Source organism: Chiloscyllium plagiosum, unplaced genomic scaffold (assembly GCF_037043375.1).
Source record: "Chiloscyllium plagiosum isolate Xiang-an unplaced genomic scaffold, Cpla_swu_hap1 HiC_scaffold_30, whole genome shotgun sequence".
In the NCBI taxonomy this organism is placed as follows: domain Eukaryota; kingdom Metazoa; phylum Chordata; class Chondrichthyes; order Orectolobiformes; family Hemiscylliidae; genus Chiloscyllium; species Chiloscyllium plagiosum.
Genome location: NW_028270168.1, coordinates 5,384,039 through 5,448,410, shown reverse-complemented (window position 1 = coordinate 5,448,410; position 64,372 = coordinate 5,384,039). Strand labels below are relative to the sequence as shown.

Sequence of the window (64,372 nt, the reverse complement as noted above, 5' to 3'; positions counted from 1 at the left end):
ATATATTTTACATTAGGATTAAATCTCGGCACAACACTGTGGGCCAAAGGGCCTGTTCTGTGCTGTAGTTTTCTATGTTCTATGTTCTATATGCTCACAATGCTCTTAGAAAGGGACTTCCAGCATTCTGACCCAGTGACAGTATAGTTCCAAGTTAGACTGGTGCATGGCTTGTAGATGAACATGCAGAAGGTGGCATTCCCATGCATCTGCTGCCCTTGTCGTGGTATAGATCACAGATTTGGTAGGTGCTTGTGAAAGAGCCTGATGAGTTGCTGCAGTGCACTTAGTAGACACTGCTGCCACTGTGCATCGATGGTGGAGGGCATGGATAATGAAGGTGCTGGTTGAGCTGCTTTGGTCCGGATGTTATTGACTTTCTTGAGTGTTGTTGGAACTGCATTCTTCCAGTCAAATGGAAAGTATTTGTGCCTTGTAGATGGTGGATTGGCCTTGGGAATCAGGTGCTATTCACTGCAGAATTCTGATCTGCTAACTCCTGATCTGTCCTTGTAGCCACAGTATTTATATAGTTAATTCAGTTCAGTTTCTGGTAACCTACAGGATGCTCTTCGTTAACGATTCAGCGATGATAATGCCATTGAATATCAAGAGGTGATGGTTAGATTCTCCCTTGTTGGAGATGGTCATTGTTTGACTTTTGCATAGCTTGAATTTTACTCACCATCCATCGGTTCAAGTCTAAATGTTGTCCAGGCCTTGGTGCAAATGGACAGTAAGGTAAAAACAATGACTGCAGATGCTGGAAACCAGATTCTGGATCAGTGGTGCTGGAAGAGCACAGCAATTCAGGCAGCATCCGAGGACAGGCAAAATCGACGTTTCGGGCAAAAGCCCTTCATCAGGATCACAAATGGTGCTGGATATTGTGCAATCGTCAGTGAACACCCCCACCTCTGACCCCTTATGATGGAGGGAAGGTAATTGATGAAGTAGCTGAAGATGGTTGGGCTGAAGACACTATCCTAAGGAACGCCTGCAGAGATATTCTGAGGCTGAAATGATTAGCTTCAACAACTTCTCTTGTAGCCTGTGCACATCCTTTGGATAATCAGTTCTAATGATCTTCCTAATTTGTTATTTATATTGCAAGGTTTTTGAATCTTTCATCAAAGTAACTAAATCTCCCATAAGCGACATCAAAAACAGAGCCAAATATATCTCAGATTTAACCCAATGGCTTTGATAAGGAGGAATCCTCTGAGCAGGATTGGAGTTTCTTTAAAACATATAGCAATAGAGCACATTACCAAAAGGATGTGGACGCTTTGAAGAGGGTGCAGAGAAGGTTTACAAAGATGTTGCCTGGTATGGAAGATGCTAGCTATGAAGAGAGGTTGAGCAGGTTAGGATTGTTTTCATTAGAAAAAAGGAGATTGAGGGGGGACCTGAATGAGGTTTACAAAATCATGAAAGGTATAGACAGGGTGAAGGAGTCAATAACTCTTTCAAGGTGAGAGGTGAAAAGTTTAGGGGGATACACGCGGTAAGTACTTCACACAGAGGATGGTGGGTGTCTGGAACATGATGCCAGCAGAGGTGGTAGAGGCAGGCACGGTAGATTCATTTAAGATGCGTCTGGACAGATGCATGAGTAGGTGGGGAGCAGGGGGATACAGATGCTTAGGAATTGGGCGACATGTTTAGACAGTAGATTTGGATCGGCTCAGGCTTGGAGGGACGAAGGGCCTGTTCCTGGGCTGTAAATTTTCTTTGTTCTTTGTTCTTTTCAATTGTTATAATAATGTAGCAAGAGGTGCCAGAACAGTTATCAGATTGTTATTGAAACAATTTATCATCAAACTGTTGAACTAATAGCAATGAACTAAACTAAATTAAATTAAGTTAAAGTCCCTTTGTTTTCAAAAAATGCTGAAGCTCCTACAGTACACATAGTAAAGGAAGCATTATACAGTCTCTTTAATTGCCGAGTTTCCTTCCAATGTTTACCATTGATGTTTAAAAATTTTTGTATGAAACAAAGCTTCTTGATCAAATTTCACCTTTGTATTTTTTCACTAATTCATGGGCCATGGTCCTCACTAAGAAGGCCAGTATGAGTTGCCCATCTCGAATTGTCACTGAACTGAGTGGTTTGCTGTTGCAGAGGCAATTAAGAGTTAAAGACTCAGCTGACATACATGTCTTTGTTATTATGCTTCAGTGTGGGATTATATATGAACAGGAATCTCAATTTGTGAACACACTCCTTATCCTTTGGTTAGAATGCTCCTTTAAGTAATTTTTCGTGAAGATCTTTTACATTAATAAATAGAAGTCATTATTGTAAGGATGACCAAAATTAAAGCAATTGTATAATATTTTAAATGGATCCAAATCCTTTTGATCACTGCTTTCTACTTCATGATTTCAACACATTGGACAGGTGAAACCCTGCAACTTATTTTCAATTGGGACCAGAGCTTTTGCTGGAAATTGGTGTGAACCTTAGAATTAGATCAAAGCAATTGCTAATGTAGTAACTACAGGTCTCTGTGACTGAAGTTATTGAAAGGAAATAACATGTTTCACACCAGGTCTAAGTATGAATTTGCTGTCTGATGAATTTTGTGCACTGTCGTACATTACCACACCTGCTTTTAACCTAGAGGTTTCCTTGATTACCTGATCTTTGTTCAGCTCATATTATAACTCTCTTTTCATAGATTTGTCTCACAATATTTTACTTTAATAAGTACCTTCCAGTATTAGTGTAATGCTTGTTCACTTTTGTTTCCTGTAGGAGCAAAATTCACTGCATATTTAAATTTACTATCAGCAAGTACCCTCAAATGGTTTTGAAACTCTCGAAAGATATTTGGTAAATGTGTAATTTATAATTTCTGTCACTTCTGCATTAAACACTGATTTTTTTTCATATTTGGCTGAAAATATGTCTAAAAGAATATCTGTGAAATAGATTGTTTTGAAGTCATAGTATGTGCTAGTAGATTAATGTTTTTGAAAACAATAAACACTCCTGTTACCTAGGAACGTGTGGAAAAATATATCATAGGCAGTCAGCAGATATCCATTTGAACATAATTGGAATATGGGAATTTCCTGTTGAAATAAGATCAAAGTCTATCTTCCTCACCTTCTACCATCTTGGAATTCACATGATACAATGGTCATGGAATTGTTTACCATTCAAACACAACCAATTGGCCTACAACAGACACCGACACCAACACAAGGGAGGTCGTGATGGTAGAAAATCTTGGGAATGAAAAGACCAAAGTCATAACCTTTATACACACAGCAGTAACCAGTCGATAGAGACTGATTCAAGTCTCTCAAGTTTAAAAGTTCATAAGATATAGGAACAGAATTAGGCCATTTGGCCCACTGAGTCTACTCCACCATTCGATCATGGCTGATATGCTCCTCACCCCCATTTTCCTGCCTCCTCCCCATATCACCTCAACCCATTATCAATTAAAAATCCATCTAACTCCTCACTATCCCAGCATCCACTGCATTTTGGGGTAGCAAATTCCACTGATTCACAACTCTTTGGTAGTTTCTCCTCCCGTCTGTTTTAAATTTGCTACCCCTTATCTTAAGACTATGACCTCTTGACCTAGAATGCCCTATGTTCCAAGTCTATTTTATTCACACCTTTTTTCATCTTGAATCCCTCATTCTTCCAAATTCCAGAGAGTGTAGGCCTAAACTGTTCAATTTCTCTTCGTATGATAAACCTCTCACCTCTGGGATCAATCTAGTGAACCTCCTGTGAACTGCCTCCAATGTCACGACATCTTTCCTCAAACAAGGAGACCAAAACTGTGCACAATACTCCAGGTGCAATCTCACCAACGCCTTGTATAGTTGTCAAGTATTTTGTAGTTCCTTAGCATCAACTTTTCTAAGACTAACATTGATTGCTGTATAGAGCAAACATAAATCTACTTTTTAAAGTAGATTGCTCAGTGTCGCTGAGCAATGTGCTTCTATTGTTTTCTATCCTTGATTTTGTTTTAATCTTGCCCCTGTTGAGTTTAAAAACCAGTGAAAGCATGTGGGGTTAATAACCAACTGGGGATGAGTGATGAGTCACATCTTTTCAATTAACCATTTGTGAATAGACCTTTGGTAGCACAGCACCTGAGTATTGCCTCATCAGGACAATTTGCAAGAATACATTTTTATACTGTATGAGCAAAATGTACTGATTGCATGGGAAGTGGACACTGATTGATGGAGGGTTACCATGAAGAATGCACCAGTTATATGGTGAATGAAGTTTTTAGCAATCAACACACCAGGTTCATACAGTATGAAAATGCTATTCCCCAATACATTGGCATTCTTTTGAATTGTCCTGATGAGAACAAGATGAAAAGCTTCGACAAAATGTGTCTTTTTTCAGCAACAACGGCTTGTCCTTAAAACCATTTCTAGAATAAGTTGGCAAGCTTTTGTAGAAAACATGCATGATGAAACCTATCATTTCATGAAATGGAATTTTAATAGCCTGAGACAGTGATCAATCATATCAGGACATAGTTTGAAAGATGTGGCCAGTACATTTCTGATGAGAGGTCAATAACATGAAATGTCACCTCAGTTTCTATCTCTGCAGTTGCTGCCTGATTTGCTGGGTTTCTCCAGCACTTTTGTGTTCTGGCCTACACTTTGGAAAATGATTTAAATCGACATTTTTAAGAATATTTTTGTTCCAAAGATTGCTGCTAAGGATCATATTTGCAAAAATTCCTTTCACAAATAACCTGGAAAGTCTCATGGAGTCTGTCAGTATTGCTGATGAAGAGGGGATAGGGTGAAAATTTCAGGTCAATAGTCTGACCCAATTGTTTTGTCTAGTTTCTGTTCTTATTTTAGATATCCAGCATCTGCTACATTTTGTCTTGTGTTTAATTTCTTTCAGACTTAATTGGAAATCTCAAATGTAACACTTGGTTTCTGGATGTAGGTTTGCTTGCTGAGCTGAAAGGTTCATTTCCAGACGTTTCGTTACCTTACTAGGTAACATCTTCAGTGGACCTCATGCAAGGCAATGCTGAAAATTCCTGCTTTCTATTTGTATGTTTGTGTTTCTTTGGGTTGGTGATGTCATTTCCTGTGGTGATGTTATTTCCTGTGGTGAAATCACTTCCTGTTCTTTTTCTCAGGGAGTAGTAGATGGGGTCTAACTCGATGTGTTTGTTGATAGAGTTCTGGTTGGAATGCCATATTTCTAGGAATTCTCGTGCATGTCTTTGTTTGGCTTGTCCTAGGATGGATGTGTTTTCCCAGTCGTAGTGGTGTCCTTCCTCATCCATATGTGAGGATACTAGTGAGAGAGGGTCATGTCTTTTTGTGGCTAGTTCATGTATCCTGGTGGCTAGTTTTCTGCCTGTTTGTCCAATGTAGTGTTTGTTACAGCCCTTGCAGGTATTTTGTAAATGACGTTAGTTTTGCTCATTGTCTGTATAGGGTCTTTCAAGTTCATTAGCTGCTATTTTAGTGTGTTGGTGGGTTTGTAGGTTACCATGATGCCAAGGGGTCTGAGTAGTCTGGCAGTCAATTCCAAGATGTCTTTGATGTAGGGGAGAGTGGCTAGGGTTTCTGGATATGTTTTGTTTGCTTGTTTGTGTTTGTTGCTGAGAAATCGGCGAACTGTGTTCATTGGGCACCCATTCTTTTTGAATACACTGTATAGGTGATTTTCCTCTGCTCTGCATAGTTCCTCTGTGCTGCAGTGTGTGTTGGCTCATTGAAATAATGTTTCGATGCAGCTTCATTTGTGGGTGTTGGGATGGTTGCTTCTGTTGTTCAATATTTGGTCTGTATGTGTTGTTTTCCTGTAGACGCTGGTTTGAAGATCCCCATTGGCTTTTCGCTCTACTGCGACATCTAGGAATGGCAGTTTGCTGTTGTTTTCCTCCTCTTTAGTGAATTTTATGCCAGTAAGGGTATTATTGATGGTCTTGAAGGTTTCCTCTAACTTGTTTCGTTTAGTGATGACAAGGGTGTCATCCATGTAGCGGATCCAGAGTTTGGGTTGGATGGTTGGCAGAGCTGTTTGCTCAAGTCTCTGCATTACTGCCTCTGCTAAGAACTCTTGGTTTCTATATGTCAACTTTGAACGATTCAAAGCATTGATTATTGATGATGGAAAACCTCTTTGGTGCAGCTGAATTGGACTTCAAGGTGGGACACCTGAAAAATAACAAAACTATTTTAAGATTGCAATGCAGTATTTTCCAAATAATTGAAACTTGTAGAACTATAATAGGCTTCCCTCTCGCAGTTAACAATTTATTGCAACATTTCAGTCTTTACCAGAAACCAGCAAACTACAGTTAGAGAAATCCAGAGTTTCAACAAAAGGTGCTGTTTAAAACAATGTGGAGCTGCAACAAGAAATGTTATAATTTCAAATGAAGACCAAGTTCATTGATTCTTGATGCAATTCAATGACACAGTATGAATAATCCTGGCAGTGGATGCTCTGAACAAGTGCAAATAAGAAGACTGCATATTCCAGTCCAATTCCGAGGATCAGGAAATCCCATTCAGGAATAATTTGGCAGTCTATAACTTTTGGTTGTCTTAATTCAGAGGCCACAAAGGTTGCAAACGTGTGAGTGGAGTGGCTACAGGATATACAAAGGCAAGGTTTTCATTTAAGGATGGAGTTAGTCCCTGAGCATGGTACTGATACCTTACTTCATCAAATGACCACAATGTTTACAATCAGGTCATTCAAATTCCTCAGTTTTGAAATGCAAAACAAATTTCAATGTATCCACACACAAAGGTTGGCTTACATTCTGTCTGTTTGTTGTCTTGGGATCCCAGAGGACAAAAGACAATGACTTCTCTGCTCTCTGCATGAGAAACAATACTTCCACTTTCTTGCCAGCTCTGACAATCAGTCTTATGTAGACAATATAGACTTGTTCAACTTCAAAATAGTATTCACTTTTCATTTTCTGGAGGTTAAGCTTCTGTAATCCTGAAGAGTTTACTCTAACATTAATTTAACACTAATTTGAGAAACTAAAGTAATAGAAAATTAGACAGAAAATTTAGTCAAAAATGGCAACATACACATTACCATCAGTTACAGACACTGGAGTGGTATGTTGAATTCTTTTTAGTTTTTCTTATCTCTTTTCCCTTTCATGTTTCTCATGTACACAATGATTGTAAAGCCCAAATTTAACGATTACCGACAACAAACTCCCTTTAGGATTAAAACAGAAGCATGTATTCAAACATGGCGGAGTGCTGTCACAATACACACATCCACAAGAATATAAGGAAGGAAGAGAGAAAAAAGAAGAAAGAAAGGAGAGAGGTTGGAATAATTTATAAGTTAAAGGTATAAACATTAATTCGCTTGGATTTTTGTCTGAGCCCGGAAAGTCAGTGTCCAGTCTCTTCCTTATCAACCTGAATTCAGGGACATACACCTGACTGAAGTTTCAGAATTGTCTTTGATATTGACAAAGGTGTAATGAGATAATGTTGGCATACAGACCTTGGGCCAACTTTCTTGTGAATATTACTTTTCTTACGGAAGTTTCAAGGCGGTTGAGACTTGAAGCAGGCTGAGCTATGCCTGGAATCTAGCCATGGCGTTAGCTCGCCTTAGATTCCTACTGACGTGAAAAGCATTTTCTTCCCAGTTCCAGGGCCTCCAATGCTGGAACAGTACAGCAGTGACTTTAAGTCAATGTCACAATCAATGTGCCTATACCCATCACCATGCATTAAAAATTGGAGCGGCTACATGTGCACAGTTTAGAGGGAGAATTTGTTAAAAATATACCTGGTCCGCCATTGACTAATCTCCAGTAAACCTCTCCAGGGGTGTGGGGATGGTGAAGGGTAAATCATGTGTAAAGCCTGTTAAAGAGTCACTTTAAACATAATGCTTGATTTCTATCTTTCTTGTCAGGAGTGCAGTATCCACATTAGGAGATAAATGGGAATTTATCACACTGCTCCACACCACTCGGCCTACCACCAATAATTAAGTGTGAAGAGTTTCAACTTGAATGGCCTTGGTCAATCCTTTGTTAACTTTTATGCAATGAATGGTGGCTCATTAGTGCCGTCTCAGGCATAATGAGCTTCGATAGCTTCCCTTTGTACAGAACTAGTTGGGGAAACATTTGGACTGAAGTTATATCGTGTTTCTTGACTGCAAGGTAAACACAATGCATGGACATGAGATTCCAGTAGAATAGTGTTGGAAATTTGGTACCTGCTGATTGGAATTTCTCAGAAATCGTATTCAAATTGCAACATGTGATTAACAGTAGCCAAGTTTAATCCAGTATAAGTTAATTTAATAATTAAACAAGTATAGCTTTTAAAACGATTTAGTATCTATTGCCATGTGTTATAACACAAACTGCAGATGCTAGAAACCAGAGTTTAGATTAGAGTGGTGCTGGAAAAGCACAGCAGGTCAGGCAGCATCCGAGGAGCAGGAAAATTGACGTTTCGGGCAAAAGCTGATGAAGGGCTTTTGCTCGAAACGTCAATTTTCTTGATCCTCGAATACTGCTTGATCTGCTGTGCTTTTCCAGCACCACTCTAATCTAGACTCTAATCATAATTCTGATCTAAAAGTGTCATAGTCATAATTTTAACCCAGGAACATGAACCAATATTTATACATTGCAATACAATGTTTAAATAGGAATTGAATAGCTAAGGTCTTTTCCCCAAGGTAGGGGGGGTCCAAAACTAAGGTAAGAGGGAAAAGAATTAAAAGGGACCTGAAGGGTAAGATCTTCCCACAGAGGGTGGTGCATGTATGGAATAAGCTGCCAGAGGAAGTGGTGGAGGCTGGTACAATTACAACATTTAAAAGGCATCTGGATGAGTATATAAATAGGAAGGGTTTGGAGGCAAGATCAGATTAGAAAGTCTGGTCGATGCAGATGAGTTGGATCGAAGGGTCTGTCTCGGTGCTGTATGACTCTATGACACCAATGAACAGAAAACATTTGGTGTATGTACAGAATGTTCAAACCTTAAGTTACTTCTTTTTTTTATCAGAACAGATATTGCACTCAACCAAAGCACCACCAAATGGGAGAAGTCAAAACGGCAAAAAACTAATAGGTTGCTATTGCCTGTAGGAACAGAAAGGGACAAGAGTGCAGGACCAGCAGACTTTGATTTATCCCGGGAATACACCAGTGAAGGTTGGTGTGTACGTGCACAACTTGGAATTTTCTTTAAAAGCCTCACCCCAGTAGACTATTGCATATTTACAACTAAGTGAGAGTTTGCTACTCAATGATTTTTCAGCACAATATTCACTAAGTTTATGAGAAACTAATGTATTTGAAAGTGTGGACATGAGAAGCATTCAACATCCCTGGTGTAATATAAGCCACGTTAAACCTTATCATGTAACAGTTCCAGCTATATCAGCAATGTTTTGAAGGTTGCTAATGCAATCTCTCTTTGGTTATTTATTCCTTTGCACTCAAAAGCACTTTATCAGGTTTAGTCGCAAATCAGTGAGAGAATTGTGTAGAATTTATATCAAGATTTCCTTGATGATGATGCAACTGTGCATGTGCACATGGATCAAGGTGGCTAGTTTTTTTTCCCTTTTTTTTCTTATTCAGAGGAGACTCTAAATCTCCTGGTTCTATTTCTTTTCTTTTTTCCAAACCTCCTAACTGCGGTAGTGCTTATTTTTTCCCCAGCACCCATGTTGTGTGTGTGTAGGTGTGAGGCACAGTGAAAGACACAAGGTGCACAAATCTTTATTCAGTTTCCACCACCAGGAAGAAAAGAAGCACCCAAGTAGCCAGTGACAAGCAATGCCCTCCTCATCAAAGGGCAATGCTGCGTAATCAGTGAAGGGAAGGGCAGGGATTAGATCAAAATAGAGTTGGAGGGGAAAATAATACACTCTACACCCTGCAGCGCCCACCTTTCCCTGAAAATCTCGAGGGTGTTGGTGGACACCTGGGCTCTGGCATAGGTGGTTGGTTATAATTTTTTCCTTTTTTTTTCTTTTTTTTCAATACTAACACTCCTGGTTTTTTTTTCCTTTTTTTAAAATCCTGTTTATTTTTTTTTCCCCTCTTTTTAACACTCCTGGTTTGTTTTTTTCCCCACTCTACCGCCTAACTACAGTAGTGCTTATATTTTCCCCAGGACCCATGTTGTGTGAGGTGGCTGGTTATATATTTTTTTTCTTTCCACCCGAAATGGACCGTGACAAGCAGTGCCCTTATCCAATAGCATTTTATTTGTTTTTTCTTCTTTTTTTTATTTTTTTTTTGTTTTTTTTAAACCCCCCCCACCACCCACCACACTACCGCCTAACAGCGGTAGTGCTTATTTTTTACCCAGCACCCATGGTAGGTGGCTGGTTATACTGGCTGTGCTGCATCTCTTGGATTGGGTGCAAATAGTCTGAGACTAAATTACCTTTAACTCTCAAAGATTAGTGTTCATCTGGTTTCTAAATCATTTTCTGGTAGGTCAATGTCCAAAAGCATAGTAAGCTTGAACTTAAAAACCTGCATCACAACATGAAACAGCATAACATGTCATTTTCAGACCAGTTTAATCACGTTTGGGAAGCATGACAGAAAGCGATGATGGTTGAGGCACATTGTCGCTATGAGCTGGATAACCTCGTTCCGCAAAAATCATTGTAACTCAATAAAGTGGAACTTCAGAGTTCTCTTCTGGAGGATTCCTTTTTCTAATTTGAATCTTTGAGATGGATCAATGGAAAGAATTCACTTGTCAAGGTAGTGCTGCCCATCAATGGTAACTATGATATCACTGACCCCACAGTTTCTCATGCTGTGTTATAGAGATGCTAAGACAGGAATGATGCCAGGGGCCATGTTCCATTGGGACACCCCCCCCCCCCCAAATGAGGTACTGACATATTTCCCATTTTTGTTCACATAGGCATTTAAAAATATCCTGACCATTCCCATCCCAACTACCACTCCAGCCTTTCACCAACCTTGTTCTTTTTCCTCTCATTCATGACATGTTGGCATTACTGATTTGACCAGAATTTATTTTCCTTCCATTGGTTGTTAGAGAGCATTTAGAAATTAACCACATCATCATGGGTCTGGAGTCACATAGGAGGCAGGCCAGGTAAGGGTGGCAGATTTCCTTCCCTCAAGGATGTTAGTGAACCAGTGATTACGTAGTTGCCATTAACTTTCTATTCCAGATTTTTACTGAATTCATATTTCACCATGTGTCACGGTGGCATTTGAGCCAATGTACGAGGAGGATTAGTCTGGGGATCTGGAGATTAATAGACAATACCACCTCTCTAAATGCCCCTTAATTATTTGTGGCACATAACCATCCCCTTTATTATGAGCATGAATGGGAAGATGGTGGGCTAGCTATCCACCTCCTTTCATGAGACCAATTGCAAAAACAGTCAGCTGGTGCAAAAAAATCTCACCCAATGATTCTAAACCCCACCCATCCTTCACTTTTACACAATCCAGCTGATATTTCCTCACCAGGCATCCCTTCTCCTGCTGATGTGAGAAACTCCGCACTGTCCTAGGCATCAAATACGTGTTATAAAAAAGGTGTAATTTCTGTGAATTTGTTCCAATTCTGCATCATGAATTCACCACTTATCAATGCTCTCTCTCACATCGGGAAGGCCGCATCCTGAAACGATGGCTATTTAGCGGTTCAGCTCCTCGTCACTTATACAGGGCTCAATCAGACATTGACTTCTCCATCTTTGCCGTACCTTTATTGCAAACATATTGGATGCAAGCTTCAACATCTGCAATTCTCTTGGGTACACTGCAGCTCGCTGCCTACTGAATTGCCACCTCTGGGTTACAGATTGATTCAGCTCTGAATTTAGGAGAAAGTGAGGACTGCAGATGCTGGAGATCAGAGCTGAAAATGTGTTGCTGGAAAAGCGCAGCAGGTCAGGCAGCATCCAAGGAGCAGGAGAATCGACGTTTCGTGCAGGAGCCCTTCTTCAGGAATCTTTCCTGAAGAAGGGCTCATGCCTGAAAGATCGATTCTCCTGCTCCTTGGATGCTGCCTGACCTGCTGCATTTTCCAGCAACACATTTTCAGCTCAGCTCTGAATTTACAAAGGTACCCGTGACATAATCACGGTAACACATATGCATCATTTGTTCTAATTTTAAATGATAAATTGAAGTTAAACCAAATAACTAGTATTGTGTACCCGTTAAAAATTTGTTTGATGGGAAAAGTCCTACTCTAGAATGTCCTAATATAAAACAAACCCAAGTTAGTGTGCTTTCCTCAACAATCTCTTCACCCAATGACATGAAATGTGCAACTTTATATGGATGAGAGTGTGGTTGGGGGTGGGTGGCAGTGGAAAAGGAAGCATTTAATGCTGATATTCTGGTCACCATTGCATCAGTCCAATTGGCTCTGTCTACCTGCTGGCTTTTCTGCATTGTTAAAACACATTCAGTACTTTGTATCAAATCTATGCAAAAAAATTCAATAAAGATAAATGAAATTCTCAAATTACAATTCTCATTTCCAGCAGATTAAACGTCAGTGTGTTGTTATCTCAGTTGGTTCGTTTCTCTGCAAACCTGAGTACACCAACTTGCTTTGCTAGAAAACGTTCAATCTAAATATTTCAGTATTGCCAACTCAATCATGCCAAGTCAATCATAAAATCATTTTGTTTTAATCTCTGCTGACCCTTGCCAAAATAGATTGTTCCAGTTTCTACTGAAGAAATTATATCTTCATTTAAAAGTTCCCCTGTGGTCTGCAATTTAAAATCTAGCATTCGCCAGTTTTGGTTAAAGCTTTCTGATGTTAGACTTTTTAATATTAATATCTGCACTTCTCGGCAGCTGTAACATTGTATCCTGCACTCTGCTGTTACCCTGATGCAATTGTATAGTACAATCGGTCTGTGAAGCACGTAAAACAACACTTTTCACCGTACCTCAGTTACACATGACAGTAATAAATCAAATCAGATCAAATCATTTCGTGGTAGTTACTTTCTTTGTATTGTTAAATTAATATGCTGCATCACTGCCCTCCAGAGGCAGAAGACTCAATTACAGGTCAGTACCTGACTCATTACAACTGAACTACAGATAAGTAATGCCATGATTATTCTACTTTGCTAGAATTAAGTCCAAGAGTGTTAATTAAGTTATTTACAAATAAGCATTTTAACAACCTAAGGTACAACATTTCAATAGTAAAAAGACATTTTGGGTCTAAATTTTTGCATTATTTAGTAAATTTTCTAAAGTTCATTTATGACCATAATTAAGTGGAGCAAAATTAGCGCTCCAATGCAACTTTACAAACTTGCACATTCACCGATGTTTAAATAATATTTCAGTGCTTTGAGGAAAGACAGAGGCAAATATGCCATTTGTGTTTTATGAGGTACGGTAGTGGAGACTGCAGTTAAAGTAATTTATTAATTTATACTGGGTGCAGGGCAAGCTGAAACCAAGCTTAGTCAGTACCAACAGGACGTTAGGAAAAGCTGCCCACTCATTTTATCTGTTGGACATGGATGTTGCTGCCAAGTTACTGGGCAAGATCTGCTACTGCATCTCAATCAAGCATCTTAAAGTGAAGACTACTGTTTAGCAACTCTAAACTACAAGGTTGATGCTAAGTCTACGAAAAAAAAGTTGTATCTAGCTGATTTTTTTTTGATTCCCTACAGTGTGGATACAGGCCTTTCGGCCCAACCAGTCCACACCGACCCTCCGAAGAGTAACCCACCCAGACCCATTTCCCTCTGACTAACACATCAATACTGTTGACCAGACACTATCAGCTTGAGTAGCTCTTCAATATCAGTACATTATTTGCTCACTTAGGACCATGAGATATATACGAGCAAAATTAGGCCAGTCTTTTCCACCATTCCATCAATGCTGATGTTTCTGAACCCCATTTTCCTGCTTTCTCCCCATAAGGGTCGATCCCCATACCAATCACAGATTTCTCTGCCTTTAATACACTCAATGGCTTGGCCTCCACAATCCCATGGTGACAAGATTCACAGAGTCACCACCCTCTGGCTGAGAAATTCCACCACAGCTCAGTTCTAAAGGCTGTGCCCTTGAGTCCTAGTCTCTCCTCCTAACAGCAACACCTTATCCATGTCACCTCCATCCAGGCGTCTCAGTGTTCTGTAAGATTCAATCAGATCCACTCCACCCCCATCCTTCTAAACTCCAAATAAAGACCTAGACTCCTCAACCACTTGATGTATGACAAGCCCTTCACCCCCAGGATTGCTCGTGTAAACCTCATTGGGACTCCTTCCAACACCAGTACACATGCAGCCCAACATTACTCTATATGACAAATGCAGTTTGACCAGAGCCTTTTACAGCCTCAACAGCACATCTTTGCTCTTTTACTCACACCCTTTTGAAAGGAACACTAACATTGCATTTGAATTTCTAAACCCCAACTAAAGCTGCATGTTACCCTTAATCCTGAACCAAGTCTCCCAAGTCCCTTTGTGCTTTAGATTTTTCCTACTGCCTTGCCCGGTTTAGAAAACAGTCTATGTCTCTATTCTTCATACCAAAGTGCATAACCCTCATGCTTTCCCCACATTGAACAACAAAGAGTCAGATGTAATACAATCTGTTTGCATATCTAAGCCCTTTGGCAGCCTCCCCCATTTCCTCAACTGTACCTGCCCCTCCACATGTATATTTGCAAACTTAGTAACAATGCCCTTAGTTCCTTAGTCCAGATCATTAACATATGGTCCCAGCACAGCCCTATGGAACTTCGCTCACTATCGGTTGCCATCCTGAATGACCCTTTTATCTCCACTCTGCCTTCTGTCAGTCAGCCAATCTTCTATCTATGCCAGTACCTTGCCCCTAACACCATGGGCTCTTACCTTATTTAGTACCCCCTTGACAAGCATCTTGTCAGAGGCCTTTCAGAAATCCAAACAGATCACATCCACTGGCTCTCCTTTGTCTAACTTGCTCAGTTAGAGGTTGAAACTCCCAGTGAGTTCACTTACTTCTATAACTATCCTTGGCACTTCCAACTACCAAAGAGGGTTCTTCTGGGACAGTGATAGTGTCTCTACCAGAAGACTTGCCTTCAAGACTCACCTTAAAAATGTGTTGCTGGAAAAGCGCAGGTCAGGCAGCAAAGGAGGAGATTTGACGTTTCGGGCATAAGCCCTTTTTCTCAGGTGGTGGTAAATGGAATCCATGTCAATGCGTTTGTTGATAGAGTTCTGGTTGGAATGCTATGCTTTAGGAATTCCAGGACAAGTCAAACAGACACGAGAATTTCGAGAAGCATGGCATCCCAACTGGAACTCCATCAACAAACACATTTACTTGGATCCCATTTATCACCCCCCCCCCCGCAATGGGTAACTCACCTTCTGAGACCCAAGTCTTGTCCACCATTTATAAGGCACAAGTCAGGAGTGTAACAGAATACGCCCATTTGCCAAGTTGAGTCGAGCTCCAATGCTCAAGAAGCTTGACACCATCCAGCACAATGAGTAATCAGACAATTTACTTCAGATGCATTGGTTGAAATATAAAAATAGCCAGTGGGAAAATTCTTGCTAGCTTGCAAATAGCAATAGTTTTATTTTAAAAATACTGACTACTGATTAGACAGGAAAAAACTACCTGGCTGACATTCAATTTGAAGGACTATTTTTGATAGGGCAATATTCTCTCTGTAATAAACTGGACATCAGCCCAGATTTTGTTTTATAGAAAAACCACAACACAACACAACATGCTCCAATTACTTAAGTTACCCTTTCTCATTCTTTATTCTGGAAATTGATCACAATCATGTGGCCACGTGGCGCTACACTGCAAGCTAATTGTTTTCTGTACTTGTTTACTGTAGGAGCTTCACTTAACTAAAATGCAAGGTTCAAAACAAAATCTAAAGCAATGGTGCAATCATGACTCAGACAAAATGAGAAAGATTATAATGCACAAATTAAAATCAGACTCAATTAAGCAGAATAGTTTGGTCATCATTTATTTTAAGTCTTCAGGAAGCCCATAGCAAACTTTGCACATGATCTTTAGTTGCATACAATTCGAATGAAATACATTCCTGTGAGCATTTCTGCTGCAGTTAGTCTTGAAAAATTGTATAGAAGTAACTGGGAGTTACTCTGGATAACAAATTAAATTGCCCACCTTCGGGAGATAAGAACAAATAGGGGAGGAAATGATAGAAATCATTAACCCAATTACCCAATGATGCAGTATGGCAAAAGTTACCAGAAAAGCACTAAAAAAAATCTGTTAAGTTTAGATCAAGGTAATTTTGAACACTTAATTACACTATTGTACATAATATTCCACATTATGTTAGTTTTGACCAGCACTAAGTTTGCATAGTTGGTCAGTGAAACTTTCTCCTCACATCCATTCACTGATGATTGCATAAGCAAGACGCAGAAACACTTACAAATGATGTAAAAAAAGCAAAGGTGAGATTGCAGTTTCCTCATAGGCTGAGAGTCATTTTTGGTCTATTATTATTGGCTTCTTTATGGACAATTACCAGTGTAGACTGTAGGTAATTAATACAAAAACGTTTATTTTAGGATGAGGTTGTCATGTTCAAAAAGAAACTCAGTAAGACTTGAAGATTCCTACAAAAGATTTACATATGTTCCCTTTTAAAACTGTTCAGTAAAGCACTTTGGTGACAATGTTAATTACACACAAGACATGCTGGCATGACTTAAGTCAAAAGGAGCATTCTGAAAGATATAAACCCAATTAACACTAGCAAATGTATATGGACTCTAAATTATACCGGCTTCTATATTTTTATATAGCTGAAGTGCAGCAGATTACAAAATTCCATCATTCTAACTACTGTATTTGATTAGAAGGTAGAATACTATAATTTATAAAGAAAATATTGGCTGATAAATATAATTTCACTTGTCAGATGATGTCCACTGCTGTAAGGTCTGATATGAGGCAGCAAGCTATTTTCATTTTAGTAATCCAGTGGTTTTCAGCACGTCAACAATGAGGATAAATGCATCTATATGCAGTGCATATGAACCACTCTACACAGACAAGTCTATTTTATTGCTTTGTAAATGTGGCACGTTATCTATTTTAAGCCTGCCTTTATAATGCCAAGTGTTCTCTTGTCTGACATTTTCCCAACACAGATTCACAACCTGTGCAAATAATACATTATAATTTGTGTGCGAAGGCAATGTTGGAAAAAGTTTGGTTTTTCAAACAGAAGAATATTGGCAGCTGGTGATTCATGTGTCAGCATAGCCTAGCTCAGTCAGACCATTCCTCATCATCAAACTCGGATTCTTCTGAATCACTGTATTCAACTGCTATACGCCTGGACAAGATCGTGGCCACATCATTTCCAACACGATCCCGCTTTTCCTCTTGTTCACGCTGTTCTTCAACTTTGCGAAGTTGAAAGCCTAGGGAACAATTAACATGTGGTTCAGATGCAACATTCATCCTTCTAAAACAAGTTAGTTATCAGATCAAGTCATGTTCCCAACTTTAGATCAAATGCCAAATTAAAGAGTACTCTAATGCTGGAGATGGAGAAATAACTTCATATCATACTGGGGACAGATTATACGAGCAGCTCTGCAAAACTGATGTCAAGTGATTGCCAGCTTTTTCACTGTTCAAAATGAGAGCTAATATGAGTCCAAACAAGAATGGCATTCAAAAACTAATAAATCTGAAGAACTCTCATGGATAATAAACTCTGGTACAAATGTGTCCACATACTGGCAGCAGTCCATCCATTACAATCTACCCAGAGGTGGTGCACTTTCAACAAACACACCTGACCTCACATTTTGCCTGCCTGGGGTGGGCAGCCACTGGCACTCACCCAGCCACCTGTGGGTGGGAATATTCTCTGGTGGAAGGGTGCAGTCCCAACATGGTTGCTCCCTTTTACTATGCTCTGCTCTGCCTCTTCAGATGCAAGAATATTCAGCTCAAAAGTGTCCATAAGATTTAATCGCCACTTCACCTCTCACACTACATTTGAGTACTTGACATCACGGTCTGCCAAAAATGTCTCAGTTTACCTTTCAGTATAACAATGGCACTACAAAAGAAAAGCAGAGGCTGAAAGTTGTTACCAAAAAAGTAACTGATACAACCAACTAAAATCTTCCATTGATATTTCACTTTTCGTCCATTCACAGATACTGTACTAGTCTACAATGGCTTGTACATAAGGTCTAATTCAAGTTGTTACTTTTAGAGTCCAATCATCATCTTTTAACCTTAGAACCACAAACATTACAGCAAAAGGCTATGGACCATGCGCTGGAAAACGAGATGAGAATAATTAGACGTTTGTTTTTGACTTGTGCAGACTCATTGGGCCAAAGAGCCCTGTAGACCTCTGACAAAGAATGAGGTATTCAACGTAATGTACCTGCATCGGGTGAAGAAACTAGCCACCTATTTTAATTGCACTTTCCAGCAATTGCTCTGCAGCCTTCCAGGTTACAGCATTCCAGCAGCAGGTTCCTTTTCTGTTCTCTGCCACAACCAAACTGGACAGCAAGTTCCAAACACCTTCTCCCCTCGAAGTGAAAGATTCTCCTGGTGTCCGCTTTTACTGATCAGCTTAAACTGTGCCCCCTGGCAACTGACATCTCAACTAGGGGAAACATTTCTCTGTCCAGTGAATTCAATCACCACATTGTTCTGTACACTGCAATTAAGTCATCCCTCTGGCTCTAAGGAAAACAACCTGAGCCTAACCATTCTTGAAGCTACCATTACAGTTAGCTAGCCAAAAGTTTATCCAGAGCAAGAGCTTTAAATTTTCCACTTTCTCAACTAGTCTGGAAATTCAAGTACACCCATTGGTTCCAGTTAATCTAAAAGCATGTAATCCCTACAGTGTGAAAGCAGGCTATTTGGACATCGAGTCCACACTGACCCACCCCATCCCTGTAACCCTGCATTTCCCATGGCTAATCGACTTAGCCTACACATCCCTGAACACTATGGGCAATTTAGCGCAGCCAATCCACCCTAGCCTGCACATCTTTGGACTGTTGAAGGAAACTGGAGCACTTGGAGGAAACCTACACAGACACGGAGAAAATGTGCAAACTCCACACAGAATCAAAACCAGGTCCCTGGCGCTGAGAGACAGCAGTGCTAACCATTGAGCATCGGTGTATATATTACATCTTTAAAAGTAGTCCAATTAATTGGTTAAACGCAATATCCATTTCACCCAACCATGTTAACTCTGCCCGATTACCTTTAAGTGGCCTGCTGTAACATCCTTAATAACAACTTCTAATACCATCGCTATGCCAGATGCTAAGATAACTGGCCTGCAGTTTCCTGCTTTGTCTTCCACACTTATGGAACAAACAAGTTACATTTGTTATTTCCCATTTACCATTTAATGAAACCTTCGCAGCATCTAGGGAATTTTGAAAGTCATCAATTTGCCCACTAGACATTCCTTTCAGAGAGGAGGAATAATGTTAATAATGTTATTTTAAAGGCAAGTGCTACATTCCAGATGCAATTTGATTGGTCAAACTACTAGATTCAAAGCAAAACACACTTTATTCATATGCATACAACAAAAAGAATAAAGAATTGGCTTGGCTGTAACTCTATTAGAAAATGTAATAGAATAACAGATTAACTACTAAACAGCAACTATTGCAATATAGTAACATCCCATAAATCCACCCTCGGCAAAAGGTAAATTCAGAAAGCAGATTGTCTCACATGCAACTCCAGCAGCCCAGGATGAGAAGAGAAAAAAAAATAAAATAAAATCGAGAAGTCAGTGTAGCAGAGCGAGAAGTACTACAGCAACAACTGCTACTAAAAAACTAAGAAACCAAAAATCCTGGTTCGGAGAAAGCTTGATCACACCCATTCATGCTGCTTCTATTGTTTCAACTTCTAAAATAAAACCCAAGGCCTCACAAGCTGTTTGAGTTTTCAATAGACATTGTAGTACCTCAGTCTTAAAACCTTCCTTGGAAAAAAGAGGACAAAGTAGATCTCTTAAGGCCATGGTATTGTCACACAAAAGTACCTGTAAATCAGGAAATGGGAGGGAGGAACTCCAGGGAAATGATAGTTACTGAATTGTTGGAATACTGGCTAACTAAGCCCTATCCCCTCCTGGACATTATGCACTAGTTGCATGGAGAAACACAAAAAACCTCAGTTAAAAAAAAAGCAACAACTAAGTAACACCATTTTTATGTAGTTGGACAAAAAGCAATTTACAACCATTCTGTGCTCCCCTTATACAACTAACCAAAGCAAAAAAAAAAAAGCTTTACCTTGCCGAATAGCTGATAGCAAGTCGGTCCTAGCATCACTCACTGGTGGCAAAGACGCTTTGGATTTTGGCTCTGATGGTGGTGGTGGTGGGCCATTGCTAAAGGATAATGTTGATGGGTCTGGAGGTGGGGGAGGACCAGGCGGAGGGGGTCCGGGAGGTGGGGGAGGGGGAGGGGGTGGTGGAGGGCCACCTGCTCCTCCAGAGGAGGAGGATACAAATGGAACAGGAGCAGCAGGAAACTGATCAGTTGGAGGTGGTGGAGGAGGCATAGATGGAGCATCAACACCATGGAAATTTTGATTAAACTGCACTGGAGGCATTGAGGGAGGGGGTGGTGGTGGGACAGCAGGTGGCATGTGCCCCTCAGGTCCCATGAATGGTGGTGGTGGTGGAGGAGCTAGTGGTGGAGCAGGTCCAACTCCTGCAGGTGGGCCAGGCGGTGGTGCTGGAGGAGGAATAGTTGGGCTGCCAAAGCTAATCCTTTTGTGGCTTGAAGAATCCTTCTGCACATCCATGGGATAACTAAGAAAAGTGAAAACAAAAAATTAAATCAAAATTACAATTCATATGCAGATACAAGTAATACCAGGTAAGCACTCTCTACCATGGCTTTGATGCAGTGAACATTCAAAACATTATATATTCATAGAATAACACTTTTCTGCAACCTCAGAAAACGTATGTGAAATACCTCTTTTCTAGAGAGTAGCATAAGTAACAATTATAAAATGTGCTTAAATTTGTTCAGTTCCGTTGACGCCATGAAGTTATACTAGGAAGTGTTAAGAAAGGGTGCTGTTACCAAGTAGTGCAACAAGGTCAGTTCCTTCACAAAACTTCCTGGTCCTTTCTTGAAGTACAGAAAATCTCAGCTAAATTGCACATAGATAAATTGTAGCGACTAACTCTCTCTCATCACCAGTGCACAATCGTATGGTTTTATCATGTTTCAAAACACCTGTGAAGAGTATGTAAATAACACAAAGTTAATTCATCTTACCCAAAATCAGGTGGTGGGGGAGGTAAGTCAGTCCCTGGTGATGCTGGTGGTGGAATGATTGAATCACGATAATTTCCATGAGTTCGATAAACAAGATCCTCATTTCCATCTGAACCTATACTCCCATTAGGACAGATCTCATTGCTATTAGGCCTGTAAAACAATATATTCACCCAAAACTCTAAATAGGTTGGCTCATCAGCAGTCACAATACATAATGCTTGCTTTATGGTAAACCTTAAAACTAGTCATATCCAACTTAAAGGAAAATGCCAAGGGTTTAAAAATGCCAAAAAAAATTGGAACCCAAAATATACAATGCTCCCATCTTCCAAAACCACAGACTCACATTGTGTTCGATGATCTCAGTCAGAGTGGCAGCAGGAATTATCCTGAATATAGTTAGGCAAGAGGCAGAAATTGGCTAAGTATAATGTTTCAGCAGTGTAGGAAATGATTTTGCAGGTAAAATGATTTTGCAGGTAAAATAATTCTATCCTGATTGCACTCACCTCTTGGCTGATAGATGAATAGAATGATTTGTTGGTTAATTTGGACAAAATTCAGAACAAAATGCAGGCAATAGATTATGGTTGTTTCCCACTGCATTGCATTATCAGTAGGAAAATGTTGAGTTTTGCATGTGTTGAAAGCTTAACTAATCATCAGAAATCAATCACATCAGGAGCATGTGTAACCAGAACAGCACATCCATTTCTTCGGATGTTATGAGGAAATTTGAAAGACGATACTGCTGTTGCTTTAGGACGGTCCTATTGGTTAACACAATTGCCGGTCACGGCTTTTCAGATACTTCCAGTCACCAGTGATGAATTTTTCTTTTATTTACTTTCTTGTGGGATGAGAGAGCAATAAATGCTGGCCTTTCTTGCGTTGACCATTCCTTATAGCTTGAGAAGGTAGCAGTGAGCTGCATTTTGAATCACTGCAGCCCTTTTAAGGATAGGAGCATAGGTACATCACAATTCTATTAGGAAGCCAGCCCAAGGATTTTAATCCCGTTACAGTGAAGAAATTGCAGATGATGCTGTAAACTAGTCTAGTCCTTCTGGGTGTTGGAAATGGTAGGATTGGAAGGAGCTATTGAAGAAGCCTTGGTGAATTCCTGCAATGCATCATTTCTGTTCCCATCATCAGTGTGGTGGGAGTGGATGTCAAAAGATGGTGGGCGTGGTGCTAATCAAGCAGACTGCTTAAATCTAGATGAAGTTAAAAATCATAATACCAGGTTACAGTCCAACTGATGAAGGAGCGGTGCTCCGAAAGCTAGTTTCCAAATAAACCTGTTAGACTATAACCTGATCTTGTGTGATTTTTAACTTTGTCTACCCCAGTGCAACATTGGCTCCTCCAAGTCATAAAAGATGGTGTGAAAGAGGTCAGCATTGCTGTTCAACTTATCCATACAAGCAGACAGTATTTCTTCATACTTGTGGCTTGAGCCTTCTTGGGATTTGGAGGTAATGAAGTGGCCTTAGCACAGCAATGACAGCCTCTGGCCAGTTCCTGTAGGTACAGTAGTTGACTGGTCCAGTTCAGCTTTCAATCAATGGTAACCCTTACAATCTTTATAGTGGGAGGTTTCAGTAATGAATAATGCATTGAATACTGAGGGGGAGATGGTAAAATTCTCTTGTTGGAGATGGTGCCTCTGGCACTTACGGTGTTTGTGTGTCACTTGTCACTCATCAACCCGAGCATGGATGTTGTTGAGACCTTACAGAAGCAGTCTGTGCTGATTTGCAGCATGAGGAATCTCAAACATTACTGAACATTATGCATTCAGGGAGATTCCTCCTTTCTGATTATCTGATAGAAAGATTGTTGCTGAACCATCTGACGATAGTTTGACCTAGGACACTATCCTCAGCAATTCATACAGCGATGTCCTCAAGCTGACATGATTGACCTCCAATTACAATGTCTTTTGCACTTCAAGTAGAGAGCTTTCAAGATTCCCATTCACTTTAGACTCAATTCCACACAATCAAATGCTGCCTTGATGTTTAGGGAAATCACCATCACCTCTTGAATTCAGCTCTTTTGGCCAAATTCAGGAGCTGAGGTCAGGAGCATGTTACTTTTGAGTAAATAATACTTTATTGTGGCAAGCTTCCATCACTTGCAGATGGCTAGTGAACTAATGGGGTGGTAATTGACAGGATTGGATTTGTGCTGCACTGCTCTGCACTCAACTGAATCAGTCTGCCCATTTCAACTGTCAATAATCCATCAATAACTAATTTTTAAATTAGTGTTTTGCAGAGTAATTATATCATGCAAATCTTTTTCATAAAAAGATTGAAAAGGCTGGCAGCCTTGCTGTAGTAATCAAGTATACAAGATGGATCATTAGAATTAAATTCATCAACTACAAATCTGTGCAAAAGCTTTTTTCCTGCAATTAGAATTAAATAATTGCCTGGACTGATTTTGTTACCTGCCCACGGAGCTTGTGTTTTTTGTTTGAGGGTGGGGGGGGGGGGGGGGGTGGTTGTGGAAATTCTGACATTCAAAACAAAAATAAACTGTCCTTTGTTTCATTAAAAATACCAAACATAAATTATTTCAGTATCAAGGGTTTACTGTTTCACCTATGTACTCCGATATTGCCCATTGTTAAACTTAATACAGTATGAACGAGCATTATTTGTTTCAGAATCTCCAGCACCAACTTTTTATCTGTATACATTATAAAACCAAGAACTGTCACAAGATAATTACTGTTGCACGTATAGCCCAAATATTAGAATTTTCAAAATGGCAAAACTTACAGGGTTTCTTCTGGTGCAGACTTTGCTTCCACAAATTCCTTGCCCATTTTCAACCTCTCCCATTCTTCCTTTCTGGTTCTAATTTTCCGTGGATTCAAATTTCCTCTATTTGAAACCTCCCTTTTTTCTTTCTAGAGATAAAGTCAAAACAGCAACACATGAATTTCAATGTTTTGTGGGAGCTTAGAAAAATTAAATTCCAATCTCAGAGTACATTTACACAGTTCTGAAAGAGGCTTATTTACCAGAAACATTCTTCTCTCCACAAACTTTGCTTGATCTGAGTATTTACAGTACAGGGTGTTTTTATTTAATGTTGCAACTAATCCAAGCGTACAAGCTGTGTTCTTAATATTGTACTATTCTTGCGCTGGCATCATTCATCATGAATGCCTATTATTACAAGCAATCTTTAAAAGAAAGCTGAGACCAGAGCAGGGCTGCAGCAGAGGCAGCCTTTTGATGTCCAACCTGTTTGGCTATTCAACAAAACTGTGGCTAATTTATGACCCAACTCTATTCATCTAATCTTACCCCATATACTGGTTTACTTTGGGATGAAAAGATCACCAATCAAAAATTAATAATTGATCTAGCATCAATGTCATTGGTGGAAGAGGGCTTCAAACTTCTACCACTTTTGGTACTCAGAATGGTTTCTTCCATGTCCTATAATCACCAGCAGTCAGCAGTTTTCCTTCCCAGATTACCACACAAACTGATAAAAATCACCCTTAACTATATCCATTCCAGGAAATATAACCTTGTTTGTGCAATCTCCCAAGGTGTGGAACCCAAAACTGCAAGTCTGATCGAACTAAGGCTTTATACAAACGAAACTGACTCCTGCCAGCTTCTATTCTGGTCTTTTGGCTATAAAGGTGGGAATTCCACCATTTAGATTTTCTATTCCTGCTTGTAGAATTTAAAATGATCTGTGTTCCTGAATTTACCAACTCACTAGAGGGGAGTGATTTTAATATAGCAATGAAAATATGGAGATTCTGGATTTTAAAAAATGAGTGCTTTTGAAAAGCGTCTTTTTTAAAACCAAAAGGATGGGCCAGACATTCCTTCCAGAACGGTGGGCGTTGGAGAACAGGAACAGCCTCACATGTTAACAATATTGACTTTTTTTTAAAAACCTCTGGTAATTTAAGGTAAGCGGGTTAAACATTGAAGGATATTTACTGGTCTTGGGTTTAGGATAACAGAATATTAAGTTTCCTAAGCTAAAATCAGATAGTAAACTCTGTAGCCTTGTGTGACTTTCAGTAAATGACCATGACATTAACTAAATTTCACTAAAACAAATCCGTCAAGCCAGGTTTCATCCTGGGATCGGACTCTCCAATCACACCACCAGTTCCAATTGTAACACCAACCCCTCCAGCCAACACTGTTTGGAACTCCATTGTTTCTAGCTTTTCATTATTTATTTATCCCATTCTTTCATTTTTAGGATAAAAGTGGATGACCTCACATTTGATCAAGTTGTTCAATTACTTTATCAGTATTTCTGTTGTAATTGTGTGTTTCTATTTTGTTAATACTCTTAGGACAAGATATATGGAACGGAAGTCACAATTGTACATTTTGTACACAAGTTTTGTAAACAATTTGCAAATTGAATGAAGCACTCACTTTGAATTAAGTCATTGTATAGGGGCCTAGATAAACATGATTCAAATGATTAAAGAGCCCTTTAGACTATTTGAATTCTACACATAACTCCCACCACCACCACACCCTCTCAAAGCTAGTCCATTTGCACGTAGTGCAAAAACAGGAATTGTATCATTTTTGCATTTCTAGCAGCTTTTACTACAATATGCTTTACTCAGCACCAACTTTAGCAATTCTGGCAACATTTAACCAATTTGACTGCATTTCAGAACACATTTAAAACTTAGATCTTCAGTCAAAGTACACATCTTTATATTTAGTGTGGGATCTCAAATGTTGGCCTCATGAGATCTTGTGTTTGAGGTTCCAAGAAAAATTAAGCAGAAGTAGCCTAACAGGGTCCTGGATAAATACAATTCAAACCAGGTCTCCTAAACTAAAGTATAATGGGCTAGTGATAAACAAAACAGAAAAATAGGCGCAAAAAGACAGGTCAGAGGCTATAAAAATATTGAAATGAAGACATATCCTAAGAGGTACAAACTAAAATAGAGATAGAGTCTGTTATATGAAAGTAGTACTCATTAGTGCTTCTTTCTCTTTCAGTTGCTCCAAACCTTTCAAATCAAATCTGACTCTGCTGTACTTGTTTCGTATACAAATGGCCAATTATTAAATTAGGCACTTCACCACAGATTCACTGATGTTACCTAGTATGGCGATAAAACGCCCGAAAACAAATCCTCTACTCAGCGAGCTAACTTACATACCTACATCAACCTGAGCTACAAATCTTCTCAAAAGTCTCAGATTTTAATGTGAATCTAAAACGTTAAAGCATTGTTCTATTGATAACATATCAACACTAGCGGACAGCCACAGCTAATTAACTTAAATACAGAGGCTCAACAATTGCCTGCATTTTGGATTTTAAAAGCAATAGCATTGAAATCACGATTTACAAGCCAAATGGAAAATGACCTTCTTTACTCTCCACTACAAGTCATTGGCCACTGACTGATTCTGCATGTACTTTATACCTGTCATGGTGTTATAAGCTCAGTACCTTAGACTGTCCAGTTCCTGTCATTTTTCGGTGGCAGCACCAACTTGTCAAGGTAATACACACCAAAATGAAAATGTTACAACTGCAATTCAATGAATCACAAAATTTCAGCTTTGAAATACACATTCACCATTATTCAAGAATGAAAAATAAAACAGTACCCGGTGTTTCCTCTTTTCCTTCATTATTTCCTTGGTATCTTGCAGCATTTTTTCTTTCCAGAGATCAAAGAAATAGGAAGGATCAGTGTAAAACTTAAGGCTGTCTTTTCCATCGTCTCTGTAACACAAGGAAATCAGAAATTAATAAGACTGTAAAAGTAAAGTCAAATCAATGAATTTGCAAACCATGAATTTTTAAAATTTGTTCAACTCTCAAAATACATTCAATTATCTTAAACAGCTAACTTTACTGATCAGAAAACTCCTATCCGACAAAGGCTTGTGCATCCGAGTTTCATTTTAATAGATCACGACAGATCTACTGCCATCTTGGCAATGTAATTGCTTAGATAGCACATTGATCTCAAGTCTCATCCACCTGTGTCGGCCACTTTAAAAATACAAAAGGTGACCTTATGACCTTAATACCGTTCGACAGGATTCACATTCAAGGTAACTGTTAAACTGACTAATTAAATCATTTGCCGTTTTTGACAACTTGGACACACAAACTTGTCACTACGTTTACCTCTATGACAACTGATTTTTAATTTTGGGATATTTGGAGGATGAAATAAGGTGTTACATACTTCCAAACAAATTCTGGCCCAGACTGATATTTGCAAGAATTAAATTTGAATGCCCTGTGCTTCTTTAAATGACTGCAAAGCAATTATAGCAGTTCATTTCATGTCCAAGGACATAAAGCAAATTGGCTGAATAGCTTCCTGAAACACCAAGGCTGCAGGTGATTTGCAAAACCGAGTAAGTTTCCAATGTAGATATTTCAGGCAACAGACTGTAAATATCTGCTCCTCAATGGCTGAAATTATTCTTTTCAGCTGTTATAACCTGAATCACTTAGAATTCGGCTTTGAATTATCTTGAAACTTAGTTGACACAATCATGTGCTTATTTTAAAAACTTATTTTAAAAATTCTGTAACATATTGCCTACTCAGTACATCTAAGATTTTACCAAGTCTGTGCTCATCCTATGCATTCTAAGAACTGTACCATGAGCACCATAAGGGAATGGGGCAGGCAGAAATAAAATAAACACTTCCCTCCCCATCATTGAAAACATAGGAAGACCTCTGTTGGAATATGAAGATGGCTCACATGTTCCTAATGTGATCTTATTTATGGATGTAGGTTTGCTCGCTGAGCTGGAAGTTGTGTTTTCAGATGTTTCGTCACAATACTAGGTAACATCAGCGAGCCTCCGGACGAAGCACTGATGGCATTGCCCGCTTTCTGTTTATGTGTTCAGATTTCCTTGTGTTGGTGATGTCATTTCCTGTGGTGACATCATTTCCTGTTCTTTTTCTAAGAGGATGATAAATGGGATCAAAGTCAATGTGTTTTTTGATAGAGTTTCGGTTGGAATGCCACGCTTCTAGGAATTCTCGTGCGTGTCTCCGTTTGGCTTGGATGTGTTTTCCCAGACGAAGTGGTGTCCTTCCTCATCCGTATGTAAGGATACTAGTGAGAGTTTGTGATCTCTTTTTGTGGCTAGTTGATGTTCATGTATCCTGGTGGCTATTTTTCTGCCTGTTTGTCCAAAGTAGTGTTTGTTACAGTTCTTGCAAGGCATTTTGTCGAGGACATTGGTTTTGCTTGTTGTCTGTATAGGGTCTTTCAAGTTCATTAGCTGCTGTTTTAGTGTCTTGGTGGGCTTGTGGTCTACCATGATGCCAAGGGGTTTGAGTAGTTGGCAGTCATTTCTGAAATGTCTTTGATGTAAGGGAGAGTGGCCAGGGTTTCTGGATGTGTTTTGTCCGCTTGTTGGGGTTTGTTGCTGAGAAATCGGAGGACTGTGTTCATTGTGTACCCATTCTTTTTAAATATACTGTACAGGTGGTGATTTTCCTCTGCTCTGCATAGTTCCTCTGTGCTGCAGTGTGTGTTCGTTGAAATAATGTTCTAATGCAGCTTCCCCTACATCAAAGATATCTCAGAAATGACTGCCAGACTACTCCGACCTCTTGGCATCATGGTAGCCCACAAACCCATCAACACACTAAAACAGCAGCTAATGAATTTGAAAGACCCTATACAGACAAGCAAAACCAATGTCATCGACAAAATATCTTGCAAGAACTGTAACAAACACTACTTTGGACAAACAGGCAGAAAAATAGCCACCAGGATACATGAACAGTAACTAGTCACAAAAAGAGATCACAAACTCTTACTAGTATCCTTACATACGGATGAGGAAGGACATCACTTCGACTGGGACAACACCATCCATCCTAAGACAAGCCAAACAGAGACATGCATGAGAATTCCTAAAAGCATGGCATTCCAACTGGAGCTCTATCAACAAACAGATTGACTTAGATCCCATTTACCATTGTCTGAGAAAAAGAACAGGAAATATCACCACCATGGGAAATTACGTAGCCGCATGAAATGGTATCACCAACCCAAGGAAACCTAAACAAATAGAAAGTGGGCCATACCACCAGTGCTTCATCCAAAGGCTCACTAACGATGGTACCTGATATGGTGAGGAAATATCTGAAAACAAACCTTCCACCTCAGCAAGCAAACCTACATCCAGAATCACAACCTAAGCTACAAATCTTCTCTAAACTCACTAACCTTATTTATATCACACTGTTCAGCATCTCCTACCTGTATGGAGTTAGAATATGAAGGGGTGGTGGCTTGTCACATGTATTGTATGTATCATCAATAGGAACGGGCACAGATGACCGACAGAACAACTGCTGATCCTGCTTCGTGGAGCTTTTGAAAGCTTTCCTCAGGTTGATTGCTTGCAGTGAAACTGAAGAAAATACAGATTATTTCAAATGTTTAAATGTGCCCACACTGGTCTGTACAATTCTTCAATGTCATCTGACATGTTCACGAATGCAGCATCTCCTAACATCTTGCCCAAGTCATCATTCTGCATTAATAAGCTTAACTGGCAAAGCTCTCTCAGCTGTTCAGCTTTGGAGCCATGATGGTTAAACTTGTTTTAACCCACCCCGACATGCTTATTTCTCCCTCTAATAAAGTATGGAGATTTCAATCAGGAACAAAACTCCAGACTGCTACTTCATTTCTCTATCCAACTGCATTGCCCCAGCACCATTTCAAACAAGATCAGTTTAAAAACAGTTTAGGAAACCTGGACGCTCCCAGACTGAATCAATATACCATATAGTGAATTTAGTTTATACATGCAACCATTAGGGAAAACTATAATTATTAATACCTTCTAGCTCTATTATATATTTTTGTAAACTTATTATTCTACACTTTCGTTTCCAGGGGTTCAGTAAAAGACAGATCATATATTCTAAATTCTTGTTTGTAGACGTTTAGATGGTTTTGTTTGACTATTGTGGATGCAATGGGCCAAAGGCCCCTTTTCTGTGTAGCTCTCTATGACTTGACTTTTCTGCCAGGATTTCAGCTTCTCCTACACAAACACAGGAGATACAAGACTTTTCCCCTCACTTCCTCTTGATTAACCGACAGCACGGTGGCAGTGGTTAGCACTGCTGCCTCACAGCGTCAGAGACCCGGGTTCAATTCCCATCTCAGGTGACTGTGTGTGGAGTTTGCACATTCTTCCCGTGTCTGCGTGGGTTTCCTCCGGGTGCTCCGGTTTCCTCCCACAGTCCAAAGAAGTGCAGTTCAGGTGAATTGGCCATGCTAAATTGCCCGCAGTGTTAGGTGAAGGGGTAAATGTAGGGGTATGGGTGGGTTGCGCTTCGGCAGGTCGGTGTGGACTTGTTGGGCCGAAAGGACTGTTTCCACACTAAGTAATCTAATCAAATTAGCAGATTAGGATCCCAAATGTTACTTCCTAGTTTATTTCTATCACTCCCAAACTAGTGTATTACAAACACCAAATATTATGGACCATATCCACAAGGGAAGCCAAAAGCAGATTGAGTAATTATCATTTTGCTGTATAGCTCAGTCTGTTTGCAACAAAATCTGAATTATTACTGTTTGCTTTCCACATTAACTTTGTCTCGTTTCTAATTCTCTGCCCATGGCATCCTACACTGTTCTAGTCGATTACACAAGCCTTTGAAACAAAACCAGCTTGTGCTTTTAATTTGGACTTTAATTGGATACAGAATGGTCAATACTGAAGATGAGTGCTTGAGTTTTTAAAATGTGTCAAATATAACTAGTAAAAATTAAGTATTTCTTCTTTGCATTCAACTACCATTCACCTAAACTTCCAACAGGATTAAAGAAAATACTACTTTTCAACTTATCGTACAAGAAAAATAAGATACCACGGTATGTTCATAAGTATGTCAATGATAACTTGAAAATACATTTATTAAAGAATTGAACTTTTGTTTCTTCAAGCTAATCTCTGTTCACTAAACTGAGGCTGAGCAATTTTACCAGCAACAGGGCTTGTTTCTGGTTCAGTCATCTTAGTTTCAAGCTTGTGAATGGTCAATAACCAAAGTTTAAAAGCTACTAGCCAGCAAACCAAAAAAGGTATTGAAGCTGCGCTCTTCTGTGGGTAGAATGGGGAAATAGCTTTAAGTGTTTCTAAATCAAGACATGAAAAGACCTAAAAAGCACGGAATGAAGAGGTTTGCACTCCTGTCAGATGTTTCATATAAACTCAACACTTCAGCAAAGTAACAGTTATATGATATCTGTATAAAAATGTAAACATCACCAGGTCATTCTCTCTTACCATCTTCTACTTTGGGATCGAGTTGTGTTACTTTAACCTGCAAACGGTCAATCCGCTCTCCAAGGCTGTTTACTCTAATAGCGAAGCTACCTGCTTCCCTAAATAGTTCACCAAAGATATCCTCAGCATATTTACCTGACAAGAATTAGAGGCAATAGGTTAATAGGCAACAGTTATAAAATCACAAATGTAAAAATACTAGGATTAAAATTCTACAAAACCAGGTTTCTTCAGTTATTTCTGTGTACTTGCATGCAAACTTGCAGCAGCAGTTTCTGGACTATAGTTGGTCTGATCAGTCAATAAATACAACTTTTAAGAAATAAATACGTGAACAAAGACTGACGCAGGCAAGCTGCATTTAAATTAATATAACTAAGTATTTGGAATGCAAAATGTGAGTTTCAGGTTTAAATATTTTGGGGATGGGAATAAGGGGAAAATGTGCTCTGGGTGTGTATTTGGGGTGGAACAAGGAAGGGGCACATTAGTGAATTGTTTATAAAAGCTGCTTATAACTGGGTTGGATACAAGATGAAAGATAATGAAAAAGGCAGGCACAATTCAGAAAAATTCCATTACTGCATAAGAATTGCAATTAAAATGAACTTGGCTGAAACTTCCATCCAGATGAATTTATCCTTGCACATACATTCTCATTTTAATATAAAGCTATAAATAGCTTAATCCAGGGGACATTAATGTAGAGAAACCAAAATAGTTTATATTGACAGCTGTTTTCATTTGAGGCAGACAGCCAGACTTTTAAATGTCTGCATCAGCACAGACACTTCCTTCATGATGGAGTTGCAGAACAGATGTTGTCCTATTTCCTATGAAGCACTTCCCTTTATTTGAAAGAATTACTGATGAATAAGATAATTCAAAAACTATGACATAGGAACACTGTCAGCAAAAAAAAAAAAGAGAAACCCTTGAATGTCGATAGCGAAGAGAGCAAACCACATCACAAAAATCCAAAGCAACGGAAACACACAAATGGGGAGGTCACAGCCCAGTGGTATTATCACTGGACTGTTAATCCAGAGGTGCAGGTAATTATGTGGGGACGAGGTTCAAATCTGGCCAAAGCAGATGGTGCAATTTGAATTTTATAAAAATCTGGAATTAAGAGCATTATGACCATGAAACCATTGTTGAATGCTAGAAAAACCCATCTAGTTCACGATTGCCTAGTAGGGAAAGAAACTGCCATCCTTTGGCAAAACCTGCATGTGACTCCAGACCCACTGTGATGTGGTTGACTCTCAATTGCAATAAATACTGGCCTAGCCAGTGATGTTCTCATCCTGTGAATGAATTTTTAAAAATCCAGAGATCACCCTTGAGCCCCTTTATTGTTCAGACACTGTCTATGATGTTTTCAGAGAGCTAAATAAAACTTGACCTTTTGCTGTTTTCAATTGTCTGCAATCTCTTATTTCACGGAGATTTCCAGCAGACATATAGCGAGTAGCAGGCTGCAGCAAGTGAAAAGAAATCAAAAATAGACACCAGGTTACAATTTAAATCTTGTGCGTTTTGAATCAGGAGCTCTGACAGAGAGAGTCAATAACAACTTTTGATCAAAGCTTTACATGTTTCAAAAACGAGCCTTCTAAAAATTAAAAAGGAGACAGGCTAAATAATACTTACTCAAACTGCCAAGTTGCCTGATGACATTTGCAAGTGTGATATTTGTCACACATTCCAATTCACTTTGAATACTATTAGGCAGAGGCTGGTGGCACAGGTACCTCGGTTCAATGTTCCTTGTTACTAAAGGCATCGTGGTTCACAAGCTAATACAAGATAGGACCTAGAAATACAAATCAAAAACTGTGAAAATCTTGAATATAGTATTTTTAATATCACGGAATATATTAACAAGAGGAAGTATTGAAGCTCCAACCCTAATTTTTAAGAATAGATTATTGCAAAACATATTGCTTCTGCCAAAGTATACACAAGTTATGTGACAGCTGTATAAACCTTCAGTTCAACCACATTTGAAATATTGTGTACCATTCTGGTCATTACACTTCCAGTAGGACGTGGATGCTTTAGAAAGGGTGCAGAGGCTTACCAGGATGTTGCCTGGTCTGAAGGTCTTTATGACTCTCATATTCTCTTCATAAACTAGAGTCATAGAGGTGTACAGCACAGACACAGACTCTTTGGTCCAACTCATCCATGCCGACCAGATATCCCAACCCAATCTCATCCCACCTGCCAGCACCTGATGCAAATCCCTTCAAATCCATCCTATTCATATACCCATCCAGATGCCTTTTAAATGTTGCAATTGTACCAGCCTCCACCACTTCCTCTGGCAGGTCATTCCATACACATACCTGTGTGAAAACGCTGCCCCTTAGGTCTCTTTTATATCTTTCCCCCCCTCACCCTAAGCCTATGCCCTCTAGTTCTGGACTCACCCACCCCAGGGGAAAAAAAAAAACTTTGTCTACTTATCCTATCTATGCTCATGATTTTATAAACCTCTATAAGGTCACCAGTCAGCCTCCGACGCTCCATGGAAAACAGCCCCAGCCTACTCAACTTCTCTCTCTATAGCTCAAATCCTCCAAACTTGGCAACATCCTTGTAAATATTTTCTGAACCCTTTCAAGTTTCACATCTTTCCGACAAGGAGACGACCAGAATTCTACGCAATATTCCAACAGTGGCCTAACCAATGTCCTGTACATCCGCAACATGACCTCCCAACTCGTGTACACAATACTCTGACCAATAAAGGAAAGCATACCAAACGCCTTCTAGATAGATTAGATACTCAGAGACTTTTCTCAGAGTGAAAAGAAAGAGGAAAAACATTTAGGAGAAAAGTGTGGGGAAAAGTTTTACCACAGAGGATGGTAGGTCCCTGGAATGCACTGCCGGTGGAAGCGGTGGAAGCAGGCACATTAGCAACATTTAAGGTGCATCTTCATGGACAAATGAATGGGAGGCAAACAGAGGGATAGGAACCATGTATGTGCAATAAGTAGCAGGGTAGGAATCGAAGTAGACTTGGTGGGCCAAAGAGCCTGTTCCTGTGCTGTATTGTTCTTTGATTCAAAACTCTAAACAGATAGAAATACTTCACACCTGCCTTCCAATCCAATAGAATTAATACTTTTGATGAAACCATACCTCCATTTTAGAATTTTACTTTGAGATAACTTCTGTCTATCATACTGTTTATGTATGGGAATTTCTCCGCAAAGTTCTTTGGCTTTAGTCTTGGACAACAGTCTAAGTTCTTGATGTAGCAATTATTTCTTTGTCATTGCATTTGAAATACAGGGAAGAAACGAAATTAATTCTCAAATTGGAGTTCTCTCAATCAGATATCAGTTGACTAAAGGTTATAAGACTGCTGTCCAAGTGACAAAAGCCCAAGAATGCTGCACAGAGCTTCCCAGGAAATTTGTTTAATGTATATTTAATTTTATAACAGTGTGCAGGATACTGAAAAAAAATTCTGATACAAAGCATAAATTTAAAGAAACAATCTGCCAAGCATGTAACTATTTTTTTAAAAAAAGATGTGAAATAATTGCACTGAAGAACTAGCATTTAAAAAGTTTTAAAAAGTGCTACTAAATTTATTGGTGCAAAGGTTCATTTTGTCAAGTTTATTTCTGCATTGAGTACACTCTGAAGTGATCAGACCATTGGCCTACTTACATTTCAAGAAAATTTCAACTTACTGTTTTCCAAAAATACGATGGGATAGGAAACTCGTGCTGCATATTGCCAAATCTTATTGAGTTCACTGATGAAGATCTCCTATCGGAAATGCTGCAGCTTTTCCTAAACCAAGTTCTGAAGCAGCAGCTGGCTGACCAGCAGAAAGGGTAGTCAAGCACATCCCAGATAAGCTTCAATCTTAGAATGGCTGGTCTGCATTCCAGCACAGCTCAAAACATTTACTGACAACTGCCCATTTAAGAGATCTTATCACTCTTCAGCACCAGCTAACACACTAACCCCAACTGCCAGACCCTACCATCATTTTCAGCCAAATCATTCACAATTTTAAGTGCTTGTCATCGCATTGACTGGAATATCAGCTTGATAAATAAACTGACAGAATAATTTCAATCAACTAAACCTGACTTTAGCCAACTCGGTACAATCAGATGCCTGGAATAACATTTCAAATATAATGTTTCAAGTGAGAAACGTTTTAATTATTAAATTTCAATGGTACAAACCTTGCTTTGTCAGAAGTCTCACTGATGGGTGTCTGAGAAATCTAACATTGTTCTGAAGCAATTTTCTAAATGCAAGTGAACACTTAAAATTCATTATAAAAAAAATGGGATGTGGGCACAGCTAGTTAGACCAGTACTTGTCCATTCCCAATTTCCCTGGAAGTGATAGCAGTGAACTGCCATCTTGAACCATTGTCGTCCTTGGATATAGGTGCACCACAATGCTGTTAGAAAGGCATTCCCGGATTTTAACACAGTCACAGTGAAGAAATAACAATAACAGTTCCAAGTCAGGATGGTCTGTGGATGAAGGCAAACATACACGTGGCAGCAATCCCATGCGACTGCTGCCCTAGTTATTTTATGTTTCATAGATTACAGTTTGGAAGATGCTGTCCAAGGAATCTTGGTGAGTTACCAGAGTGCATCTTATAGATGATACATATTGCTGCTACTGTGTGTGAAAGGTGAAAGCATTAAATGTTGAAGATGGAAGATGGGCAGCCAATCAAGCAGTCTACTTTGTGTTGGATGGTATTCAGCTTGAACGTTGCTGGTGCGGCACTCAACCTCAAGTGGAGAGTAATCCATTGCATTCCTGACTTATCTACCATCAAGAAGGTACAAGTATTGAGGACACAAACAAAATTACTCACCACAGAATTCATAGCCTGAGACCTGCTCTTGTATTTATATGGCTGGTCTGGGTCAGTTTCTGATCTATGGTAACCCCTAGTATATTGACAGTTAGGCATTCAGTAATGATAATGCCACTAAAGGTCAAGGGGTGATGGTTAGATTTATTTCGGTTGAAAATGATCATTGCCTGGCACTTGTGGGTGTAAATGTTACTTGCCACCTGTCAGCCCAAACCTAGATATCATCCAAGCCTCCTTGTACTTGGAGATAGGCTGCCTCAGTATCAGAGGAGCCACAAATGGTGCTGAACATTGATGACTGCACAGTGAACATCTCCACTCCTGACTTTCTGATGGAGGGAAGGTCAGTCTTGGAAGATTACCCTGAAAAACTCCTGAAAATGACGTAAATGCCATAAAACAATTTTCAATGAACTCTTTTGTTCCAACAAAAGTTTATTCATATTCATTGTTGAAGTTGCTAGAATATGACAAGGTTATAAAGCAGCCAATGACTCAACACATTACCAAGGTTGGTTCCTTAATCTGCTATAATTAAGCAACTGTAGAATGCCTCATACATAAATGCCCCAAAAGATAGTTACAAAGTCTGGCACATATATTGCTCCATTGAAGCACAGACAAAAATGCCAAAGGTTTTAGAACAGTTGACTAACAGCTTTGTCAACGAGCTTAGTTTTAAAAGAAGGAAACTGGTTGAGAAACAAAGATTTTGGGATTAGAATGCTTCAGCTCAGGGTTTCGAAGATTAAGTCAAGGCCACCACTGGTGGGTTTATGCAAGAGTTCGGAGGGAACTGGAGGCATTTATGGTGACAGGAAAGAATGAACAATGAGAATTTTAAACTTGAGATGCCAGAGAACCAGAAGCCAATGCAAATCAGCAAGCACAAGAGAATGCATAATAGAGGATCTAGTGCCAATTAGGATAAAGGCATCAGAGTTTTGTACTTACATTTAAGGAAAGAGAATAGAAAACTAGATGATAGGAGAGGTCAGCCAGGAGAGCATTTGTAGAGGCAAATCTGCTTTTGAGAAATAAAGCAACAGTTATTATGGAACTAAAGAATTGTTCAGTTTCATAGAGGTTACACAATGAATTCACGCTTTGCAACAACTGTAAATGGAACAAGTTCGCTCATAATTGCTTTGGTATAAATAACTAACAAGCAGCTGATAGAGCAAGGAGCTTCTTATAATAACTCCTCATATAGTACCAAGTTAGAGTGGGAGAGGATGGAGAAGGAAGGTAGCCAAGTTGAGGCTTGACAGCCCTAGAGTACAAAGACATCTAACCTTACTTATAAATTGGCTGAAAGTGGGGAGTGGAGGATTCTTGGGGAAAGGTCAGCCAGGGAGAGCATTTGAAAAGGAAATCCAGTCAATTTCCATACTCTGGTTACAAAACAGACTGGTAAACACGTTGGCTTAGTGGTTAGCTGTGTTGCCTCACAGCGCCAGGGACCCGGGTTCGATTTCTGCCTCAGGCAACTGTCTTGTGGAATTTACATATTCTCCCCATGTCTGCGTGGGTTTCCTCCGGGTGCTCTGCTTTCCTCCCACAATCCAAATATGTGCAGGTTAAGTGAATTGGCCATGCTAAATTGCCCATAGTGTTCAGGGATGTGTAGGTTAGGTGCATTAGTCTGAGGGAAATGTAGAGTAGTAGGGGAATGGGTCTGGGCGGGTTACTCTTCAGAGGGTCAGTGTGGACTTGTTGGGCCGAAGGGCCTGTTTTCACACTGTAGGAATTATACCGATATCCACTGACTAGCTCCTGCCAATTTTCAACTCAGGACTGAGTTGCCAATTTTTAAAAAAGTCAAGACCATTTGATAAAGGAAACTTAACATCCTTACTCAGAATGACCACTTCATGATTCCAACCGTACACGAACACTGTTGTCTGTCATTGCCCTACAAGTGGTCATATAAGTCAACTGCCGTCAGTCATTTTAGCAGGGCAACTAATAATTGCAAATAAAACCATAAGATAGAGGACAAATAGGCCAGTCCATCAAGTCATCTGACATTCAACCAGATCATGGTTGATCTGACAATCCTCAACCCTAACTTTCTTCCCTTTTACCCATAAATCTTGGATTTACTTAGCGATTGAAAATTTATTTCAGCGATGAATATACTCAACAACCGTGGCCAGATAGCCCCCTGCAGTAAAGAATTACACACCTTCAGGAGGATAAACTCATCTGCCTTAAATGTAGAACCCTTTATTCTGAGGTTAAACCTTCTGGACCTCTGACTACCGCATGAAGAAATGCAACCTTTCTAAAACGGTGCATACTGAAATAAGGTCACCTGGCATCCTTCTAACCTCCACAATACAGGTCTAACCTACTCAACCTCTCCTCGTAAGAAAGATCCTCCATATCTAAGATCACCCTAGTGAATCACCTCTGAACTACATCCAGTGCCAATATATTTCCTTACATAAGGGGCCCAAAACTGTTCATAATATTTCAATCATAGACTGACTCGCGCCTTGTATTGTTTTAGCAAAACCTCTCTACTTTTGTAGCCCTCGCCATGTGAAATAAAGGTCAACATTTTCTATCATTCTAACATTTTTCAGACTGGAGGCCTGTGACCAGTGGAGTGCCACAAGGTCCTCTACGTTTTGTCATTTACATAATTGATTTGGATGCGAGCAGAAGAGGTACAGCTAGTAGGTTTGCAGATGACAAAAATTGGAGGTGTAGTGGACAGCGAAGAGGGTTACCTCAGATTACAACAGGATCTGGACCAGATGTGAGAAGTGGCAGATGGAGTCTAATTCAGATAAATGCGAGGTGCTGCATTTTGGGAAAGCAAATCTTAGCAGGACTTATACATTTAATGGTAAGGTCCTAGGGAGTGTCGCTGAACAAAGAGACCTTGGAGTGCAGGTTCATAGCTCCTTGAAAGTGGAGTCACAGGTAGATAGGATATTGAAGAAGGTGTTTGTTATGCTTTCCTTTATTGGTCAGACTATTGAGTACAGGAGTTGGGAGGTCATGTTGCGGCTGTACAGGACATTGGTTAGACCACTGTTGGAATATTGCGTGCAATTCTGGTCTCCTTCCTATTGGAAAGATGTTGTGAAACTTGAAAGGGTTCAGAAAAGATTTACGAGGATGTTACCAGAGTTGGAGGATCTGAGCTACAGGGAGAGGCTGAACAAGCTGGGGCTGTTTTCCCTGGAGCGTCGGAGGCTGAGAGATGACCTTATAGGGGTTTACAAAATTATGAAGGGCATGGATAGGATAATTAGGCAAAGTCTTTTCCCTGGGGTGGGGGAGTCCAGAACTAGAGGGCATTGGTTTAGGGTGAGAGAGGAAAGATATAAAAGGGACCTAAGGAGCAACTTTTTCACGCAGAGGATGGTACGTGTATGGAATGAGCTGCTAGAGGACATGGTGGAGGCTGGTACAATTGCAACATTTAAGAAGCATTTGAATGGGTATATGAATAGGAAAGGTTTGGAGGGATATGGGCCAAGTGCTAGCAGGTGGGACTAGATTGGGTTGAGATATCTGGTTGGCATGGACAGGTTGGACTGAAGGGTCTGTTTCCATGCTGTACATTTCTATGACTATCTCTTCCCTACTACTTGCTCAAACTAGCATCCAATTTCAGATTCATGACAAGGAGTCCCGAGTCCCTATATTCCATAGCTTTCGGCAGCCTTACTTAATTTAAATAATACTTAGTTCCTAGAATTGTTTCGTCAATGTGCATCACCTCATTTTCCCACATTATATGCCATCTGCCCATATCCCTCCGCAGACTGTCATTCTATTTTTGTATCATCCATAAACCTGGTGATATGACATTCACCTTCCTCATTCTGGATTAGTGGTGCTGGAAGAGCACAGTTCAGGCAGCAAACGAGGAGTAAAATCGACGTTTCGGGCAAAAGCCCTTCATCAGGAATACAGGCAGAGAGCCAAGTTATTGGCATACTTTGTAAATAATTATGGTCACAACATTGATCTCTGTAGCACACCACTATTTACAGCTGACCATCCTGAAAATGAACCCCTCCCCCCATTGTCTTCTATTAGTTAGCCAATCCTTTATTCATGCTAATAAACTACACCCAACATTATCTGCTTTTATACAAAACAAAGAATGATGGATACTGACTATCTGAAATAACTACAAATTGGAGAAGTTTAGCACATCTGGCAGCATCTGTGGAAGGAAACAGTTAACATTTCAAGTCAGTGATCCTTCTTTCAGAATTTGAAATGTTAACTCTGCTTTCTCTCGACAGATGCTGCCAGACCTTCTGAGTTTTTCAAGCAACTTCTGTTTTGTTCCTGGCGTAAATTGTGGTAACTCAATCGCCTTCTGAAAATCCACTATTATAAATGTTTTACCACAGCTTCCCCTTTATCTATCCTGCTTGTCACCTCTTTAAACAATTTTAATAATTTTGTCAGGCATGACTCCCCTTCATGAAGCCTGGTAGACTCTGCTTAATCATTATATACTTCTAAATGCTCTGCTGTTAGATCCTTCATAATAGAATTTAACATTTTCCCAATTACAGACGTTACTTGGTTTTGGCTTCCTTCCCTTTCCCACTTGCGATTACATTGAGGATTTTCACAATTTCTTTGATAATATCCTTTATAATGTAGTACTGTTTTCTCTCCATAGATGCTGCTGAGTTTCTCCAGTTTCTGTTTTTGTTTGTTCCTTAAAATGTGATGTTAGTTGCTCTGATCTCTTGGCACAAGTTACTTCCCCATATCATAAATCCTTGGATATATGACCAGCTTCCATTTTGTGCATATGCCCAAGCCGTGAAGCCTTCTTTGAATGGCTGCAGCCAGCACATTTATCCAAGAAAGGTCTACTTCATTTAATACTTTGTCTTCCCATGTGATGCTGAGAATATACCATCAACACAGAAGATGGAAGCTGTTGAGCGTTCTTTCTTAGTAGGTAGAGATTGTCCACGCATTGTGTGGAGGACACAGACCTTATGTATAAATATCTTGGTCCTGTGAATCAATCTACTGTTTTTTGAAGCCTGTTTTGATTAGATTAGATTCCCTACAGACCCTTTGTTCCAACAAGTCCATACTAACCCTCTGAAGAGTAACCCACCCAGACAAATTTCCCTCTGACTAATGCACCTAACACTATGGGCAATTTAGCATGGCCAATTCACCTGACCTGCACATCTTTGGACTGTGGGGAGAAACCGGAGCACCCAGAGGAAACCCACGCAGACATGGGGATAATGTGCAAACTCCACACAGACAGAACCTGGGTTCCAGGCGCTGTGAGGCAGTAGTGCTAACCGCTGTGCCACTGTGCTACCCCATAATTAGTCAGTCAACATTGATGGCTGATTTTCTAATGATTGTGCCAAGCTCTTCACTGAGGCATGTTGTCTGATGAACTAAGGCCCAGGAATCTACAAACTAGCAGTTTGCTACAAGCTGGATTGAGATATACCCCAGTGGGTGGTTTTACAGTTAATGCAATCAAATTGTACACTGAAATATGATACAGCAAACAGATATAAAATATATGAGAAGATTTGTAGCTCGGGTGCTCGTTGCTGTGGTTCTGTGCAACAACTCAACAAAACGAAGGACCCGATACCCAGCATGAGCAAAACTAACGTAGTGTACAAAATCCCATGCAAGGACTGCACAAAACACTATATAGGACAAACAGGAAGACAGCTAACGATCCGCATCCACGAACATCAACTAGCCACGAAACGACACGACCAGCTATCCCTAGTAGCCACACACGCAGACGACAAGCAACATGAATTTGACTGGGACAACACTACCATTATAGGGCAAGCGAAACAAAGAACAGCCAGGGAATTCCTAGAAGCTTGGCACTTATCCACAAACTCCATCAACAAACACATAGACCTGGACCCAATATACCGGCCACTACAGCGGACAGCTGAAACTGACAACCGGAAGTGGCAGGGACAGGCCACTATAAATGCCGGAGGAAACACCACAGAAGCGCTTCACAGGAGGCTCCCAAGCACTGTGGATGTCACCTAGACAGGGGACGAAACGTTTGCAACAAAAACTTCCAGCTCGGCGAACAGAACCACAGCAGACATAAAATAATTTGGTGTGCTTTGCTTTGTACAGTGCATGAGTTTCTGTAAAAGTCACACATTTGAAATTTAAAAAAGACAACTATCAATTTAAACTACAATGAATATCATGGATGGCTTTGTGCACTATAGGTTGAACAGTCAGAACTGTGAAGAATTCTGCTAATGTGAGCATTGTCTGTTCCCCTAACAAGGTGTCAAAAATAGTTCTGTAGTGGTTAATCACCAGTTGCACAGCAGCACTGTTTCCTACAGACTTCTGCAAAATTTAAGTTTCCTTAATATTAGCTACTTTATATTTTGCCTGAGCAGTTTTCAGATACATATACCCAATTTTCCAAACATTTCAAAATCAGTTTATAGAAATGTAAAAGTAGTGAACAGGTAATCTGTCTAAATTGCTTGTGTTTCAATAGTCGGTTCACAGACGATAACTTAATTAAGTCTTGATTTATCTTCCCCTCCCAACCTACACACAGCTGACAATTGATAAGGAATAGACTTCTTCCCCTCCCCCATGTGCTAATTGCAAACAACATAGCACACTTCCTGTTGGATGATTTCAGTTTGATTATTTGCCCCACCCACCTGCAATGTTTGTGGCACTGCAGCTCATTTGTGTCACTGTTTAGCAACTAAACAATCTGAATTCCTCGCAATCATCTAGCAGGAATCGTTTTTGTTTGAAAATATAATTAATAAAGGCCAAAACATGTAGCTGAGGGGACAGAATGATCAAAATAACTGACAAAATCTCACATGGTGGAGATCTTCATTTTTTATGAAAAGTGCAAAGATGTTGGAATCCTGATTAAATGAACACACACTTGGCCTTCATTTCAGATACAGAATAGCAGGCAAATCGAATACAAGAAAAGTGAAGATGATGTCTGAAAATTCCAGGATGCAAGGCTAGATTAAATGGCAGCTGACATGCCCTTCCTGAAGAAGGGCATGTGCCCGATACGTCGAATCTTCTGTTCCCTAGATGCTGCCTGACCTGCTGTGCTGTTCCAGCAATAAAGTTTCAGCTGACAAGTAATGTCAGGGTAACTTGATATTATACCAAACAGGAAATATCATTATGCTATTTGGCCCATCAAGCCTTCTCCACCACAATCGTAGCTGATCCTCTATCTCAACGCCATTCTTGACACCTTTCGTGCTAGAAATCTGTTTTTTTTTTAAAACTCTTCAGTAAGAGGTTCCTCTGCCTTCTGTGGTCAAGAACTCTACAGGTTCACCACAGTGAAGTCTCATCTCAGTCCAAAGTGGTCTACTCTTTATCCTGAGATTGTGACCTCCTTTTGAGGACTTCCCAGCCAAGGAAAACTTCTTACTTACTGCAAGTCAGTCCAGCCCTGTCAATGTCATGTTACAATGAGATCCCCTCTCATTCTAACCTCCAATGAATACAAGCCCAGCCAACCCCTCTCCTCATACAACAATCCTGCAACCCCAAGAATCAGTCTGGCGAACTGCATGTTCGGAAACATATTACATGTTTGGAAACATATTACATGTTTTTTCTAAATCTTATGTTTGCGAAACAACCTGTTTCAAGCAACGTGATTGGAAAAAACACTTATCAACCTATAATTCATATTAAAAACCATTCACCCAAGAGCATCTGATGTAATCCTGCAGCTAGTGTACAGAGGAACTTTTTTGTTTCTGTCACTATGATATTAGCATCACTGGCAACTCTAGTACACTCTGCCAATCCTCAACTAGTTCCAGGAAGGGTAGGTCACCTGGAACTGCCACAAACCACGTGCTGTAGGTACATTGACAATGCTGCTAAGAGGAAAACTTCAAGATTTTGAACGGAGATTTAAATCCCTGTCACAATTTAGTGAGCCTGGAAAGAATCTGGAACATGATTGTGTCCTTGCACACCTGGTACCTTTGTTTGTTCACATAGTTGAGGTATTGATTCAGAAGATGCTGAAGGAGTCAGGGTGAATCCCATTGCACAATATGGGTTCTGCTGCCCTTGGTAAGGTGTTGAATTTTTCAGGTGGTGAATGGGTACCAATTGAGTCTCCTTTCTCCTCAATGGTGTCAAGCTTTTGACCATTGCTGGAGCTGCAACAATCCAGGCAAATGGAGAGTATTCCATCATAATCACAACTCATTCTTTGTAGAAGAGGTGGCTTTGTCATTTAATAGGCGAATCACTTGTCATTTGACCTACTCTTGTTGCCACATTTATATGGCTCATAGATTCAATTTCATGTCAGTGATAATATGATAAGATGGTCATTGGCTGGCACTTGAGTGGTACAAATGTTACTCGTCACTTATTAGGTGAAGCCTAAATACTGTCCCAGTCCTGTTACATTTGGACACAAACTGAACAGCCTATTTCTGACCTCATGATTAACAGAGAAAAGGTCACTGATAGGGCAGTTCAAGATGGTTGGGCTGAGGACACGCCCTGAAGAATTCGTGCAACTATGTCATAGCAGTGAGATGACTGGCCTTTAAAAAACATTTTCTTATATTTAAATGTGACTTCAATCAGTGGAGATTTTCCTGATTTCCACTGACTTAAATTTTACAAGGGGTTCCTGACATATTACAATCGACTGACTATTCTGTTGACTACAAAAGCAACAATAAAATGGAGTCAGATCATATGGAAGCCATTGTGGTGTCTTCAGGATTCTGAATCCATGCCATCCAGCAAAACAACTAAACCAACTAAAAATAAAATCAGCAATTATTTTGTTATTCACTTTGATGAACATCTGACTGGAATATCAATTATTGTATGTGAGGTTAGCCTTATTACATGTGATGAACAGTAACTTCAATTTACACTTAAGGGAGGAAAACATCATGCCCTGAGTGTCAGCTATCTATCCTATTTTGCACTGGCTTTCACTGCTCCAAATGTACAAAATGTTGCTAAGTTTTCACTAGCACAGCATCTATTCAAATGTTGGACAGGATGGTAAGTTTTTGTCACAGAGGCCAAAGATGATACGATTTGAAATATTCAATTTACTGGATTAATAATTATACAAACACCCAATTTATTAAACAAAACTTACTTTAGAGTTAAAAATCACAACACCAGGTTATAGTTCAACAGGTTTAATTGGAAGCACACTAGCTTTCGGAGCTTTTAGCTTTTAGATTGGAATCAATCTAAACATCAGGTCATAGACAGAGAACACAGGGGGCTAACACCTTCAACATATTGTCTAGCTATCACCATTGTTAACAGCTAACCCGATAATGCAACTTTAAAAAAGGGTTTTGTGATTTACACATTAAAGAAGTGAAACTATCACTATATTCTAACAGATGAAAGGCTTAACAGACAATCAATTCTTCAATGTATAATTTCAGTTACATCACACTGCAAATTTTTGCTATAAATTCTGTGTTACGATCGAGCCCTCCACTATCACCTGATGAAGGAGCGTCGCTCCGAAAGCTAGTGTGCTTCCAATTAAACCTGTTGGACTATAACCTGGTGTTGTGATTTTTAACTTTGTACACCCCAGTCCAACACCGGCATCTCCGAATCATGACTACTTTAGAGTTGCGTGCTATCTGTAGACTTTAGTAGATAGGCAAATTAAAGATTTCAATTCCAACAGGTTTTAATTGAAGTGAAAATAAGCAGAGTCCAGCATAACTCCTGCTGTATCTGCTACAATTAAAAACAATTCAAAATGCAACCCACAAGGTTCACAATATACATTTTCTTATAAGGATTTAGTGTAAAGTCAATCATTTAAAAACTATGCCAAGGATTGTTCCCAAAAAACAACAACTTCAAGAATAAATCACAAAAAAGTATTCCTTATATTTAAACAGAAACCCATACTGTAATCAGGAAGCCGGTGTTTACCTTTCACATAAACAGATTATCTAATTACATTCACCCACTCTGTTCCTAGTCTTTTTATCCACCTCCAATCTAATCTCAAAAGCCAACATAGCTCACTGCACCCAGCTAAATATTTCAGTAAAATAGTCAGGCCAATTAAATTGTGATCAGTTGGGACAACAGCATAAAATTAATTGTCTACACAAGCTACATTCATTAGTAAATCTCCGATGTGCAAATGTTTTTAAATGCTATGGATTAAATGTTATGTTTTCACAAAAACACATGCCTTTAAGTTCACACCCATTTACAGCAAAACACAGCAGAAATAAGGATATCCATCTATTCAAAATGAACCTCTGGGGCCAGACAATATTTTTCATTACACCAGTCAAAATGACTCTCTCTAATTTACTATTTTCTGCATACCAATAACAAATCCAGTGTCACAGACAGTGAATGCTAACTGGTGAACACTGAAGTATAACTGATGTTTCCTAGCCTGATGACACTTTCTTTAGTTTACTTTCCTTACATGCTTACACAATTCAAAACATTTTCAGGTAACTTCACAGAATTATGGTTGGATAAAACAGTCTGCCCACTGCAGGTAGCTGGAAGTAGCACAGGGATTACACTAAAAAACCCAAAAGAACTGCCAATACTGTCAATCAGAAACAAACGAAATCGCTGGAAAAGCTCAGCAGGTCTGGCAGCATATGTGGAGAGAAATCAGAGTTAACCTTTCAGGTTGAGTGACCCCTTCCTCAGAACTGAGATTATCCGTGTTCAACTAACATTTTCTAGAGGGCAAATTAGTGGGAGCAGAACAATGCTCCTCCCCAAATCCTGAAAACTGTGTACATCCTGCAAAAATGTCAGCCACAGCAGTTTAAAGGCATCTCACTTCAGATCAGAATGTGCTGGATTCAGGTCCCTCTCTAGGGCTTCAGGAGAAAACCAAGACTTACTCCAGTGGTGCACCAAGACAACACTGCTGTAACACAGTCATTACTAGTCACAAATTGGCTGTCGTGTTTCCTATGCTATAAATGACCAGATTTCAGAAGTACTTCACTTACCAGGTGGTCATGAACATACTGTGTAAATGTAGGTCCTTTTCCTTTATTGCATCTGCATGCTCCTAAGTGAGAGCAAGCGAAACGACCAGGGACAGGGATTCATAGATGACAGACTGGAGTGGACAGGTTAATTATATTTGGCTTTTCCCTCTTTACTCAACCTATCATGAGGAAAATCTAACAATCATGTTCCAGGACTATCAAACACTTTTTACTGTTTAATCCTTTAACTCCGAATCAGTGTTAATAACATCAAATATAAACATACAGAGCAGAACTTTGGGTTGTCCAAGGTTTAATCACAAATAGCCTGCAACCAATAAAATTTCCATGTTGGACTTCAGAGCAACATAATTCTTTTAAAAATCTTAGAGACTTCAAATTTCAAATTCAAAGGAGATTACTATCCTTTGTAAAGGCCCCAAAGGCTGTGAGTTAATGCCACCTTGAGACAAAGACTGCTTTTTAAATTTCAAATTTGACAGTGGCACAGAACTGTAACTTGACCTGAGATTCAAAGCTATAACGCCACGCTTTTAGGAGCAATTATCATCTTCAACATGAAGATTTGCAACCTCCCACATACTCCCATCTCCTAAAATAGATTTTCAGAATGAAAATACAAGGCCCATGCTCAGAAAAAAACATTGTGGCCAGAATACAATCCAGATCTGGTGATTGGTCAATTAACAAGATTACAAGTCATTTTTTTCCACTATTTATGGTAAATCTACAGGATATTTCTGATTAATTACATCCCATATGTCAATCGCAACTTCTGGCGCTAGAAAAAGCTTATATTTTTAAACTTCAAAATGCAGCTCAAAATTCTAATCAAATTCAAATATCTTCCCTCAACAGACATTGCATACAAAAGCAATGGCTTGTGGGAAGACAAGAATAGTTAAGTACACACCCAAGTATGACTCAACGATTGGAATGGCCATTCAAATGTTCAACAGATGATTTATGACATGCCAAATTTGAATTTCACAACAGTACATCAGATTTCGTTTTGACAAACCATTGTTTTTTTTTCTTAAAAATACATGCAATAGGTAAATGAGACATTCTGAAAGCTTTAACAGTTTTTTTTTTAAAGAAACATCACACAAATTCAGGGCAACAGAATACATTTCCTTAAGAAAACTATTTGCCAAATTACTAACTTCAACATTAAATACTTCAAATAATGCAGTTTTGAGGAGGAATAACGTATGAAAAACAAAATGCCTTTCTTAACATGGCAGCAGACAGAAAGGTTAAATTCACCACAATCCGGAACAAAGTATTTCCCCTTCCTCAAAATGAAAGTTTAAATGACCAAGGCAGCTGATCGCGCAAAGGTTTGCTTGAAATTGAAACATTTCGGCAATTTTTTTTGACTATCTCTTATAGCATGCAAATCTAACAAACTTGTAGCTTGAGATTTTCCATACCAAACAAGTACTACACATCCTTCAATATGTCAAGGCAAACATTGTAAAACTTTTAAATAAAGCAAAGAACTGCAAATGCTGGATATCTGAAACAAAAAAAAACAGAAACTGCTGGAGAAACTCAGCAAGTGTGGCAGCATCTGTGGGAGAAAACAGTTAAAGTTTCATCAGAACAAGATTCTGAAGTGTTACAGGACTCAATGTTATGCTTTTTCTCGATAGATGCTACCAGACCTGCTGAGTTTCCCCAGCAATTTCTGGCTTTATTTATTACAAAGCCCTCCTTTTGGTCAATTATTTTCAGCTGGTGTCAGTTAGATGGCCCCAAAATGAGTGCGGGATGCAGAAAAATACCAACAGCAAGGGTTCTGATTCCTGTATTGGCTGTCCTAGTGCAGGGGGCCATTGGGCCCTTTGTACCTGCACCAGCTCACTAAATTATCGTGTCAATCTCCAGCTTTTCCACCATTTCACTGCAATATTTCATCCAAATATTATTCACCCAGCACACTGAGGGGGGGCAGGAGGGGGAGGGGAGAGGGGGGTCAGGGAGGGGGAGGGGGGGTCGGGAGGGGGAGGGGGGGGTCAGGGGGTCGGGAGGGGGAGGGGGGGGTCAGGGTCGGGAGGGGGAGGGGGGGTCAGGGTCGGGAGGGGGAGGGGGGGTCAGGGTCGGGAGGGGGAGGGGGGGGTCAGGGTCGGGAGGGGGAGGGGGGGGTCAGGGTCGGGAGGGGGAGGGGGGGGTCAGGGTCGGGAGGGGGAGGGGGGGGTCAGGGTCGGGAGGGGGAGGGGGGGGTCAGGGTCGGGAGGGGGAGGGGGGGGTCAGGGTCGGGAGGGGGAGGGGGGGGTCAGGGTCGGGAGGGGGAGGGGGGGGTCAGGGTCGGGAGGGGGAGGGGGGGGTCAGGGTCGGGAGGGGGAGGGGGGGGTCAGGGTCGGGAGGGGGAGGGGGGGGTCAGGGTCGGGAGGGGGAGGGGGGGGTCAGGGTCGGGAGGGGGAGGGGGGGTCAGGGTCGGGAGGGGGAGGGGGGGGTCAGGGTCGGGAGGGGGAGGGGGGGGTCAGGGTCGGGAGGGGGAGGGGGGGGTCAGGGTCGGGAGGGGGAGGGGGGGGTCAGGGTCGGGAGGGGGAGGGGGGGTCAGGGTCGGGAGGGGGAGGGGGGGGTCAGGGTCGGGAGGGGGAGGGGGGGGTCAGGGTCGGGAGGGGGAGGGGGGGGTCAGGGTCGGGAGGGGGAGGGGGGGTCAGGGTCGGGAGGGGGAGGGGGGGGTCAGGGTCGGGAGGGGGAGGGGGGGGTCAGGGTCGGGAGGGGGAGGGGGGGGGTCAGGGTCGGGAGGGGGGTCAGGGTCGGGAGGGGGAGGGGGGGGTCAGGGTCGGGAGGGGGAGGGGGGGGTCAGGGTCGGGAGGGGGAGGGGGGGGTCAGGGTCGGGAGGGGGAGGGGGGTCAGGGTCGGGAGGGGGAGGGGGGTCAGGGTCGGGAGGGGGAGGGGGGGGTCAGGGTCGGGAGGGGGAGGGGGGGGTCAGGGTCGGGAGGGGGAGGGGGGGGGTGAAGGTGCTGTTCCCCTCCAAACAACCCCGTGTAGAGCGCTCTCTCTGGGGCAGGGCCCGGGCCCGGGCGCGGGGCCGGGGGTGAGGAACACAACCCGGGAGCGGCCCCCACCAGGAGAAGCTGGAAGCCTCCAGGCCGCGGCTGAAATGGCCCGGATTACAGCGCGAGACAAAAATAAACTCACTCTAAAAGATTCCCGACGGGAGTCGCGGCCGATCGCGCATCTTAGAGCAGAACCTCCGCTCGGCCCCGGCCCGACTTCAATCCCCGGACACTCTCCCTCCCGACCGCCATGACCACACCCACACACCGCCAAACACATTTCCGCTTCCGGTGGGCCCGCCATGCCATTGGTCAAGCAGACCATCAATCACATGACATGTAACAATCCAGGAGAAACCATTCCAGACTGAGGAGCGGGGGGGAACTATTTCACAAGAATGATATAAACGTTGAAAACATCGGTTACATTGTTGCCTCTCGGCAATAAAAATATTATTACTAAGTCACGACGATACATTGGGTAAAAGTTGGAAACTCCTTCCGGGACTTCTGAATGTTACTGATTTACTCCACGTCACTGGGCGTTGTGGTCCTGTCCAGATGTTGCACATTCCAGAGCAGGTCTGTGCACAACCTGGAATGGTCTCAGTGGGGGGACTGCCAGTCACAGAGAGAGAGGGGGAATGTGCCAGTCACAGGGGGGGGGAATGTGCCAGTCACAGAGAGAGAGGGGGAATGTGCCAGTCACAGGGGGGGGGAATGTGCCAGTCACAGGGGGGGGGAATGTGCCAGTCACAGAGAGGGGGGGGGGGGAATGTACCAGTCACAGAGAGGGAGGGAGGGGGGGAATGTACCAGTCACAGAGAGGGAGGGGGGAGAATGTACCAGTCACAGAGAGGGAGGGGGAGGAATGTGCCAGTCACAGAGAGAGAGGGGGAGGGGGGGGGGAGGAATGTGCCAGTCACAGAGAGGGAGAGGGGGAATGTGCCAGTCACAGAGAGGGGGGGGGAATGTGCCAGTCACAGAGAGGGAGGGGGGGGAATGTACCAGTCACAGAGAGGGAGGGGGGGGGAATGTACCAGTCACAGAGAGGGAGGGGGGAGGAATGTGCCAGTCACAGAGAGAGAGGGGGAGGGGGGGAGAGGAATGTGCCAGTCACAGAGAGGGAGAGGGGGGAATGTGCCAGTCACAGAGAGGGAGGAGGGGAATGTGCCAGTCACAGAGAGGGAGAGGGGGAAATGTGCCAGTCACAGAGAGGGAGGAGGGGAATGTGCCAGTCACAGAGAGGGAGAGAGGGGGAATGTGCCAGTCACAGAGAGGGAGAGGGGGGAATGTGCCAGTCACAGAGAGGGAGAGGGGGGAATGTGCCAGTCACAGAGAGGGGGGGAGGGGGGGGGGAATGTGCCAGTCACAGAGAGGGAGAGGGGGGAATGTGCCAGTCACAGAGAGGGGGGGAGGGGGGGGGAATGTGCCAGTCACAGAGAGGGAGGGGGGGGGAATGTGCCAGTCACAGAGAGAGAGGGGGGGAATGTGCCAGTCACAGAGAGGGAGGGAGGGGGGGGGAATGTGCCAGTCACAGAGAGAGAGGGAGGGGGGGGGAATGTGCCAGTCACAGAGAGGGAGGGAGGGAGGGGGGGGGGAATGTGCCAGTCACAGAGAGGGAGGGGGGGGGGGGAAATGTGCCAGTCACAGAGAGAGAGAGAGGGAGGGAGGGAGGGGGGGGGAATGTGCCAGTCACAGAGAGAGAGGGAGGGAGGGGGGGAATGTGCCAGTCACAGAGAGGGAGGGAGGGGGGGGGAATGTGCCAGTCACAGAGAGGGAGGGAGGGAGGGGGGGGGGAATGTGCCAGTCACAGAGAGGGAGGGGGGGAATGTGCCAGTCACAGAGAGGGAGGGGGGGAATGTGCCAGTCACAGAGAGGGAGGGGGGGAATGTGCCAGTCACAGAGAGGGAGGGGGGGAATGTGCCAGTCACCGAGAGGGAGAGGGAGGGAATGTGCCAGTCACAGAGAGGGGGAAGGGGAGGAATATGCCAGTCACAGAGAGGGAGGGAGGGGGGGGGAATGTGCCAGTCACAGAGGGGGAGGTGGGGAATGTGCCAGTCACAGAGAGGGAGAGAGGGAATGTGCCAGTCACAGAGAGGGAGGGGGGGGGGAGAGAATGTGCCAGTCACAGAGAGGGAGGGGGGGGGGGGGGGGAGAATGTGCCAGTCACGGGGGGGGGGGGGGAAATGTGCCAGTCACGGGGGGGGGGGGGAATGTGCCAGTCACAGAGAAGAAGGGGGGAGGAATGTGCCAGTCACAGAGAGGGGGGAGGGGGGAGGAATGTGCCAGTCACAGAGAGGGGGGAGGAGGGGGGGAATGTGCCAGTCACAGAGAGGGGGGGGGGACTGTGCCAGTCATAGAGGGGGGGGGGGAATGTGCCAGTCACAGAGAGGGAGGGAGGGAGGGAGGGAATGTGCCAGTCACAGAGAGGGAGGGAGGGGGGGGGAATGTGCCAGTCACAGACAGAGAGGGAGGGAGGGGGGGGAATGTGCCAGTCACGGGGGGGAGAATGTGCCAGTCACAGAGAGAGAGAGAGAGCTGGGGGGGGGAATGTGCCAGTCACGGGGGGGAGAATGTGCCAGTCACAGAGAGAGAGAGAGCGGGGGGGGGGGGGAATGTGCCAGTCACAGGGAGGGAGGGGGGAATGTGCCAGTCACAGGGAGGGAGGGAGGGTGGGAGAATCTGCCAGTCACAGAGAGGGAGCGGGGGAATCTACCAGATCACATAAACAGGAGATTCACTAGATCATACAAAGGGGCAGGGGCTGCGAGATAGCACACACGGAGAGGTGAGATCTACCAGGTCACATAGGGAGGGGATCTACCTGATTCTAGCAGGATGGTAACTCTGATTAGCACTGCTGCCTCACAGCACCAGGGGCCCAGCTTCAATTCTAACCTTGACAGCCTAGACTGTCCGTGTGGAGTTTGCACATTCTCCATGTGTGTGCATAGGTTTCCTCCGGGTGCTCTGGTTTCCTCCCACAGTCCAGAGATGTGCAGGTCAGGTGAATTGGACAGGCTAAATTGCCCATAGTGTCCAGGAGTCATGTGCAGGTTGGGTGCATTAGTCAGGGGTAAAGATAGGGTGGAGATTGGGTCTAGGTTTACTCTTCAGAGAGTCGGTGTGGAACCTGTGGGTCTGTTTCCACACTGTAGGGACTCTATCTATTCTATTTTATCTGTCTGTTGCAGAGGTGGAGATCACAAAGTTGGGGGTGGGGGGGGGGGGGGGGGGTGGGGTGGAGTGGTGAACTACCAGACCCCAGAGACAGAGGGAGGGGCATTCAGATCACAGAGAGGGATTTCAATTGATGTTTCTTGTGAATCGTGTGATTGATTAAAAGTTTATTGTTAGTTGGATAGTTGAATAAGACCATAGTGAAGTACTAGAAATTATTTACTCATAAATTTGTATAAATTAATTAAATAAGTAGAGATGGCTGGACAGGTGATGTGCTGTTGCTGTATGATGTGGGAGCTGGCTGATCCCATTATGATCGACACTGACCACATCTGCAGCAAGAGTTGGTTGCTCGAAAAACTCCGGATTAGAATTAATGATCTGGAATCTGAGCTTTAAACACTGCAGCACAAGCGCGAGGGGGAGAGTTACCTGGACACATTGTTTCAGGAGGTAGTCACACCTGGTAGACTGGGTGACAACAGGATGTGACTGTAAGTGAGGCAGGTAGGGGGATTCTGAGTTCAGGAGTGCAGGAGCCTCAGCCCTTGACCTTGTTCAACAGGTATGAGATTTTTGGTCCCTGTACGGATGAGGAGAAGGACTGTGGACAGGATGAGCCAGCTGACCACAGCACCATGGTGCAGAAAGCCATTCAAGAGGGGGAGCAAAAAGACAAGTAGTTGTTATCAGGGATTCTATAATTAGGGGGACAAAGAGTATCCTTTGTGAGCTGGATCAGGAGTCCCGCATGATGTGTTGCCTGCCCAGTGCCAGGGTACAGGACATCTCTGACCGGCTTGAAAGAATATTGGAGCAGGAGGGGGAGGATCCAATTGTGGTCAACATTGGCACTAACAAAATAGGGAAGGCTAGGAAGGAGGAGCTGTTTGGGGATTATCGAGCACTAGGAAGGAAATTGAAGAACAGGTCCTTGAAGGTCACAATCTCTGGGTTATTGCCTGAGCCATACGCTAATTGACATAGGGATAAGAAAATTAGGGAAGTAAACACGTGGCTAAGGGATTGGTGTGGGAAACAGGGATTCTGTTACATGGGACATTGGCAGCAGTTTAGGAACCAAGGGGATCTGTATTGATGGGACGGTCTCAACCTGAACCGATCTGGAACTAGTGTTCTGGCAAAAAGGATAAATACAGTGGTCACTAGGACTTTAAACTTGTGAGTCGGGGGGGAAGGGAAAGGGAAAGTGACCGGGAGTATGGAGTCAAGTAGAAAGATAAGCAGCAGGTTAGCATGCACAGGGATTTAGTTGCAAAGGGTTCAGGACTGGCACTTAAACATCCAAGGATTTACAACTTATCAAAAAGACAGGGAGGTGGGCAAAGGGGGCAGGATTGTCTTGTTCAGTAAGTATGAAATGAAATCGAGGGTCAGATGATGTGGAGTTTGTGTGGGTGGAGTTGACGAACCACAAAGGCAAAAAATCCATAATGGGAGTTACGTACAGACCTCCCAGCAGTGGTCAGGACCAGGGGCGCAAGATGTACCGGGAAATAGATAGGCCATGTCAGAAAGGCAAGGTCACGGTGATCATGGAGGACTTCAATATGCAGTGTGCTGGGTGAATAATGTTGCTGCTGGATCCAAAGAAAGGAAATTAATGAAATGCTTACAGGATGGTTTTTTGTAACAGCTTGTGATGAAGCCCACAAGGGAGCAGATAATTCTGGACTTAGTGCGATGTAATGAACCAGACTTTATAAAAGATCTTAAAGTAAGGGAACACTTAGGAGGCAGCGATCACAATATGGTAGAGTTCAGTTTGCAGTTTGAAAGAGAGAAGGCAAAATGTAGTGGTGTTACAGTTAAATAAAGGTAGTTACAAGGGCATGAGAGAGGAACTGACAAAAATTGACTAGAAGCAGAGCCTAGCGAGGAAGATAGTAGAGCAACAATAGCAGGAGTTTCTGGATATAATTGAGGAGACAGGACAGAGGTTCATCCCAAAGAAAAGAAAGATTATCCAGGGTAGGGGGTTAGGGTTGGAATTAGACAGCCATGGCTGAGAAAGGAAGTCAGGAAATGTATCAAAGAAAAAGAGAGAGCCTATAAAGTGGCCAGGAGCACTGGGAAATCAGAAGATTGGGAAGATTACAGAAACAGACAGAGGATAACAAAGAGAGAAATACGGAAGGAGAGGATCAAATATGAAGGTAGGCTAGCCAGTAATATTAGAAATGATAGTAAAAGTTTCTTTCAATACATAAGAAACAAACGAAAGACAAAAGTAGACATTGGGCTGCTCCAAATTGATGCAGGAAGGCTCATGCTGGGAGATAAGGAAATAGCTGAAGAACTTAATAAATACTTTGTGTTAATGTTCACAGTGGAAGACATGAGTAATATCCCTACAGTTAAGGAGAGGCAAGGGGTAGAGTTGAGTATGGTAGCCATTACAAAGGAGAAAGTGCTAGAAAAGATAAATGGCTTAAAAATTGATAAATCTCCTGGCCCCGATGGACTACATCCTTGAGTTCTGAGTGAAGTGGCTGAGGAAATAGCGGAGGCGTTGGTTGTAATCTTTCAAAAATCACTGGAGTCAGGGAAAGTCCCAGATGATTGGAAAAATCGATGTTGTAACCCCCTTGTTCAAGAAAGGATCAAGAGAAAAGATGGAAAATTAAAAGCCAATTAGCCTTACCTCACTAGAGGTAAAATTCTAGAATCCATCGTTAAGGATGAGATTTTTAAATTCTTGGAAGTGCAGGGTTGGAATGGAACAACTCAGCATGGATTTAGTATGGGGAGGTCGTGCCTGAAAAACCTGTTAGAATTCTTTGAAGAGGTAGCAAGTAGGTTAGACCAGAGAAACCCAGTGGATATTATCTACCTAGATTTCCAAAAGGCCTTTAATAAGGTGCCTCACAGGAGGCTGCTGAGTAAGGTGAGGGCCCATGGTGTTCGAAGTGAGCTACTGGCATGGATTAAGGATTGGCTTTCTGACAGAAGGCAGAAAGTTGGGATAAAAGGTTCTGTTTCAGATTGGCAGCAGGTTACAAGCGGTATCCCGCAGGGTTCACTGTTGGGGCCGCAGCTGTTCAGTTTAAATATTAATGATCTGGATGAAGGGATTGGGGACATCCTGGTGAAGTTTGCTGAGGATACAAAGTTAGATTAGATCCGTGACAGTGTGGAAACAGGCCCTTCAGACCAAAACATCCACACCAACCCTCTGAAGAGTAACTCAACCAGACCCATTTCCCTCTGACTAATGCACCTAACACTATGGGCAATTGAGCATGGCCAGTTCACCTGGAATCAAACCTGGGACCCTGGTGCTGTGAGACAGCAGTACTAACCACTGAGCCACCGTGCCACCCCAAGGTGGACAGGCAGGTAGTACTGAGGAGGTGGGGAGGCTGCTGAAAGGTTTAGACAGCTTAGGAGAGTGGTCTAGGAAATGGCTGATGAAATTGAATGTGAGCAAGTGTGAGGCCTTGCACTTGGAAAAAGAATACAGGCATGGACTATTTTCTATATGGTGAGAAAATTCATAAAACCAAAGTACAAAGGGATCTGGGAGTTCTAGTCCAAGAATCTCTAAAAGTTAACTTGCAGGTTGAGTCCATGATTAAGAAAGTGAATGTAATGTTGTCATTTACCTCAAGATAAAGGTAGCAATGTGCTTCTGAAACTTTATAAAGCTCTAGTTAGGCGGCATTTAGAATACTGTGTCCAATTTTGGGCCTCACACCTCACTGGCACTGGAGCGTGTTCAGCGGAGATTTGCACTTATGATCCCTGGAATAGTAGGCCTAACATATGATGAACAGCTGAGGATCATGGGATTGTATTCATTAGAAGGTTGATGGGAGATCTAGTAGAAACTTCCAAGATAATGCATGACTTAGAAAGGGTGGACGCTGGGAAGTTGTTTCCGTTAGGCGGGGAGACTGGGACCTGTGGGCACAGCCTTAGAATTAGAGGGGGTCAATTTAGAACGGAAATTAGGAGACATTTCTTCAGCCAGAGAGTGGTGAGCCTGTGGAATTCATTGCCACAGAGCGCAGTGGAGGTCGGGACGTTTAATATCTTCAAGGTAGAGATGGATAAATTCTTGATCTCTCAAAGAATTAAGGGCTACAGGGAGAGTGCGGGTAAGTGGAATTGAAATGCCCATCAGCCATGATTAAATGGTGGAATGGAGTCAATGGGTTGAATGGCCTTCCTTCCGCTCCTATGTCTCATGGTCTTATCTCTGAGAGAGAGAGAATGGCAGGATCTACAGATCACAGAGGGAGAGAGTGGGGGGATTGTCAGATTACAGAGGGAGAATAAGGGATCTCCCAGATCACAGAGTGACCTCGGGGTGAAGGTACATAGTTCTTTGAAAGTGACATCACAGGTAAATGAGGCTTGCCTTCATTGGTCGGAGCACCGAGTACAGAAGATGGGACATCATGTTATAGCTGTACAAGACATTGGTAAGGCCATATTTGGAGTACTGCATACAATTCTGGTTGCCCAGCAACAGGAAGGATGCTATTAAAATGGAAATGGTGCAAGAAATATTTACAAGGATGTTATTGAGACGAGAAGGTTTGAGTTATAAGGAGAGGCTGCATAGGTTGGGACATTTTTCTCTGGAGCATCAGAGGCTGAAGGTTGACCTCTTTATAGGTTTATATAACAATGAGGGGCATGGTTAATGTGATTATCCAAGATCTTTTCTCCAGGGTAGGAGAGTAGAGGATGTACGTTTAAGGTAAGAGGGGATAGCTTTAAAAGGAACCTGAGGGGCAACCTTTTCACACAGAGGATGGTGTGTGTGTGGAACAAGCTGCCAGAAGAGGCAGCTACAATTATAATACTTAAGAGACATCTGGACAGGCACATGGACAGGAAAGGTTTAGAGGGATATGGACTAAATGCAGGAAAATGGAACTAGTTCAGGTTTGGAAGCATGATCACCATGGATGAGTTGGGCCAAAGGGTCTATTTCTGTGCTATATGGCCCTGTGACTGTATGAATGCCAAGTCATAGAGAGAGGGAGTGTGGGTGTGCCAGATCACAGAGAGAGAGAGAGAGAGACAGAGAGAGAGCTGCAAGATCATAAGATGTCCTGTTAATGGTTACAGTCTGGTAATGTTCATTAATGCTAATGTAGGCCTCGACTCACTACGTTTTGAAATTAATTTTAGTAGATAATTAAAAATTTCTTGATATGTGACAAGAAGCATGACACTATTTGATTAATTGAAAAATATGACCATAACTTGTGTTACATTTCAGCCTCCTGTCTGATCATTTCCATTCATGCTTCATATAAAAAACTACTGTTCATTGCCAAGTAGTGCCTCATATGTTAAGGAGTGTGATGTTGTATTCCCAGGGTAAGCAATCAAACTCTTCAAATCTGTTTTGAAAACAATATGAACCATTCTCATAACTTCTTGTCTCAAAAACAGTGGGAAAATTACACTCTAATAGCTACAGTATTTAATTTAGAGTACATTAATTAATATTTATTAATGGACTGAAATAAGACATAGAACAATTGTAACCACCAGCACTTTAATGTGGTAAAGATACTTTACAGGAGCATTAACAAAACAGTTTTGACACTGAGCCACATAACTGGTAGTTTTTAAGGCATGTCTTGAATTAACATGCCTTAATTCAAGGCATGTTAATTAACAGAAAGATTTGGGTGGGGATGGAAGATAGGAAAAAGGAATCCTGGAGGTGAAGGTGGAGCAGTTAGTATTGGGCAAAAAACCAAAAAACCTGAGGATACTGGAAATCAGAAACAAAAAGAGAGATTGCTGAAAAACACTAGGAATGTCTAGCAGCATATGTGGAGAGAAATCAGAGTTAACGTTTCAGATCCAGTCAGCCTTTTTCTGAGTTTTTACAGCAATTTCTGTTTTTGCAATTAATGTTGGGAATGCTGATTTCCATTTTAATAGCATCCTTCCTGTTGCTGGGCAACCAGAATTTGAGGAGCACAGGGAACATGGAGAGTTAGACCATAAGACCATAAAGACACAGGAGCAGAAGTTAAGCCATTCAGCCCATCGAGTCTGCTCCACTGTTCCATCATGGCTGACACATTTCTCAAACCCATTCTTCTGCTTTCTCACCATAATCCTTGATCCCTTTGATACTCAAGAACCATCTATCTCAGTCTTAAATATACTCAATGACCTGGCTTCCACACTATCAATGCCCTTCCTAATCTTACACGCCTTGACTCTCTCAACCTTCACTGCTCTGAGGAAAACACAATCTCAGCCTCTAAGACTGTAAGACATTGGCCCAGTTATGCTCCTATCAGCCAATCCTCTATCCACACCAGTGCCTTGCCTCTAACAACATGGGTTCTTTTCATAGCAGCCACTCAAACAGCTCTTTGTCAGAGGTCTTCTGGAAGTTCAAATGGATCATGTCCACTGGCTCTCCTTTGTCTAACTTGCTCATTATCTCCTCAAAGAATTCTAACAGATTTGTCAGGTATGATCTCCCCTTGATGAAGCTGTGCTGACTCAGCCCTGTCTTACCATGCACTTCCAAGTACTCTGCAATCTCATCCTTAATAATGGACTCTAAAATTTTACCAACAACTGAGGTCTGGCTAACTGGTCTATAGTTTTCTGTCTCAGCCTCCTTCCCTTCTTAAACAAGGTGGTTACATTAACTATTTTCCAGTCCTCTCCCTGACTCCAGTGATTCCTGAAATATCACAACCAATGTCTCTACAATCTCCTCATCTGTCTCCTTCAGAACTCTGGTGTAGTCCATCTGGTCTGAGTGATTTCAGCTTTCACAGCACCTTCTCCTTAGTGATAGCTACTATACTCACTTCTGCCCCTGACTGTCCTGCAGTTCTGGTCTGCTGCTGGTGTCTTCCACCGGGAAGACTAATGCAACCTATTTAGTGCCGATACCATTCCTTTGTTTCCCATTACTCAGCTTTATTCCAGCTTCTTCCTCTCAAACTGCAGGATGAATTCTATCACATTATGGTCAGTGCCCCCCAAGGGTTTTTTCACCATCAGATCCTTAAGCAAGTCTGCTTCATTACCCATCACCAAATCCAGAATTGCCTGATCTCTCATGGCTCTACCACAAGCTGTTCCATGAATTCCTTTTCTTGTGATCCACTACCAACCTGATTTTCCCAGTCGAGGAGAAAGTGAGGACTGCAGATGCTGGAGATCAGAGCTGAAAATGTGTTGCTGGAAAAGCGCAGCAGGTCAGGCAGCATCCAAGGAACAGGAGAGCTTTCCTGAAGTAGGGCTTATGCCCGAAACGTCGATTCTCCTGTTCCTTGGATGCTGCCTGACCTGCTGTGATTTTCCCAGTCCACCTGCATATTGAAGTCCCCTATGATTATTGTAATAATGCCTTTCTTTTTCTATCTCCTGATTTATTTTCTTTGCCACATCCTGACTACTACTACAAGGCCTGTATACAACTCCCATCAGGGTCTTTTTCCCTTTCTAGTACCTCAACCCTACCCACATACAGATTCCAGGCCTTCTGACTCTACCTCCCACATCATTCAGTTACAACACATCACCTGAACCTGCATCTATATTTTGATTACTTAGTTCTTAATTTGATTTTTAAAATTTTGTACTGGTGTTTTAGTTTGTAGCCTGTAAATATTTTCCCTATTTATGTTAAATCTGAAAATAAACTATAACAGATAGTCAAGTTAGTAGCTGTTAATGAACTTGCGGTTTACCTGTGATGTTACTCCTCTGTGCTGGGCCCTGATCCTCGACTTCAGTTTAGTTGGCATTAAGGCAACTGGGCTACTATCTCATTAAAGAGAGAGATGACTGGTGGTGGGTTCACCTGAGAGTCACCACACCTCAGGTAAGATTGAGAAGGTGGGACCTTCATGATTATCTCAGCTGGCGCAGGAATTGAACCCATACTATTGCTGTCACTTTTATATTTCAAACCTGCCTTCCAATTAACTGAGCTAACTAACCCCCATAACATATGGGACAATGAGTTGGCAGGACACACTCATCCAACGTGGACTCCAGTTGTTATGAATCTGCAGAACCAATACCATTTTGCAATAACACTGTGCATTTTTAAAGCTGCAGTAAAAAGCACTTTAAAGAAAACATTCTTGTTCTAAGACAAAATGACAGCTAAGCCACATGCCGAGTAATTATTAGATTCCATTCTAAATCTCTGCTGATCTCAACTTCATTATAATGTGCAAGCTGTGACACTAACACATTTATCATTATACACTGGGTAGAATTTAACAGGAGGCTGAGCATTGTGGGCTGCAGTGTGATGTGTGGCAAAATTATATAAGAAATCCGGTGAGGCTTATTGCAACAGTGGGAATATCTACTTCCATCTTTTATGCTTTTCACACCCGGCAGCAGTGTATATCTCAATAGGCAGCAGTGAGTTCCCACATCAGGAGCATTATTCCTTATTAAATGCCTCGTTAACCTCCCAACTTACCTCATTAATATTCAGCTTCCCCTCTCGCCAAACAAACCCGACTTCGAGAAACTTGACCCAGAGCGGGTACACGGCAACGTCAGGAAGCCACTTACTCTGGAGGACCTCCATTGAATTGAATTGAATTACTGTCACGTGCACCGAGGCACAGTGACAAGCTTTGTCTTGCGAGCAGTACAGGCAGATCAGAGTTAAATAGCATAGATAGTAAATAATAGGTAAACAGCAGCAAAAACTAAAACACAGTTACAGGCGAATGTTAAGAGTTTGTGAGTCCATTCAGTGTTCTAACAACAGTAGGGTAGACACTGCTTCGAAACCAGCTGATGTGTGTGTTCAGGTTGCTGTACCTTCTCCCCGATGGTAGAGGTTGTAGAAAAACATTGCCAGGGTGGGATGGATCTTTGAAAATACTGGCGGCCTTTCCTTGACATTGGGCCTGGTAGATGGATTCTATAGATGGGAGATTGGTCTTTGTGATTGTCTGGGCTGAGTTCACCACTCTCTGTAACCGTCTCCGACTTTGAATGGTACAGTTGCCATACCAGGTAGTGATACATCCAGACAGAATGCTCTCGATGGCGCATCTATAAAAGTTGGTAAGGGTATTCGCTGTCATGCCAAATTTCCTCAGCTGCCTGAGGAAGAGGAGATGTTGTTGGGCCTTTGTAACCGGTGCATCCACATGAAGAGTCCAAGAAAGCTTGTGGATGACCACTCCCAGGAGCTTGGCATTCTCAGTCGTTCCACCTCTGTGCTGTTAATGTGTAGGAAGGCATGAGTAACATCCCGCTGAGAGTCAATAATGTTGGACACTGGGCACCCTGTACTGATTGTCATGTGGTCAGCCAGCTGGACCTCAGAATCTGAGTTCCCTGATTGAGCCTGTTAACCTCGCCCAATCAGGGAATCCTGGCTGATAAATAACAAGGTGGGGGAAATAAGCACTACCGCACTTAGGTGGTAGTGTGGGGGTTTAAAAAAAAAGAAAGAAAAAAAATATAAACCGGAGAACTCCAATTCTATTTTAATTTAGTCCCTACCCTCCCCTTCACTGTTTTGATCACACAGCACTGAAAAAAAAAACAAGGTGGGGGAAATAAGCACTACCGCACTTAGGCGGTAGTGTGGGGGTTAAAATAAAAAAGAAGAAAAAAAAATTAAAATAAATAAATAGGGATTCACACAGCACTGCCCTTTGATGTAAAGGGCAGTGTTTGTCAGAGAAAAAAAAATAAACAGGGGATCATCCGGGTGTTTTCCTATCTTCCTGGTGGTGGAAATTGAATAAAGATTCATGCACTTTGTGTCTTTCACTGTGTCTCACACCTGCACACACACACCATGGGTGCTGGGGATAAAATAAGCACTACCGCACTTAGGTAGTAGTGCGGGAAAAAAGAAAAGAAAAAAAAAGGAAAAAAAAAAGGTGGGGGAAATAAGCACTACCGCACTTAGGCGGTAGTGTGGGGGTTAAAATAAAAAAGAAGAAAAAATAAATAAATAAATAAATAGGGATTCACACAGCACTGCCCTTTGATGTAAAGGGCAGTGTTTGTCAGAGAAAAAAAAAACAAGGTGGGGGGGGGTCACTGCTTGTCACTGGCCACTCGGGTGTTTCCTTTCTTCCTGGTGGTGGAAACTAAATAAAGATTTGTGCACCTTGTATCTTTCACTGTGTCTCACACCTGCACACACACAACATGGGTGCTGGGGAAAAAATAAGCACCATCGCAGTTAGGCGGTAGCGTGGGGGTTAAACAAAAAAAAGAGGGCTTATCAAAGATACTGGCACTTTGAGAGGTGACTCTGAATGAGGCTGTACTGGAGACAAGGCCTGTTCATGTGTAAATAAAGGGTGACTTGTTGATGGAATCCCAACGTCTGGAGTTATTTGAGCACCAACACACACCCCATGGGCCATACACATCCCATGTCCACAGACACTGGCATCTGACATGTCCCAGCCCCTAAAAACAGGACAATGAGGATGTGATACATAGAGCCATTGATTCATAAAGCACAGAAACAGACCCGTCAGTCCAACCAATCCATGCCATATATAATCCCAAACTAAACTAGT

At 41.8% G+C, this 64,372-nt stretch overlaps 1 protein-coding gene across 2 annotated transcripts; it reads right to left on the bottom strand.

Annotated features, from left to right (window-relative positions):
* Positions 1-16,028: 16,028 nt before the first annotated feature.
* On the bottom strand, positions 16,029-50,905 carry wasf2 (WASP family member 2). Of its 2 annotated transcripts, XM_087976695.1 has the most exons (10): positions 50,782-50,840; positions 37,544-37,613; positions 33,364-33,526; positions 31,708-31,842; positions 29,658-29,811; positions 27,016-27,133; positions 24,163-24,293; positions 21,368-21,520; positions 20,366-20,889; positions 16,029-17,482 (listed from the first exon to the last, which is right to left on the bottom strand). In XM_087976695.1, the coding sequence occupies exons 3-10, from the start codon at positions 33,494-33,496 to the stop codon at positions 17,328-17,330; spliced, it is 1,503 nt and encodes a 500-aa protein (XP_087832821.1). In that variant the 5' UTR covers positions 33,497-33,526; positions 37,544-37,613; positions 50,782-50,840; the 3' UTR covers positions 16,029-17,327. The 2 variants fall into 2 exon arrangements, with proteins under 2 accessions (XP_087832821.1, XP_087832820.1); XM_087976694.1 differs by lacking the exon at positions 37,544-37,613 and having other exon boundaries at positions 50,782-50,905.
* Between the last annotated feature and the right edge of the window lie 13,467 nt (positions 50,906-64,372).

Excerpts from the sequence above, each read along its gene's own strand:
- wasf2 (XM_087976694.1), bottom strand. The coding sequence starts at position 33,496 with ATGCCTTTAGTAACAAGGAACATTGAACCGAGGTACCTGTGCCACCAG. Across the intron at positions 31,843-33,363 it reads CAGGCAACTTGGCAGTTTGA|GTAAATATGCTGAGGATATC; the intron begins GTAAGTATTATT and ends AATTCTTGTCAG. Across the intron at positions 29,812-31,707 it reads CGATCCCAAAGTAGAAGATG|TTTCACTGCAAGCAATCAAC; the intron begins GTAAGAGAGAAT and ends TATTTTCTTCAG.